General features: G+C 36.7%; 2 protein-coding genes across 2 annotated transcripts; one reads left to right on the forward strand and one right to left on the reverse strand.

Moving 5' to 3' along the window:
• The first annotated feature begins 6,258 nt into the window (after window positions 1-6,258).
• On the forward strand, window positions 6,259-41,490 carry LOC114539283 (xanthine dehydrogenase-like). The gene is made up of 39 exons (XM_028559908.1): window positions 6,259-6,334; window positions 11,297-11,423; window positions 12,152-12,255; window positions 12,518-12,579; window positions 12,836-12,934; window positions 13,533-13,609; window positions 13,694-13,758; window positions 13,909-14,098; window positions 14,824-14,897; window positions 15,358-15,477; window positions 15,875-15,898; window positions 16,700-16,802; window positions 18,164-18,231; window positions 18,492-18,569; window positions 18,714-18,818; window positions 19,096-19,162; window positions 19,498-19,598; window positions 21,336-21,494; window positions 22,543-22,623; window positions 22,919-22,960; window positions 23,414-23,564; window positions 24,169-24,318; window positions 24,398-24,477; window positions 24,568-24,677; window positions 26,096-26,200; window positions 28,686-28,764; window positions 28,886-29,000; window positions 29,408-29,488; window positions 30,050-30,159; window positions 30,277-30,331; window positions 30,404-30,462; window positions 31,005-31,169; window positions 32,643-32,733; window positions 34,050-34,093; window positions 34,622-34,755; window positions 35,186-35,317; window positions 40,383-40,506; window positions 40,673-40,769; window positions 40,915-41,490. The coding sequence occupies exons 1-39, from the start codon at window positions 6,332-6,334 to the stop codon at window positions 41,091-41,093; spliced, it is 3,810 nt and encodes a 1,269-aa protein (XP_028415709.1). The 5' UTR covers window positions 6,259-6,331; the 3' UTR covers window positions 41,094-41,490.
• A 2,401-nt stretch (window positions 41,491-43,891) lies between these two features.
• Window positions 43,892-52,942, reverse strand: LOC114539285 (minor histocompatibility antigen H13-like). Its single transcript, XM_028559911.1, has 12 exons — window positions 52,671-52,942; window positions 51,140-51,238; window positions 50,989-51,071; window positions 50,805-50,893; window positions 50,101-50,186; window positions 49,858-49,928; window positions 49,388-49,442; window positions 48,190-48,247; window positions 47,598-47,681; window positions 47,177-47,213; window positions 46,869-47,066; window positions 43,892-45,268 (listed from the first exon to the last, which is right to left on the reverse strand). Exons 1-12 carry the CDS (start codon window positions 52,845-52,847, stop codon window positions 45,115-45,117), a joined length of 1,191 nt encoding a protein of 396 aa, XP_028415712.1. The 5' UTR covers window positions 52,848-52,942; the 3' UTR covers window positions 43,892-45,114.
• Window positions 52,943-68,122: the final 15,180 nt, after the last annotated feature.

Genomic DNA, 68,122 nt, shown 5'->3' on the forward strand with positions numbered 1-68,122 from the left:
CAGCTGTTAAAAAAACCGTTATGTAATTATATCCATTACCAGTCAATTACCAATGCCAAAAATTATTGGTCTATTTTCGTTTTCAGGAAAATCAAAATCAGGCGAGAAATCGAATGAACCCAAATGGCCTTTATTGATGACAATAGCAGCAATCATCATCGTTATCATTGTCTGTGTTTTGATATTTTCTAACCGTCGAAGGTTAAGAAAAAAATACATTAAACTGGATTCCAAAACTCCAGCTATCCTTTTCTTGCCAAAACATGAGCATGTTATAATCCTCAATAAATAAAATTAGAGAACGTGACCGAGTTTTCCATAAGGAGATCTTCGACAAGACGAAACCGAGTTATCATTAATAGCTTAATAGTAACGCAACCAATCAGAACCAGCGATAAATGATATTTTGTAGTATACGTTTACGATTACACTAAATACTATTATCAGGTAATGGCAATGTTTGTAAAGTACACTATTTTTCAGTATAAATGTCAAAGTGACTATTGATTAGAATGCAGGATGATCAACAGTCACTTTGACATTTATAGTGAAAAATATTGTTTTTTACAAACATTGCCATTACCTGATAATAGTATTTAGTATAATCTGATTAGTCAAAAATCACTTTCTCTGAAGTGATATAGTAACCGGTCGGTGACTATAGCTTTTTGTTGGCTTTTTTTTAAATAAGAAATTTAAAGTAGTGAAATTTTTTTATGAAATTGTGTTGATTATTATTTGTAAACACCTTGAAATTTATACTAAAACAATTATTCGCCCCAGGCTCAGTGATTAACGGGAATACTAGAAATACATGCATGCAGCAACCCCTCGCCATTTTAAACGAAGCAAAATATTTCGTGCGCTACCCAGACCTAACTTTCTACGCTAATATTATGAAATAACTCGTGTAAATTTTTGGGAAACAAAGACAGTCGTAAAGGTGAACAGAAATCACCTGCATTACGTTGCATTTTAAGTGAGTGTTAAACTTTTCTATAGCTAAACCTTCAAAAAAGCACAAATAATTATTATAACCATACAAGCACTAAACGTCGAATGTTGTTTTTCGATTATTTATTTTATTCAATGATTTTAGCGACTATATAAGCTGCAAAGTGATATTTGTTTTATCAAAACATAGCAAGAAACAAGAGTGCAAAAGATGCCACTGGAGATGCCACTGGAGATGCCACTGGAGATGCCACTGGAGATGCCACTGGAGATGCCTGCCATAAATCGAACAGAATGGACTTGTCACTCAGTCACTGTACCACGGGTTCCCCGGGTCCCCTAATTAGGTTTTGCACTGTAATTATATATTCACGATTGTCCTTCTGTCTCCTTTAATGGCTGCGAAGGAGTGAAAGGAGTTCGAAAGGATCGAAGCTTTGAAAATGTCTTTTACCGTATTAAAGTTCTTTGCCGATCGCTAGCATAGATTATCGCAGACAGATTCGCAGTGTTATAAAGGATGTGAAAAGGAGACAATCAGTGATAGAAATTACGCTAAATAACGCGCATAATATGAAAGGCACAGTTAGACAAACTTGCCGCGGATATTGAAACAAGTAAAGGCTAAGATGCGAAAAAGAAGCACACAAAGCACCGGTTATTTCTGTGAGCGTTGACCAAGGCACACGAAAGAAACGTAATTCGCACGCCAGGAGGAACCAAACGGCAAAGTATATATGTCAATCTTAACTAAATTTAAATATACAGCGCATATAATTTGATGTTTGTGGCCGTGCATTATTTATTAAATTATTTTAAAGAATTAGTCGCCTCAAGCTCGGTGATTTATACAAGCCTATATTCACTGAGCTGATTACTTCAAATTTCTTGGCGTCTACGCTTAGTGCTTGCCACGTGTGATATTTTAAAAAAAATATCATCAGAGAGTCATCTATGCAGGTCGCCACACAACATTATTATTAAACGTCGCTTATATGCTCATAGAACATTTCTTTCAGGCATGCAGCAGCTAGTGGTATATTTTAAGTAATATGAATTGATCTTTCGATACATAAAGGACTAATTTACTTAAATATTGTCTTAGAGAAGAAGTAAGACAAGGGAATGCGCTATCAAAAACAACTCTTTTAAAACTGAGCATTGTTATGACTCATATTGTCATATGTGGAAAAATTTCAGTAAGTTGACGAAATTCTAACTCTGTTCGCCACACGTTTAAAAGAACATCAAAATGCCAAGTGGGGGTTTCAGGGCGGATTCAAGTAAGAATATATTACACAGCCTAATTTCAAATGCAAAATACCTTAATAGCAACATTATTGCTTATTCATTTCTAGAGGATATCTTTACATAAAAATCTACCAATATGACGGCAAGTTAGAGCTCTATAGTAATTTATTTTACTAGATAACTTTCACCGTAGGACGAGAACGAACAAATAGGCAGGAATTTTAATTATATAATAACTATAGTGAAACACGCAATGTGATTGGTCAATAGCCGTGCAGGATCAGACAATCCTGCACGCGTTTTAGACAATCCTGCACGCGAAATTTAATTTTAATAAAGTTAACCGTTGTTTCACTACAGTTATTTTTTAAAACAATTACCAAATGATTTTCCGTGCAGGATTGCGTGATCCATGCACTTGGGATGTTGCTCGACTTTCGGAAAGCGTGAAAATACACTCGCCTACGGCTCGTGTATTTTCACGCTTTCCGAAAGTCTCGCAACATCCCGCGTGCATGGATCACGCAATCCTGCACGGAAAATCATTTGGTATTCCTTTATTACTTGTGCATAGAATTTTATGCTCGTTATGCACATATGAACGAGATAAGACAAATACGAACGAGAATACCGACAACATGAGACAATAGAATGGGCCATTGCATGTGTACCGAATGAATCTGAGTAATATGCATTATTTAACTTTAAATGCCTTTGGCATATTAAATTACTATCTTCATAGTTCTTCTTGTTGTCAAACCACGTACACGCTATTTTTGACGTTACCACGTATCTATGGTTAACCCTACTAACTATACAGAAGCTTATTTACAACTGGCCTTATAGAAGTATTTATCGCTGTATCCATATTCCCTATATTTGTGTTATTAAGCAAAGACAAAGTGGTGTTCATAAAAAAAGGGTTGTCTTTCTTAGATACAAACATTGTAAAAGGGCAAAATTGTTGCTTGTAAGAAAAAGCTAAATTACACATGTTATATGTTCACCAAAATTCAATACTTTTAATCTTTGCTGTCATTATTCACGCATTCTAGCGCTTAGCCCAGTGCTACAGGGTTTTAGGACTTCTAACAATAGGCTAGTTTAATGACTCCGGATTCTTTACTTGTTTTCGAAAAAAACACGTATTTATAAATTGGCTATATACTGTATACTGATGTCCATGCTTTAACAGCTGTGCTTATTTTGATTTGATCACATAACAAAAGCCAACCTCTAGGGAATGAGGATTTCACAATTCTTTCGTCGCGTTAATGATATTAATGATATTAATGAAGCTATTCGTTCGTTCTCGTGCTACGGTGAAAGTTATCTACTTAGCCTGGATCCATTATTGAAAAGGCCATTTAAAATTAGCCTTGGCGTAGCTAACAAGAGTGTCAAACAAACCATAGCATTGCATGGAACGGTTTAAATTTAGTAATTACCACTGTTTGGAATTGAACTTTAGAAGCCTGGCATATTTTAGAATGCGAGTCTAAGGCTAAATGGGCGATAAGCTGCATGCCGGTCAAAAAACGAGTAATGATTCATCAAGTGCATGTACTCTAATTTTATGACTATGCGTTGTTTTGCATTTCAGACCTGGTCCAAAAAGTATATATTATGTGTTTACATTCACGCCGGTCATGACTTCAGACCGGTCTGAGTTATATTCGCTTCGTAAGTCTCGTGTAAACATCTATCATAAATAATACTTCAACGGAAACGGGCTGGTTTTTGTTGAATTCGGAACACAAAAACGAACTCCAAAATATAACCTCCCCGCCTTGGCCTCAAAACCATCCATGATCTGAAAAACGATGATGATATAATAATCAAACCAGCAGACAAAGGAGGAGCCATTTTGATATGGCCAATGCAGGATAAACTTACTGAGGCATATAGACAACTTTATAATGAGAAACACTACCAAAAACTAACACATGACCTGACCCCTAAAATTTTGACTGAGACCGAAACCCTGAAATGGAGAAACTAGTTTATGACATCCTATCTCTTGTATTTAATAAGAATGCATTTGCTTTTAACAACGAATACCTACAAATTCAGGGCACTGCTATGGGTTCACCTATGGCACCTACCTATATGCAAGCATATTCATAGCAATACTTGAACAGAAGATCCTCCAACAAGCTCCTGAAAATCGTACACCTATTGAATGGATAAGATTTTTAGATGACATCTTTGCAATTTGAACACTGACACTGACAAACTGGAAAAATTCCTTAAATACAGAAACAATTTCCATCCTACCATCAAATTTGACTTTTCTTTCTCTGAGGAATCAGTCAACTTCCTTGACACAACTATCTACGAAAACCAAAAACCTGTACATTAAACCAACTGACAAAACCCTACTACTACACAAGAGCTCATTTCACCCCACCACATGCAAGAATGCAGTCATCTACAGTCAGGCACTACGATACAGACACATTATTACAGACAATAAAAACTACAAAAATAGGTACGCAAAATAAACATGCGGGAGCCTGTAAAACATTAACTGCGATAAAGCTATGTTGTATTCAATGTCAAACGACAGGCTGCTATAGTGGCGAGTAAATATCAGCTGATGCTTATAATCTTACTTCTAATGCCAAACAAAATGGCAAAAATGCCCGATAGTTAGCTAATGGAATATAGTTATAACGAAGTCGATTTTATTACACAATCTATTATTATATTATATTATAATATTTTATTGTATTAAATACATTTTACGACACATCAAAACATATATAAAAGCATATTTACAAGAGATAGGAAATGCGTATTGGCACATAAATATTGGGATAGTATATAATTTTAACATACTGTAAGGACAATTCACTGTTCTTTTGACTCTTAATCAATTGGTTCTTGAGATATGGCAAGCAAAATACATTAATATAAAACGTTGGAGAGAACAAAAAAGAGAGTAAGGTTCCAGGATGGTGGCACACATCCCGTGATAACATAAAGCTTAGTTTAGAAGGAGAGAAAGACGATTTCAGATGTTTTCAAATTATGTTGTTTTGATGTCCTTTGATTATTAGCATGCCTTTGTTACATACAACATTGCATGGTTATTTTGTCGATCAATGAATGTTATATAGTTAATAAAATTAATGTTAGAATGGTTATTGTTCCAGTAAGATATATACACGGCTTGTTTGCCAAAGTTTATTGACAATACGTTATCACCATTATAGCTGAAGATGATAGTGTGATTTTATAGATCCAGTAGGAAGGTACAGCTGGTTTGCAATGTTAATTACAGATAGCTTATCAGCATGGAGATAATAGGTGCTATTATGAGCTGAGACTTTCAAATGATGTGAAGGAAAATCCAGGTCCTAGGACATACTTTTCAGCAATACACGTTTATATTAATGATGAATGATGGCATTCAATGTTGACTGATTGTCAGACATGATTACCACAGACAAGCCACGCGGTCTTATTGGATCTACGAACTGGTGCAGTTCGTAGATCCAATAAGACCGCGTGGCTTGTCTGTGGTAATCATGTCTGACAATCAGTCAACATTGAATGCCATCATTCATCATTAATATAAACGTGTATTGCTGAAAAGTATGTCCTAGGACCTGGATTTTCCTTCACATCATTTGAAAGTCTCAGTAATAATGGCACATAAATATTGGGATAGTATATAATTTTAACATACTGTAAGGACAATTCACTGTTCTTTTGACTCTTAATCAATTGGTTCTTGAGATATGGCAAGCAAAATACATTAATATAAAACGTTAACAGTATTTGATTCCAAAGCTTGCTTTTCAGACGGCAGAGACTGTTTCGACGGTCAAGAAAATTGTGATTTGAACCAATCCTGGAACGATGAACTTTACTAATGACGCCCATATTTGTAGCCTTAACTTAATATTTTGTTTGAATATATCAGCAGAATGGCTGTCGTTTTATTCATATCTACACAATGGCAAGGTTCAATTTCAATACCTGCACAATGGCAAGGTTCAATTTCAATACCTGCACAATGGCAAGGTCTAATTTCAATACGTGCACAATGGCAAGGTTTTTGCTTGCTATATCTCAAGAACCAATTGATTAAGAGTCAAAAGAACAGTGAATTGTGCTTATGGTATGTTCAAATTATATTACAATGTTTATGTGCCATTATTACTGAGACTTTGAAATGATATGCAGGAAAATCCAGGTCCTAGGACATACCTTCCTGCTAACTACTGCTCAGCAATACATATATCAATGATGAATGATGGCAGTCAATGTTGACTGATTGTTTGGACTGATTACTACAGTGATAAGATATTGTGAATGAAACTTGCAAACAAGCCACACACGCAGTATTAAGATTTGTACGCTCGTATAATCCGTATGTGATCAATTGCTTGACCACAGTCGACAAATTAGCGATTGAAATGACAAATATTGACACAAATAATGCAACGTTGACTTTACCTTGACTTTTATATCTTTAAAACGGGGAATGGGGAAATCGGGAAGTCAGGGAACAGGTGAATCAGGGTATGGAGGAATCGGGAAATCGGGTAATAGAGGAACTTGGAAGCATTAGAACTGGGGAGCAGGGGAATGGAGGAACTGGGGAGTGGGAGCAATGTAGGAACTGTGGAGTGTGAGAACTAGGTAACGGGGGGATGGAGGAACTGCATGGGTAGCAGGGGAGATGGGGAGCAGGAGAAATGGGGAGCGGGAGAACTGAGGCACCAGGCTACCTGCGGAACTTAGAAACAGGGAAAGGGAGAAACAATTGAATGGGAGAACCAGAGATGGGGAGTGGGGAGAAAAGGAATTACTCCGTGGCGCAGTAAAGTTTAGTATCTAAAGTTTCACAAAATAAAGTAATATCTAAAGTTTCACAAAACACTTGGCCACACAGGAAGAATCAGTGGCGTAGCCAGCCTGACGATTTTGTCAAGAGAGCTATAATACTGTTTATTATATACACAAGCGCCAGATATGAGGTATGCTGCAATTTCATTGGTTGGCTACTAGACAGATATTAGCTCATATCTGTCTAGTAGAGAAAGTAAACAAAATCGCCGAAAGATTTAGGGAGTTGAGTGAAATAGAAATCCAAGCCTAGTTGATAATAGCACGCCAAAATGCACCGAAAGGGCGACAAACTTTGTGTATATAATAAAACAGTTATACTGCTCACTCTCGTCGTATATGGCCGATAGCCAACTCGGCGCTACGCGCCTTGTCGGTTATCAGCTCATATACAACTCGAGTTCGCAGCAGTTCAGCAACTGTTAAATACAGACCTATGATGTGGTATGAGTTTTTCCTTTAATTAGGTTCAACACTATGAAAGACGAGATTTAATAACACATCAACGCATAAAAAATGAATTACAATGCGTTTTACGATTAGTTAAAATATAAGTTAAAATATATATAAATATCTAACTTTTTTACGAGATAGCTTAAAATTTTTATTACAATTAAAAATATTTGTTAAAAATTACTTGTCCAATGTGCTAATCATGCTAGGAAAGAAACTGTTTTTATATCTACTTGTTCTACATTTAAAAGATGAAAATTTTTCAATATTATTGTTAATATTTTGCCATGCCAAGTGTTCTGTGAAACTTTAGATATTACTCTAAAAATTAAAACTATAAATCGCATATTGGTATTGTCGCACGGCTTTTTAAGAAAAAAGGAAACAATAAGCTAGTGTGTTCATTTAGTTGGTATGCAAATTTTCAATGAATAGTGATATCTATTCAAAATATAGTGAAAAATGCAGCAGAACATGTGTTGTATGGGAATAGCATTGCTCAAGAAATTGTTCTGTGTATATAATTTTCATTTTGCTTTCTAATATGTTTTATATATTACATTATACACATGTATAATTGTATTTACAGTTTTGTTACTTTTGTGTGTTACTTGGAGGAACTGGGGAGTAGAACAGTTGAATGGGGGAGCTGGGTGGCAGAAGAACTGGGGGCACAAAGGAATTCCCCTTTCCTCTCACTCCCCATTCTCTTGTTGCTCTATTCCCCTGTTGCAATGTTCCCCCGCGGTTGCCTATGCTCTCCCGCTTCCTATTTCTCCTGCCCCCTCTCCCCTGCTCAACAATTCCTCCATCCCCCTGCTATCCATTCCCCCGTTACCCAGTCCTCCCACTCCGCGGTTTATCCATTCCTTTGTTCCCCATCCCTCCCACCTCCCAGTTCCTCCATTCCCCTACTCCCCAATCCTCCCGCTCCCTAGTTCCTCCATTACCCGATTCCCTCATTCCGCGATTCCCCTGTTTCCCGATTCTCCGATCTCCCTTTTAAAGATAGCCCATACCCACAGACACTTTCAACTACATAGTGGTTGTGCATGCATAGCACATGCGTAGCGGCTACCCACAACTGACTGTGAAAACAATAGATTTCTAAAGGCATGAATAATTATAATAACTCGAAATTTACATAGCGGGACAAAATCGTCAGGCTGGCTACGCCACTGCCAGAGGTAAAGTCTCGCAAATTTTTGGCTTCATTCGCGGGTGACTCGCGAAATCATTGCAGATGCAGAGCAAATTTGGAAAAAATTTGGTTTTTTGTTTGTTTCAATCTTAAAATTAGTCTTAAATTCAACCAGGTGAACTGTTTTACGAATTACGACTCGAGTTGCCGATCGGATTTGAAACAAATTCTCTTAAACGGAGCAAGTTTATAGCGATGTGCAATTTTGCGACAATATTTGTACGAGACGGATATCCCAAAAGCTAAAATTTCATCGCAAAATACACTGTTTAAAATTATAAGTTTATATTTATTTAATTCCAATGACTAAATGGCAAAAAGTTGTATTAATTATAGAGTAAAACAAATATTTCTGCATTGTCACGCTAGGCTCTGCGCTTTTTCCTAGCAAAGAACCGTCTTACTCCGCATTTCCAAAAATAAAAATAAAATGCATTCTACTAACATCAAGAATGTCTCAGCCGGCAGGAAGTACTAACAAAATCAGTTATTTATCTCCCTAAAAGATTTTTTTTCGGAGTTTTTATCAGATTTACGAAATCGCAACAAAATACTTTTGTTTTGGCCGTGTTTGTTCTTCCGTGTAAAGACTGGGGGTGACTTAGTTTCAAATTCCGGTCAACTTCCAGTTATTTTCATTTCGCTGAATCATACAGACCGTTCACTTCTGCAATTTCTTGTCTCCTGATTGTAATGCGCATGCGCGAAACTCCAGCAAGTGTTTTTGTACTTTTTAATGAGAAAAACTGAATTTTTAAGCATAAAAAATGCAATTTTAAAAACAAGGGTCTTTTAATCTTCGTTTTGTCAACTATTTTTATTACATGCTTTATATGAAAGCTGAATTTATTGAAGGAAACTGTTGTTCTTTGTTTCTAGGTCTTGGTTTCCAAATTTCAGTGCATATTGCAATCATAATGCAATGTGAATTAGTCAGAATGATTGTATATCTTAAGCATTTAATATGTACTCCCATTGAAAATTAAGCTATCTACATTGAAATGTATCAGCTCGTTTGTCCAAAAAATTTTATCCTTTTATTAACAATAATGTAAACGAATAATAACGACCACGTCTACTTCGATTTACCGGTGATGACTGATTATTCAAGCTCCATTAACAATTAATACATATACTTTATATAACCTTATATTTACAATTATATATGCATGTACACAAATTTGTTTACTAAAACTTCAAATATACACACCAACCTATAAAAACCTTGACTACCTCGAATTGATCATCTTAACCACGATCGAAACAGTCACGTCTGCTGTAGTACTAAACATCGATCCACGAAATGTTTTACTACCCAGGGACCGGGTGTCTTGCTATTCGCAGATAGCGATATAAATATAATTGCAAAAACACAAAACTCATCAACAATCTTCGTAAACCACGCCCATGGTGATAAAACTTTTAACATAACAATCAACCGTGCAACATGAAGTACGACCAACAACCAAAACACTTCTAAACCACAACCATTATAACCCACACATAAACCCCAAATATCTCCAACATACACTTTGACACCTGACCCCAGTGACGTAACATACTAACGCATTTTATGCGCACACGTGCAATCCCCTGCCCCTTTTCGATCAAGCTCCTTGAACGGTTACAAGCTTTGCTCCTCAGCGCATCAAATCCTTTTTGGATAAATTTCCGCTCGTTTTTTCAACTAAACAAAACATTTTTAAGATGGCTCATCGTGTTGGATTATCAAAGTTCAACAACACTTTCGGTAAGACACACTCCCTTATCTTACAATTTTACCTTTTATGAATACACTTCTACGCAAGTTTGATTCTTTTGGATTTTCACATAAACATAAAACATTCTTTACTCTCTTCTTATGCTCTTGGTTCTTTTACACAAAGCCAACCCTGCTCCCCGCTGACGAGCCTGCAAAAAGACGACACGCCGCGCCGCGTACAGGGATACTAATTCGCACGCTTGACTGTCTTCTCTTCTATCCTTTTCTACCTACCTCCTTGCATACCTTTGATTTCGAACATAAACAACAATACACAGTCTATCACTACACACGTAACTACACAATTTTCTGAAGATTTTTATGAGGCACAAATAAAATCTTTTAATTTTTTTAAATCATACGCACCACATGGTTGCATGGCGGTTGTTCAACAAATTACTAACTGCTCCCTCTTTTTATTTTTTTTTACCTACTAATCAGTTTACGCCCCTTTATTTACAATTAACTTTCCCGTTTTGCCCACAAAAATCTTAAACCTTATTTACTAGTTCATTTAATTCAGACAATTGTTACAAATTAACATATAAGAACTACAATATGGTTCTAATTACCCATATCAAAATATAATAATATAAAAACCCTAAGAGGCCCCTGGCCATTTAGGCTGTTGCATTATCATACTCCTGCTTAGCCTCTCGCCCGCAGCGGTGCCGGTCGATGTTACGAAAGTAAAAATGTTTTGAAATTTGAGAATTAATTTTGAATCTCACTCATATATTTCCACTTCATCTTGAAAAAATGTGCATCAATTTCTATGCACACATAATAAAATACTTTAAATGTATTCTTGACAGGCCAATATGTCAGTGGCACCAATTCAGGTGATTAATGTCCAGGTGAATGGAGTGAAATACAGCATTTCAAATACAAGCCCAAATACGTCTTTAAATGAATGGCTGAGATCTCAACCTTGCTTGAAAGGTAAGCGTCCATTTTTTTGCTTGCGAAAAGCGACATTTGGCTTCCAATCAATGAAATTATTATTGATTATTGGTAGAGATAGTAGTAATTGCAAAGTATTTTGCAATTAATTATTATTTCTTATTACTTCTTTATTCTCAATTAATTCTTAATTATTTATTCTTATTAATAGTTGATTAGTTTAATTAGTAAAATCATGGTATCCTGGTTAAATATAATAATAATAATAATTACGCCGCTGATTTTCGGAAATTCCGGCGACCTCGGATTATTACGCGAAAATCACTTGTTCGGGTTTTTTAAAATGCTATATGTAAATGCTATATATATAAAATTATTTTTGTCAAAGTGACAATTACACATGAGAAAAGCAGCAACAGCAAAAGAAATGGCTTACTGAAATTTTTTGCATCAACATTGCTTGGGAAGGCGGGGGGTGGTATACAAGCGGTATTGGATGGAATGTGTTGTATTTTTCGCCTGCATAGCGATTTTATGCTCTTTTAAGGCATCGTTCTAATTAATCATGCCAATCATTGTGGTAGTGAATTGTGAGTTTCTTGTATATATTCTCGTTTGTCCTGGTAGCCGGTTACTGTTGAGCAATCATTATGCTGCTTGCTTAATAGACCTCGAGCAGTTCATTCGTTTACCCTAATCGAACCTCCACGCAGGCTAGCAATATTCAACGTTAATTCTTAATTTCTTATACCTAAAAACATCTTCAGGAACCAAGGTGACATGTCAGGAAGGCGGTTGTGGGTCATGTATTGTGGCCTTAACGAAACAAGATCTTGTCACCAACAAACAAAAGACAATCGCTGTCAATAGTGTAAGTTAGGTCTTGGGAAAACGTCGCATTTTGGTCAACGTCGAATGCAATTCAAACAATGGATAATGAATAATGTAATAAATAATGTAATTATAAACCTATTAACTATCTTATCATTATCTACTGTTTGAATTGCATTCTCATACGCAACCAAAATGCGTCGTTTAACCAGGGCCTTTAATGCTGTTACATGTGTGTACTTCGGGAAAGTTATAAAACACCGTTAAAACGTCACTTATTCTGCATTGTTTTCTTTGTGTAGTGTTTATTTCCACTTTTTGCCGCAGATGGATTTAAGATTACAACAACTGAAGGGATAGGCAGGTAGCCCTACATATGATATTGTCATGATGATTGTATTGAGAAATTACAGAGCTTTCCGGCATAATTAAATGTAATTTAGATTCATTTCTGAGCTAATGCATCTTTATAAGAGATGTTCCTTTGAGAAAGGAAATAGAATCTTTGAGGAAGAGAGATTTTATTAGAACTAATGCAAGAAATGAAAAGTTCTCGCTTAATGGAGGTGACCTAATAACGAACACTAAACTTAGTTCAATTTGTGGTAACATTTGTTTAGCAGTCGAAATGGCTTCCACGCAATCCAGGAACGTATTGCTGAATACAATGGCAGCCAGTGTGGTTACTGTACTCCAGGATTCGTCATGAATATGTACAGGTAAAATTTAAATAGTCGGGCTTGTTCCTTCAACTAGCATGCAATGGTAGTCCCAATAGATATACCGGGTGTCCCAAAAAAAAGTACTCCGGTTTGATTGATAATAACTTTTTAACCAGTGAAGCCATTACACTGAAATAAATTTTATTACATAAAAGAAACGTTAGCTTAGATTTTGGTATATTGCAATTACATTCGATTCTATCTAAAAATGTATGCGAGATATTGGCGTTCAAAGTTAGTAGCGTATTTATAAATTTGTCTAAATTATGCAAAATTGCAGCATGGCAGCAAATAATGAGAGAAGCATAGCTCGCATTTAAGAAACATTTGATGATTTGGAAATCATCCTAACTTATAGCAATAACATATCAAATCTAAGTTAGTCTTTCTTCTAGTAATGAAAGTTGTTTCGAACATTTCCATAGCTTCATTCGATAAGAAGCTAATTTGAGTCAAACCTGAGTACTTTTTTGAGACACCCGGTAGCTATGTGTAATCGAAGCCCAGGAAAACAGTTTTATGTACTGTTCTTATAATTATATGAAGTTCCTTATTATTCCATTTAGTGCAGAACATTTCGTTTTATGTTCTTTAGCTTACTTTCGGAAAATTCTCAACCAAGCAAACAAGAAATTGAGGATGGTTTTGATGGAAATCTTTGCCGTTGTACTGGTAAGGCACTATAACACTTCAGCTGAGAAGATATATTTTAAACTTAACGTACAAGGGATTTTAATCTTAGAACTTTATATGTAGGTTTCCGTTCCATTCTGGATGCTATGAAGTCGTTCGCAAAAGGAGAAAGCCCCATTGACATAGAGGTAAACATTGTTTTATGACCTACATTCACCACTATAGAATCACTTTAAAGGTGCTTCGAAACAACAATGTACTGCAATTACATGCTGTTATAATTTATTTTGATTTATGCTGATTCCGCCACTGCCTCACTGGAGTATACATAATTACAGGACTTAAGTCAACGCTCTAGCAAAGGAAATTGCTGCGAAGAGACGAAAGCTTGTCATGGCTGTTGTTTCAATATGAGGGAGTTGTCAAGCCCGCTGTGGTATAAGCCTTCGTCCCTCAGTGACGTTTATAACATTCTGAAAGAACATATTTCGGACTCTGTGAGGCTGGTGGGTGGAAACACTGGAAAAGGTGAAGGATGATTTAGATACAAACATTCTGGAAAATCTTATTATTTATTTTTTTATTGCTGTTCACCTTCTGACTAGGAGGAATTTCCTTTTAGACCAATCAAAACATTTGTTTACATTTTCATTTACCCAATCAGAATACATAAGTATTGACTACTTAAGGTAAAAAGATAAAGTATAAAAAGGTATAAAAGTATAACGAACTATAAAAAAAATTAGGCATTATGATTGACTTGAAAAATGTAAACAAATGAGCCGATTAGTTTAAAACGAAATTCTTGCTTGTTACTACTGCTCAGAATTACTATAGTTATTACCTCTTAGTTTGACCCAATGAGTCACAACGCAGATACCAGTATACGTAGGACTTTTCTAAGAACTAAAAACCAAGTAAAACAAGCTATATCGGCAAAATTTATGTTTTCGTCCTTATGTTTATTAAGAGGTTATCTATATACCAGACAGTGATTAAAGTTTGTCTCGTAATAAAAGCATAATTATAACGTGGAGAAAACCACGCGGATCTTATAGAGAAGAAACAGTTCATGAGAGCAGTTCATGACTGACTTATCGCTATCGAGTATACGCTAACTTAGTTCCGGTTCCTCTTTAGATAATACGGGAACAATAAGAGATTTGACTACTCTTTGCTAGATCCTTATATAGAAAGATCTGAACCGTGTTCATTTTTATCTTTTCAGTATAAATAAGAATCCTACTTTTCAGGGGTGTACAAAAATGACGGTGATTTCAATGTTTACATAAGTGTGACGGATATTCCTGAATTAAATATTGTTAAGGTACATGCATTTATCGTAATGCCTAATGGCGTTCTTTTTGGATGATAGACCAATTGCGAAACTTAGTAACCGCGCCTTCGCCCAAACGACTCAAACGAGGCTTATTATGCAGAAAACTAATTTTTATAAGTCGAATTCGAAGGCATCAGACGTTCTCAATAATTTGTGTCACTACAGAACACTATTCTTTCTATCTTCTACCATGCAATAGATGTTTAATAAGAGTTAACCAGGAATACTTGAAAAGGGAAGGATTCCGTTCACTATCGTAAACGGAAATACACTTGGGAACTTCGTTGTACTGCAAATAATATAGATATTGTTTTTTGCATAATAGACCTCGTCTCCATGTTGGCAAAGGCGCGGTTATTAAGTTTCGCAATTGGTCTAGGGATGACACGGAATGATACTATGATGCATACTGCTTACCGTTTAATTACATGTCTTTAAATTGGTACAGGTGACTGATTCTACCCTGGAACTTGGTGCTTCCCTGTCGCTCAACACTCTTATCCGAGAATTGTTACAGAATTCCGAGAAATCAAAGTCATTTGATGTTCTTGCATCTCATATAAAAAAGGTTCGATTAGATTATATTGCATTTTGGTATTTCTTCATCAAACTTTAAATTTCAGAATTTTCGAATTGCCTAGCGGAAACTTCGTTTTAGACCAATCAGCAAGTTTGTTTACATTTTCATTGACCAAATCAGAATGCATGAATTTTGACTACTTCCGGTAAAAGGTGCATTATTTACTATTTTACATGAAGTATAAAAAATTAGGCATTCTAATTGGCTTTGCCTGAAAATTGAAAACAAATATGGTGATTAGCTTACAACGAACTCTCCCCTTGTTCCTTGCCTTGTATTTTTTACCAATGAATTATAAAGCAGGCGTTTTACTAATAAATTGTAAATCTAATGCTTACGGTAAATCTAAAGCATGCGTTTATCGAATTCATTTTCTGGTTTGTAGATCGCCAATGTTGCAGTAAGAAATGTGAGTACATTGCAACAATATTAATGTTTATTCCATAGAACCAACTAAAATGAATAGAATACGGTAATAGCGACCTTGCAAATCGTGTAAACTTAAACGATGTGTACAACCAAAGTTGCTGAATTCTCGGCAGTATTTTAATGGCCCGATATATACAAGGGACGAATAATTCGTCTGGACGCACTTGGACCAGTGAGAGTATGTTCGTCTTCTAGTTCGTCTATGTGTAATCACGGGCAAACAGACGAATCATCCGTCAACACGATTTATCCGCATAGTTCGCCTATTTGACGAATTGAATGGTAGCTTTGACGCATCACCCGTCTGTACGAAAGTTTCATTATATAACGGCCCCTGTGCACTCTTTTTACCCCATAAATAGTTCCCTAATCCTCGTGCACTTTCTGAACGCGCGATTCTGTTTCGTTTAACACATGCATTAATTGGTCTACATAGTTTGTCTAGATAGCTTGTTTTTTGTTTATCCCAGACGAATGATCTGTCAGACCGATCTAGTATAAATCGGGCCAATTTCAACCAATTCGAACAGAATCTTGGTGTCTCCATTTATCGCAAAATATTTCTTCTGTAGCATTTCCGCTTATATTCAATCCAAAATCATTGTTCCGTCATATAACTTTGTCAATCTAAATGATTAGCCTAAGATATAAAATTACTGCAGTAAACTACATTAATTTGATTTGCAATGGATCGCCCTGTCATACCTGGACGTTTAATCACAATCGATCCGGTTGAGGGACTGACTGAACTTAAACTGATGTCTTTGCGTCGTATCCGTAGGTCGGTTGTTGGGCTGGTAATCTCATGTTGCTTCATAAACATCGAGAATTTCCTTCGGACATATTTACAATTACGTCGGCAGTTGGTGCCACTTTGAATATAGGTGAGTAACAATGAAGGATTTGGTTTAGCTAACCGGGCTGGATTTCTACTTGCAGAGAAATGGCTCGCTAGCGAAATATTTACATAATTACTTTTTTTTAAAATGAGAACAATCAAGGCTATTATTCTGTCAAAATATAACGGAAAACATGCAAATACTTCGCTAGCGAACTGTTTCTCTGCAAGGGAGGATCCAGCCTTAGCGGCAGTTCACGTGAGCCCGGTTACCCGAGCTTTGAATAACTGTTCTGGTTTCCAGCTACCTGGAACTACTTTTGATAGGAACTACATAGATCAGTGGTTGTCACCTGTTCGCGGGTAACCTCCTAAAGATCAGGCGAATTGCCTGATATATAAACACGTGTTGACAGCATATTTCATATTGATAATTCTAGTGAGCTGAGAATATTGGGAGACATAAATGTAATTTTTTGTACAGTTTATTACTTTATTAAAAAATATAAAAGATCATCAGTGATTTGAGTGTTGCCAGAACATATTCGGAACCTTTTACTTTTTTGCCGGGTAACAGGAAGCAACTTTTAGGCTCATACATGATCAATACTGCTGCTAATTTCGCACTAATTATTAAAAAAAATCTCGACGATTAAACTAATTATTTATTCACTAGCACAATCGGCAAAGGCGTAGATTTTTTGGTAAACGATAATCGAATGCTTATACAATATCGTCATTTATCTAGCATTAATTTTTTACGCAGATTAGAATTTAGATAAATTGCAGAAATCCTAATATTTTAATCTTAGGCACCTAATCTTGAGCATGCGCACAAAAATGTGTGTATACATTGACTATTTCCACCTCTGTATCAATTATCTACACCACTGTCAGGATCATGATATATACTCATTTCCATACGCCGAGGAAGAGGGTTTTAAATTTTGTAAAGCAACATTTTTCAAAGAATTCGAGTTGTACTTGGGGTATTTTTTTTTGGAAATGCGCAGGCGGACAAGGCCGTAGCTAGTAGGGATGTGGGAGTGTGACACCCCCCTGAACACTAGTTGTCGGCAAATGAACGATTTTTAACTGTCGAAGGACCTTTCGTTATTTTTTAGTTTTTTCGACATAATTGAAACCCAACATTTTATTATTTTTAACCAGTTTAAACTCCACATTTATTATTGAATCATCGATATACATGTAAAGTAAAGATGTCAAATTTCAAAAATTTAATTATTTTTAATAATGTAGTCACTTTAGAGAAACCGCACCCGTTGATCACGCCCATTTTGTCGGCAAATTCGATACCCCCCCCCCGTACTTAAACCGCTTAGCGACGGCCCTGGTCAAACGCACACACGTATGCATTACAAATGCGTCACATTTTTTTATTTGTAGGTTCTGTCGATGGCTCCGCTAACATCTACACAATGGAGGAATTTTTATCGCTTGGTATGCAAAACAAGGTACTGAAAAGGGCATGATGTGACTTCTTGTTTGGACGGGGTAATTTATTCGGCCTTCTTCCACGGTCAAGCGTTGACGAGAAACAAATGCATAGCTACATTAAACAAGCAAGCTAGCAGACAAATATTTCTATACGTTCACATGAACTAGTTGTTTCACCTTTTGTATAAAACCTTCCTGGTCATGTTCTCCAGTAAATTTTCAACTTCAAAGACCTTCCCTTAGTGTACGCACCGTTCAAATGCTTTTCTTTTCCAAGGTGATTATCAGTATCATGGTCCCGTTTTCTCGCGCAGGTGAAGTTGTAAAGTCTTTTAAGATAATGCCAAGACATCAGGTACATGCCCCATTTTTCCACATTTTACAGTGATACAATGGGAAATGCATATATGTATTCTACCAAGATGGTGGCCAAGTCATCGTTCCAGTCCAGTTTTCTTAGAGACAACTGGGTTTTAACGGTAGTTTGTTAATTTTTTAGAATGCACATGCGTATGTAAACGCTGGGCTCAGAGTCTTAATTGATTCCAGTCAAACCGTGCGCGGAGTGCCGAGTTTTGTTTTTGGCGGAATAAAGAATTCGCCGGTGAGTAGAAGTCTCTTAAATATTCGCGTCCAACACCTACTCTTTATCCTTCAAGGCGGTGTTCCACTGTACAACTTTCCTTGCGACACGCAATGCAATTCTACTCCAGAGGCATCTACATTTTTCAAATGCGAACATTTCTTGCGATCTGCTAACGTTTTCCTAGCATTTTGAAACACTATATTTATAAATTAACACCCCTCAAAATTACAATTGCATTTCAAGTTGCAAGGAAAATTGCATGAGTGCAACAGCGCCTTTAATCGACTCTGTATAGATGCGGGCAAGCGCAACAGAACAGTATCTTTCCGAAAAGAATCTCTGGGACTTTGAAACATTGAAAGGTAACGGATGACAAAATTGTGCCAATTATTAATATGTACGCTCGCCTTTTCGACTCTAGTTTTGCTGCACTTTTACACATTGATTTTTCCACCTTAATACATAGCACATTTATCAGGCGAAAATATAGTTGGTTTTTGCACGCACTATAATGGAAACGATTGCAAGACATCAATCGATACAGGTGTTGACCAATTTCTGAATTTTTATAGGCTATTATACGCTAAAAAGTGAATAAAAAGCACGTTTCCGTTCCTGCTCCATTTAAAAAGGCCCCAGAAAGCTTGAGAAAATCTATCATGGTCTCCTTTTGATTTAAAACCAAATACTTTTTTAGGTTGTTTAAATTTATTGAATAAGGAAATTGTACCGGAATCGTCTTTACTGAAGGCGAGTATGGAGTACCGCAAGAGTTTAGCTGTCAGTCTGTTTTACAAGGTATAGACTGAGGGGCTGTTTATATGAATGAGGCCGTTACTCGAAATTCAACGAAGCGTGAGATGATTTTGAGGTATTGAAATGAGCAGATAAAATTATCATGGCAGTCGTATAATGACCACAACAATAGCATGTGCTTGTTTGATGTCTTAGACCCCGTTTACACTAGAACGAAAGTTTCCGGATTCATCACGAAAGCGGAATGTTTTAGTACCGGATTCATGTTGCTGTTTACACACGCAGCAACGAATCCGATAGAAAATGTACTCGGTTTTAAACCGTATCCGGAAACTTTGAATCCGTAAAAGTTTGTGGAAACTTTGTATCCAGAAACATTTGAATCCGGAAAATTTTCTTGTGTAAACGCTTTGCACGACGAATCCGAAGAAATTCAATGTAACGACCAAACAATTCTTCAAGAACAAGTAATGTGAGTGTAAACGGACAAATTCGCATACCGAGACAACTAAAGTGTAATGTAAAACCTGACGAATCCGATACATGTGTGTAACAATAAATCCGGATAATTTTACAAATCCGGAAACTTTCGTTCTAGTGTAAACGGGGTCTTAAAGAATTATTTCAATACCTCAAAGTCCTCTCACGCTTCGTTGAATCTCGGATAACCGGGTTCATGTAAACAGCCCCTGAGAAGTGTAATTAAAGCCATGAAAATAATTTATGTAGGAGAATTTTGCAAAATGATAATACGATACCATAATTATAAAATTATACTGATACCGAAAAAGGTAATCGCACTGCCGTTGTTACAGCGGATAGTGTCCCCCCGCGGATAGTGTCCCCCCGGACACTATCCGCTAGCGGATAGTGTCCCCTTTAATTACTTTACCGCGGATAGTGTCCCCCACGTGAAAGTCCAAAACAAAAGTTAATATTTGCTAGAAAATATATTTTATATAAAAAATTTGCTTAGTAATACATTTTAACTACACAACAACATACTAAACTACATAAAGGAACAAGAATAGCCATAATTTATCTATACATTTAACTATGATACAGTACTTGAAAGTCATCCGGATATTTCTCATTTCGCAGATAATTGTATATTCGCTGATACAATGTTGACTCGTTCTCCATACTAAACTCCAGCAGATCACTTTTGAAAATAAGTGGACAACTGTTTGGCAACTGGCAACTCTTTATACAGTTGTTTTGCGGCTTTTCTTTGTGAGTCATACAGCCATTGTGCCTGGACATTCGTGAAATGCTTTTGTGTAATGTTGATTAATCCAGCCATTGTGCAGCTAATGAGCGCTTTTGTTTTTGAGGAATGCCTTGCAAGTCATTAGTCATGTTTATGTCGTATATTAAAGTTATGATATTGTATGTGTAATAACATGTTTAAATTCGAAACACTAATAACACTAAAATTTGAAATACAAATTTAGAACTTTTTCAATCACGTAATCGTGATCGACCAAAGAACTAAATCTTCTTTAGTTGTTTTTATCGGGGGGACACTATTCGCGAAGGGGGGCATTATCCGCGTCGCGGATAGTGTCCGGAGGGACATAATCCGCTAGCGGATAGTGTCCGGGGGGACACTTTCTGCGGGGGACACTATCAGCTAGGACACCGTACTTGTAATTCTTAGGACTATTTCAGTTATGGGAGGCATTTTAACTACGCAAATGAAAAATCGATTTCCTTATGAATGCTAGTTTAAGGAAACTTATATGTCATTTACTTATCATTCTCTTCTTTAATGTATAGTTGTACCTCGCACTGCTTGGTGACAAAGCGAATGAAAGATTTAGGTCAGCCGCAGTGCCTTTCGTACGGCCAATCTCTTCCGGACAACAAAGTTATGATACAACTGCAAATGACTACCCAGTGACTCAACCAATTCCGAAGATGTCGGCGAAATTACAGGTAAAAAGGAAACTTCATAATTCATAATGTGTAAATCAATACTTATGTCGTTGTGTATATTTGCCCCCTTAGACGTCCAATGAGGATAATCTCTTATTGATTGATAATTTCACCAAATTTTGTGAATGTCTTGATTTGCCTCCAATGAAGCTTAAGGCCCGTTCACACGATCCAACTTTGTCGGATCCAATTCACTTCAGACATGAATTATATGGAATGTAGTTTGTTGCTGATATATATGCTATTTATTGGCAAGAGGTCCGAATGCAAAAAACTCTGTATCCGGACCGAAGCTGCCGGTGAATAACGTGATTATTTTTAACCTGGATCTTACTGACTTTATCAAACACAAAAAATACAAGATATTTAATGAATAAGCTATAAAAACTATAAATTCTGCAAGCCATTTTAGAATTTTAATACGTCAACAACTCCTTATAAGAATATCCTAGTCGGAAAACTGCCAATGAAATGGCAAATATTGTTACCATAGCAACTAAATCACGGCAAATCGATTAAAAATACAAAAAAAAGTTTTGGGCATGTTTTTTTATTTTTAACAATCTCTAGGCCTTTTCCAGAAAGGTTTTCACACATTTTAGCCGTACGTTGCTTTGGTTTTGTCGTTTTGTTTACATTTTTCACAGCGGGTCGGATGCAAAATTCCGGCCCGCTGTGAAACACTTCTCAGCCAATCAGATTGCTTCATTTACACAGTTAAAAAATAGAAAGCAGCACTGCATTGGTTTTAAGCCCGTTCTCCACTAGGCGAATTTGTTTGCACGAACAGATAAAAAGTAGGAAGCGATTCTACTTTTTCGCGGCGAATTGTTTCGCAAACCAATTACATCACTGGATTTCAGATGTCGCTTCCCGTCGCGCGAATGAATTCGCCTAGTGCAAAGCGAGCTTTAGTCGATTTGCTGCCCCCATATACTTTGCTAGTCAACAGACTATAAAACATCCATCAGAAGTGAATTGGATCCTACAAAATTGGATCATGTGAACAGACCTTTAGAAAGGTAACATTAGGTTATTACTATTTCAGGCTTCGGGAGAGGCACAGTTCACCGATGATATACCAAAACGTCTAGGAGAGGTTTATGGCGCCTTCGTAACCACAGCAAAGGTAGCTATAGACTTTATGAAATAGTTGCAACCGATTTTAAATTCTGGGTAATCCACATGACATTGATCCTATATATATATATAAGGTAAACAGGTAAATTATTCGTAATTTCCTAGTACGTGTAGAACTGTGGAATGAATTGAACCAATTTGAGTTATTTCTTACATTTGAATTTTATTGCAGAAGCAGTGGTTATTAAATAAAAATTGTAATTTAATTGCGGGTAATAATATAGGTATGTTATAAATTTATATAGAGTGCGAGATTTAAATTGTTATCCACGTTCTTTTTCTAGGGTAACTGTAAAATTGCAAGCATTGACCCGTCTGAAGCTACGGTATGATAGCATATTAACTGATTATTGACCAAGTGTGAGGTCTGTGCTGTAAAATATCAGTCCGAGGCTTTTTAGTAAGGACCGAGCGACGAAGGTGCGAGGTTCATGAAAGACTAACCTCGATCTGATAATTCACAGTACAGACCGAACAAGCGAGATCAATAATCTGTTTATTATATGACTCAACTGCATGAGACATCCGGGATACTACTAGCAGGTTCACTGTCCCGGGTATAGGCTTTTATGGACCGCTCGTCATAACCAATCAGAATAGAAGATTTTGAAAAGCCATATAATAATAATTTTTACACGTAGTCCAAAGTAATTAATTTTTTTATGTTATTCTCATATGTAGCTCCTAGTTAAAATTTAGAGTCTTATACACATTAAGGTACAAAATTGACAGTTTGACTGACTAGTTTAAGAAAAAATTGATCATTACCATATTTACAGAACATGCCTGGTGTGCTGAAATTTATCACGGCAAAAGACATACCGGGCGAGAACAATTTCGTTGGGGCTTTTAATTTTGACACGAAAGAAACGATATTTTGTGACGAGGATGTTGGCTATGCAGGACAGGGTGTCGGGGTTATTATTGCAGGTAATTTGAATTGTCTACATATTAATAATAAATAAAGTATTTCATTGTGCGTAGAATATTTATTTAACTACATTAGATGATTTCGTTCCAGATAACTTCAGGAAAAGGACAATCAAATCTAGGGAAAGACGCATTGTTGAATGCCACCTTATTGAGCTCAATTAACCTTTCTCACGATGACGAAATACCGCCATTTTGGGGACACTTTTTTCGAAAACTAGAATTCCATTCTGTAAATGGTCTGTTGATTCTTCAAAACAACCGTTCTTCAAATGCTCTGCTGGTTGTAAAAAAAGTTGCCTATCATGTTGTTATAAGCTTTTAAACCCATTTGAGAACATTGAAAGTACCCCCAAAAATAAATGAATAGTCATAGTGAGAAAGGGTAATTGACCAACACATTTCAAATGTCATTTTCAGACAGCTTAGACAATACCTGCATGTGTTAATTTTTTCCAATGAAACCCACACATTACAGAAATACCACGTACATTCGGGATATCATTTTTCAGAAACTTCACACAAGATGGGAAAAGCTTTGCGACCCGTGCCATGTACAAATGCAGGTATTCTATCTCTCAAATAAGGTCATTCTTTGTTCTAGTAAGTCAAAGCTTGGCAGACGAGGCAGCAGAGAAGGTTAAAATTACATACACGGATTGCAAACCACCAATAATCACTATAGACGATGCAGTTAGGGCCCAGTCTTTCATTTCGGAAAAAATTGTCCGCAACATTTACGGCGACCCTGATGGTAAGGGAATAGCAGAAAAAATCCAAACTGTCGATTCCCTGTCATCTGTTCAAATTTATGCTATTTACTTATCTTTTAGCCTTCATGGCAGCTTCTGCGCATGTCATAAGTGGCGAGATCAGACTTGGGACTCAGCATCATCTCCATATGGAAACACACGTAAGTATTTTCCCACCGTTGTATTATGGACTTATAATTAATTAAACCAACCATGGATGTGTAATATGAGTAATTTATTTCTATTTTCAGATATGTTTGTGCATCCCCGGCGAGGAAGAGATGGAAGTGTATTCTGCAGCGCAATTCACAGATAATACTCAAAAAGCTGTCGCCCAAGTTTTAAATATGCCCCAGAAAAGGTAACTTCAATAATTATTCTATACACAAGCGCATGGATATTAGCTAACGTGCAATCTGATTGGTTCTCTACTATAGACATATTAGCTCATATCTGTCTAGTAGAGAAACGTAAACAAATGACGGCAGGATTTGGACCAAACTGCGACGTTGAAATTGATGTCTTCCTTGATAAAAGTACTACAAATGCATCGAAAGGGCGACAAAGACAGTGGCGTAACTAGAACGATAATTGGGGGGGGGAGGCTATTCATATATCCAGTTCTGCCCAACGGATTTCTTTTGTAATTGCAATAGCTTACAATAGAAATCCGTCGGGCAGAACTGAATGTATGAATATTCACCCCCACCCCCCACCCCCGATTATCGTTCTAGTTACGCCCCTGGACAAAGACAAACAAGTATTCAACGTAGGTCAAAATCTAAAGGTTTACTAAATATACGCTTTTCTTTCTGTTTTTCTGTATTAAAAAGATACGATACGGAATTTAATTATTCAATTTTTTATTCGCTATTGTTCAAATTACGAATTAATTTTAAAGTTGCTTTTATCCAGCGCTTGTGTATATAATTAGTAAATAAACAGTTATTCCGCTCACTCTCGTCGTATATATGCGCGGATAGCCGACGCGGCACGCAGCGCCAAGTTAGCCATTAGTCATTAGACTCGAAGCCTGACGATTCTGTCTTACTATGCAAATTAAATCTCAAGCATTGAGTATAATAAATAATTCGTTGTGTCACAGTCAATGAACACCACACTGATATATAGCAGGACTAATATAAAACTTCAGGCTGTTTACGCTATTGCAAATTGCTCTATCGACTGCAATTCTGTTTTTCCTAATAATCAAAAAATAAATGATCAAAAACTATTTCTTACGAACCCCGGTCTAACCAAGAAAATCCAAACCACGCTGGTCAGAACTTTCAAAGTTTTATCAAGACTGTCTAGAGTTATATTATGCATGTCAGTTATAAGTGTTGGGGCGGTTTTCCACTTGACTGAATTTTTCGATCGAAAGTTTCCCGTAGCGGACCGTAGTGGTCACAATTGAAACGAAATTCAAGCTAAGAATTTTGTTCGATTGAAAAATTCAGTCTGGTGGAAATCTGGCTTAGTATACCTACCCAAAAAAAGCGAACAGACTTTATAGTCCCTCCTATTTTATCGGATCCAATTCACTTTTGACGTATGGAATTTAGCCCGTTATTGATAAAGTTGGCAGTCGATTTGCTGCCCAAGTACATCGCAAGTCAACAGATTACAAAACATCGATCTAAAATGAATTAGATTCAATCGTTTGAACAGTCGAAAACTGTCATCATTGCAGAGACATTTTTAAGTTCTGTCCTAATTTCCCATAGCATATTGAGTATTTAATACAATTAATTTGCTGACATGCGCTTACTCCTTTAGTGTTCACGTGACATGCAGACGATGCGGAGGTGCTTTCGGTGGAAAGGCTATTCGTGAGGGAGTTAATTCGGCAGCATGTGCTGTCGCTGCTTACGTCATGAACAGGTATTTTGCCCAGAAATTAGTGAGTTTAAGATGCACCAAATCTACGTTGCCCGAGTTAGGGATAGAAGCACTGATCCATTTGTTTCCAGTGGCGTAGCCAGCCTGACGATTTAGTCATGCTATGCATATTTTCTTTTATTACCATTATTAATTAGAAATTCATTGTTTTCACAGTCGATGAACACCAAAATATTAGCATAGCATGACTAAATTGTCAGGCTGGCTACGCCACTGTTTGTTTCAACAGTAGAGGACATTTAGATCAAATAATAGGGTAATTTAGTATGATTATGTCACAATTATCATGACTACGTCTACATGCCAGGATAAAAAAATGTGTTAATCCTGATTTAAAAAAATGCAAACAAAGCATAGTACAGTGTTATTAATGCGCCCGCGATTAGAATGCATTTTAACTCTGAAAGGGAACAATATTTATGTTCTAATAATGCTGCTATTTCTTCCGTTTTAGCAGTAGCGTAGCCAATCTGATGATTTAGTCATGCTATGCAAATTTTATGTTATTATAGAAATTCATTGTTTTCACAGTCAATGAACACCAAAATAATTATTAGCATAGCATAACTAAGAGGCTGTTTACATGAGCCTGGTTATACCCGAGATTCACCGAAGCGTGAGATGACTTTGAGGTTCTGGCAGTCGTATAATCACCACAACAATAGCATGTGTTTGTTTGGTGTCATAAAGACTTATTTCAATACCTCAAAGTCCTCTCACGCTTCGTTGAATCTCGGATAACCGGGCTAAACGGTCCCTAAATTGTCGGGCTGGCTATGCCACTGCGTTTTAGTAGTAATTTGTTGGCTTTAATTGATATAAATTAATAAATTTGTTTTTAAGTGAATGTTTCTCTCGGCAAATGCCAAAACATTAGTGAAGTAAGTCACACGGTAGAGAGCATAAAAACAATGACGTAATGACAAATGACGAATATTTAACAATTATTTGCCGAAGCCTCGGTGATTATCGGGAAATATAACATCAATTAAGGATACTGTTCGTCAGCATTATCAAGATGAATTACAAAGTAACTCTGGGAATCTTGCTGAAAATGAATTGCTGAATAAATCCCGTAAGGAAAGCAAGATACATGAGTTAAAATATGAGGCATGCAGGTGTGACAATAAATACCACTGACAACCGAATACATTCAATCAGTATTTTACGGACTTGGGTGGACAATGATCGAACGATAAACCCTATACACAAATACATCTCCAGAACGTTATGTTGCGCCGTTTGACCACTCAAATAGCCCGCTATCTTTCTTTAAAGAGATCTCGGAATTGTAAACTCTAAGATTGCTTCAAAATTTAAGTGCCTTGAAGGCATCAGATATTGATAACATTTCAGCCAAATTCTTAAAAATTGCTGCCTCCGTTATTGCTCTTTCACTCTCATTAATTTTTAATCAATCAATTTGCATTGTCATATTTCCATGTAAATGGAAGAGTAACATAAAGCTGGGGCCAAAAATTGTACCTCTAATTATAGGCCAATATTTGTCATCTCAATTGTAGCATGAATTATGGAGAAGCCGATACACAACCAGATCTATGATTATCTCGATGTCTTCAAATTTGTTAACTAATTCTCAGCACAGATTTAGACCACGCATGCTATTTTACGGTTACTGCATTGCTATAGACAACACCAGTTGATGGTATCATGAAATATCGATGTCGGTAAACTAAACGGTGTCGTATTCTTAGACTTAAAAAAACTTTGAACGCTTCATGATTTCCTACTCAAAATATTTATGGTAACAGGAACCGCGCTGTGTTGGCTCTGCTCTAGGGCCGCTCTTTGTTTCTAATATATGTAAACGAGCTGAAATAATCCAGTAACATCTCAAGCTTCAAAACCAAATTTAAGCGAATATACTAATCTTGGAAATCCACGCCCAGCCTTTAATTATTAATTTATATTTAATTATATAGTGCATGCATACGGCCTGTTGGAAGATCACTTTTCCTTTTTTCCCTTATTCCTTGTCTCTAATAATTTTTAATATTTTTGTTAATAATGAAACTGGTGAAATATTACCGGTTTTAGGCTTCGGACCCTAGAGAATTCTCCCCAGGGAAGTTGGAGGCTTGAAACAGAAGCTTTGTCAACATTTTGACCTGAATTATTTCCTAAAATTTGAAAAACTGTCTGCATATCCAGTTAGTTAACAATTGCAATTTTTCCTGCGATTTCCTTCTTTTGATCGATCTGTAACTAATCCACTCGTTCGCATGAGTCAAAAGTAAAAAAAGCGCAAAATAATTAGATCGCAGAAAAAATTGCAAGTATATAAACGGCCTTCAACACAATATTAATTGAGTATTCTTCTAAATGATCGGAACTAAAGTTGTTGTACTGAAAAATCCCAAACAGAAAAAAATAGGCGTATGTGTAGATCCGTCTGTGGAACACCTTTACCTTTCTGGAAGTCTTAAGAATTGTTTCACTTTTTAAGACCAGTTCGTTTAAGAATGAACCTTAAAACCAACATGACAATGGTTGGAAAAAGATTTCCTTACCTGGCAAAATACAAGGTATAATAAGGCGATACTACGTAACTTTTCACTAACATATCTGACAATTTAACTCTCAAAAATTGAGAAAAAACTTTTTCTAGTTATCGGGAATTGTATGTATGTATGCATCGTTATATAGGTTGGCGTTACGGACGAGGGGATATTAAACGCTGTTGATATCACCTTATATACAGGGTGTGGTCTAGCAGCTACTGAGATATCGATAACCAACATGGCGGCATACATTGACAATGGTGGGTTAGGCTACTTCCATCCTCGTTCCCAGGGCCTTTTTCTGAAAATGCATAGAGGAAGGAAAAGGCCTTGGTATACGGGCTGGTTCTAAAGCACCAATCGTATAGTTTTTGAATAAATTAAAATAATTACATATTATTCAAAAAGACCGACTCTGCAAAATGTTCAACGGGTACAGCATCGACCTTATGATGGTTCGAATATGGGACATTTCATATTCTGGCACTTCCTAATAAATCTCATTTACTAATAACTTGCAGCCTAGTTTATAACGTTTGCCCATTGCAAGATCTTAGCCCGGGTTTTATAGGCTTTTACTAAATATATTCCGGTTCGCTGCATGTGAACTGCTTTCTCTCCAAGTGTTACTTGCAAAAGTTAATTTCTGCTTTCATTTTCTCTTTAGTATATTATTGTGAAAACTGGAAATTTCATGGCGTACCATGCAAGACAAACACTGCAACAAATGCCTTCACACGTGCACCAAGTAAACATTTTTGCTAAAATAACACTGTGTATTTTAAATGTGATTGGTTCACTCGTAGTCACATGACTTTAAATGAATGTCATGTTTCCCGCCAGGGAAACAAGTGAAAAACTGTTTCCCACTTCTTTTCATTACAAAGTAAAGTGGTTTTTTTAAATGAAATTGTTGTGTAACGTGTATGTTTTTGTTCCTATATAACAAAACACTTAATGTACACTAATTCGGGTAATAGTGAGTTTTTCTTTTCTCTCGAGTCTCAATGTTTCAAACTCTTGGGAAAAAACTCACTATTTCCCTCGGAAGCATACATTAAGTGTATGATATTGCCGGAGTTACGCCAGCATTTCAACAAGGAAAAACGCTCGTGTGTACGGACGTCAAGGAAAACGTGCCCGTGTGTACGGGCCTTTAGCCTGTTAAACATGACTGTTCAACCGGAAGAAAATTAATCGTCTTCACGAACATTTAGTTGAAAATAGACCTAGACAATGTATTTTATGAATGAATTGGAGCCTCAAAAACTAATGGTTTTTTAATAACATCGCTGTAATATATTTTCAGGAACAATGCCAGCGATTTTTGTCACCGAGACAATGATGAATCACGTGGCAAAAGTGCTAAACAAAAGCCCGGATGAAATACGGCAAATCAACTTCTACAAACAAGGACAGGTAACATGGAAAATTCTCTTTTCGCCTTAAGTCAGTCGTGATGATATTATGCAGAATGCATTTCAAAATGCGTGATTCAGTTTGAAAATATTGACTATTTGACTCTGCATTTTTCAGATAACATATTATAAACAGCCTCTAGAATACTGCAACATCTCAAAAATATGGCAAGGTAATTTCAGGAACTCTAGGAACTCTTTTCTAGAAACGCGATCTTAACCTCGGGATTGATTGATATTTCCAGACCTCAAAGAGTCAAGTGAATTTGATAGAAGAAAAAGAGAAATTGCGAAATTTAACAAAGTATGTTTGATTGAGACTCATGGGTGGATCAATACTCATCTGACAGGAGTGGTGCAGATTTTTCTAGGGGGTGCATCAGTGTGCTAGCAAACGATTGGGCAATTACAGTACCTCCTTGCAATATTTTCAATAATGTCAAAAAAAGAAATGGCACACCCTCAGTTGGTAAAATGGAGGCAGTATTAATTTAATATGTATAATACCCTTGAAGTTATAAGTTGCACTCTTACTATACAACCACCCTTATTGTACAATGCTCTATCCTATAATAATATTATAAGAGCCTACAGTACATTTACCAATTTTTTTAATGGTGGTGCTAAAGACGTTCGGAGGGCGCGCATCCCCTGCACCTGCCCCGCCCCCCCCCCCGGTTGAAACTCGTGACTTTTCCATCCGTTTGTTGCACTATATTTCCCTCCTTATCTCTCTCTCAGCCCCACGAATTTTTCCAGTCCTCCCCGCCTCCATCTCTATCTTCTCCATTTGACTACTTACTGTTCATCTTCTAATGTATGTCTCCTTTCCTCTTACGTCTTAAGGAGAACCGTTGGCGTAAACGTGGCATTAGTCTCGTCCCGTTGAGATATGGCATAACACGGGCACCGGGAAGTCGATTTACTGCATACGTTGCAATATTTCGCAAAGATGGAACAGTTTCGATATCACATGCAGGAATCGAAATGGGTCAGGGTATCAATACCAAGGTATCATTAATCACGTACAAACTATTAAATTCTGCCAGTGTTTTGAATTGGTAAAAATGAAAACAAATTTTGAACGACGACAAGCTTGCACGTTGTTAAACAACAATTTTCTACTATAGTTCTAAAATATTTATGAATGCATATAACATAACATAGAATAACATGTGTATAACGCGTGTTTTGATTGGTCGAATACCGTGTTTGGATCAGGCTATCGAAGCACGGAAAATTTAATTCGCTCTTTGAAATCAAACTAGTGTTAAACGACCCCTTTTTATGTTGCTATAAAGTTCACTTTTATACCAGCAGGGTCGTCGGGGCCGTATGGGGAATAGCTCAATATTTTGGACCAATATAACCACAAGTTTTCGTTCACTATTTATTTTATTATTGTGCGCCCCAGACCAAGTCATCAACTCAACTCACATCAAAATCACAATAAATTTACTAATAGCGCCGCCCATGAGATTATATAATTTACAACTATATTGCTTCATTGTGCATTGTTCCTTGTGCATTGTGCGAAGTGTTAGCGTTTCCGTTTTGGGATCATGTACACTTCCGGTTTCTTCTCGTGCCTACGTTTTAAATATCCCCTATAACTTATTACAGTAGGAACACTACCATGGTGTGGTTATTTTATAACTTGAACTCGCCAATCGAACTGGTTTTTCAGTTTTTATCATTTTTTGTTTTTGTTTTGAGATTCGCGGTCGTGCATGTACTCATTTTATCATGGCTCGTTTTATCGTAAAACTTGTCAAGGAAAAATTGTCAAATTTTTCGCGTATACACACGAGCAAATATAACTTGGCGATGAGAACTTGCCCGTCTGTACGAGGTTTAATAAGCCCCGTACAGACGGGCAAGTTTCCCTTGCCAATTTTTCTTTGCTAAGTTTTATTTGTTCGTGTGTACGCGAGGAAATTGACAAGTTTTTCTTGACAAGTAGCCTCGTTCAAAAGCTAGTCATGCTAGCTTTTCAACAAGGAAAAATGATCGTGTATACCGCAGTCAAGGAAAACTTGACAAGGAATTGCGCAATAGAGAAATGCGCAACAATATTTTCGTGCCAATCGAGCTGGTTTTTTTAATTTTTTAATTTTTTTGTTTTGAGATTCGTTCGTATATACTCATTTTATCACGGCTCATATTATTGTAAAATATGCTCATATTATCTTAAAACGTATCACGTACAAACGAGCAAATAAAACTTTGCAAGGAAAACTTGTTCGCCAAATATACACACGAGCAAGTGAAGTGGTCAAGAAAACGTGTCAAGGAAAACTTGCACGTCTGTACGGGGCTTAAACGTCTGATTTTTCTTGATTTCAATAACAATTGTGGCATTATACGGTTTTTAATTCTCTATCTGCGACGAAACAAAGAAAAAAAATCGCTGTAAGCCAGGAATAGTGTGTTGTCTTCCTAAGACTCGAAAAAAATCACATTACATTTTTTTTCTACTCCTAGGCCTGTCAAGTTGCAGCATACACTCTTGGTCATGGACTGAAAGTTGATCAAATATCTGTCAGACCTGCCACGAGTTTTATGAATCCCAATGGTAAGATGAAAGAAATTTATTAAGTTAGGGCCACAAAGGATCCCACCTTCTGTGCACCAATCATCTAGTCCCAGCTGAAATTGATAGCACATCCCCTGAAATTAGTATGCTATACATCCTATACATTGGCCTTGAGGGACTGCTTATTGTATGTTTATTAGTTGACAAAAAACTTTTGCCTGCATATTCATTCATTGCTAGGCTGTTGAGCATCACGTGACTGCGCATGTACATTTTGTGATGAAGTATATTAAAAAAATTAATAATGGTAATGATCTGATCGAGTGGAGTGCAATTTGGTGCCAATCAAACGCGTGATTACAAAATCGCACGACCGCGAAGCGGGAGTGTGATTTGTAATCAAAAGTTTGATTTCACACCAAAATTGTACGACACAAAGTGCAATCTCCACTTTATTATAAATTATTCATTTTGAAATCATACAAAAGATTAAACAAATTCAAAACAATTTACTGGCTGAAAAACCGTAAACGGTGCAAAATGTGAGTAATTTTCATTTATTTTTGTCAAGAAATTTTGCGGGGCATTTGAAAATTCAAAATAATAAAGTTTTGTTCCATTTTCCCCTGTTATTTAATTGGATAGTTACACTGAAATACTAAATCACATTGGTTATTGTGGTGCAGAGCTTCAATCTTATTGGCTTATAAATGATGTGATTAATGCTCAAAAATAGTGCGATTTGGGAATTAATCACCCTATTTTTAACCAATCAGATTGCAAGAAACACCATTGATTTTGAAATGAATATAATAAATTCGCAAATCTTTTAGCATTAATCTCATCATTTATAAGCAAATAAGATTAAAGCTCTTCACCACAACAACCAATCAGATTTAGTGTTTCATTGTAACTATCCAATCACATCACAAGGGAAAATGGCACAAAATTTTACTATTTTGAATTTTTAAATGCCCGGCAAAATTTCTTGACAAAAATAGATGAAAATTACTCGCATTTTACACCGTTTACGGTTCTTTCAGCCAATAAATCGTTTTGAATTTGTTTAATTTTTTGTATGACTTCAAAATGAATAAAATAAAGAGGAAATTGCACTTCGTGTCGTGCAATTTTGGTGAGAAATCAATCTTGTGATTACAAATCACACTCGGCGTCGCGGTCATGCGATTTTGTAATCACGCGTTTGATTTCACACCAAATTGCACTCCAATCAGTGCAATTACCATTATTAATTTAATTACCTCCTTATTTAAGTATCCTATAATTAATGCGTGCAATTATATTGGCGTAACAAGAAATTTTTAGGTGTCTAATACTATCAATTTTCACCTAAGGTGCTGCATCGTGGGCCAGCATGACCAGTGAGTTATGCTGCGAGGTAAAAACCTAATATTATATGAATACTCAGGTTCCAATTAGAATACGAAAGTTATAAACAAAGTTAATAAAAAAGAGAAGAGAAGCCAGTTACCACCGCGCGGAAGTAGCTACTACCTATAGTAGGTTAAGCCTGTTTCATAGACCAAAACACGCAGTAAAATTTATATATTTTGGCAATTCTTGCCTGACGCTACTTTTTTGAAACCATCTTCGCCATATTGGAATTAAAAATTCGCCATTTCAGGGAATTTCAGCTCATCTCGATGATTTTGCCATCTAGGTTGTATCTAGGTCAGTGAAAACAGTTTAAATAACGCGTGGCAATAGCCTACTTCATACGTCGGGCGTCTTATTATCTTTGGCTCAGAAATACAGTATACCTCAAATCAGCCTGAAATCGAACATTAATTACTACATGCGATTGTCATTTACAATTTAATCCGTTGTTAGTAATCAGCAGATTTACAAAATAATGAGGGCATTTATGGTGCTAAATAAGTCCTCCTTCATTTATTTACTCGTGTAGGCAGTTGCAAATTGCTGTTCTGCTCTGAAGAAGAGGATAGAGCCGGTTGCAAAAGACATGCCAAACAGTTCAACATGGGTTGAAATTATCGAGAAGTGTTTTGAAGTTGGCGTAGATTTATCCGCAAAGCACATGTATGTATTCGACAAATACCTTTTGGCAAATGACACCCTTTAGGTGTTCTTCTGTAGTAAGAATGGATTAATTGAAGATTATCCTTCCTGGATCTCTATCCTTTAGAAAGAACACATTAGAGTTATGCTGTCACGATATTGCAACTCTGTGGGAACAGATTATTAAAACAACTAATTTGAAATCAGTTGTCTCAGATTGATCTCGTATTCATTAATTCTCTTTGGTAAAAACAACAAAAAAATCGTTGTTTTAACCAAGTTTTCAATGCTTTTAATCAATGAGAAACCATAACCCAATAAATGAATCTGAGCTAACCACTTTTCACAGCGTAAATTTCTACCGTAGTAACACTGAATCAAAAGCTTTCAACCGTTATCCTGCTTTCCCAATTTTTTTAAATTTAGTGCAATTTTGCATTCGCTCGTGTAGGGTGTTTCCTCGGAAGAGTCACCAATTCAACTACAACGTCTACGCCAGTACATGTACTGAGGTAGAGATCGATGTTCTTACCGGAGAAACAGAGATACTCAGGACGGACATACTATATGACTGTGGAAAAAGGTAGGGATAGCGAATTAAAGACTATAAACCACTAAAATATCATCTTTAATCAACCCAGTTAAATGTGCATAGATCAGTTTCTAAAGCCACCTTACTTAAATCAAGATAAATTGCTCACATCTATATTAGTTTCAGTGGCAAAGTATTTTGTCTGTAAGCTGCAAATTGTACACCATCTTATGTTTTATACTCATCAACATCGCTGTTCAAATTCAATTACCCTGCTGCATGGGAATTGTGCAAAAAATCACACAAATCGCATACTAAACCACACGGGATTAATGCCAACCTTATCCAAACACCACCCTCAACCACCAGCACCTACCCTTTACTCCCTTTCCTAACCGTCACTCCCGCCCATTGAACTGTAGATAAACTGGAACAACTAACCCTGACAAAGATCCCTATAGTAGCGTAAAGTCAAAAGAGGCGTTGAGCTGTGTGTCAAATTAAAGCTATTCAAAAGTTATATTTTGTGTGGAAATTTCAAGACTTAAGCTACAAAGGAAATACAAAAGCAGACCAAAATCAATTACAAACCGGCAAAAAACCGGAAATTTTCAAATATTTTTTATATATTTCCCTTTAAGCTAAAGTCTCGAAATTTCTTCGCCAAATATACCATTTTAATAGCTTTAATTTCACGGCGTCAAGTATTTCAGCTCATAATTCAGAAAAAGTAAAAAGCACTTGCTTCAACCCCCCTCAGTAATCGCCCAGTTTGTTTACAATTCAATGTTTCCACTCCAGCCCGAACCTCAACCCTCACCTCCACCCAACCCTGTCTCTAGCCCAAAATAATTATTTTTAAAGTGCCTATATCACTTGTGGGAAAATTAGTTTATAAGTTCTACAACCCTTTTCGATATAGTTAAATAGTTTAGGAAATATTTACATCTAAACATGACGATTTGCCTGCTCGGGGGCCTGGGACTCAGGAACCAAGTTCTTGTCAAACATGATATAATCATTATAATAACTTGTAGGTACACCACGTAAGTATTAAATACTGCAAAGCTTTCGGTCCGTTAACCCGGACCTTCATCAGTGCAATTACTTGAATACACGTTTGCGCGTCACTTAAATATCATGTTAGTCGTGATTAGTTTGCTCGCGCTATTAATTAAACCGTTTCATTTAATTAAGTTCTAATCAATGCGCGCGCCCTAGACAAGTATTTGACTAAGAGACACCGAAAAGAGCACGCCACGTACTATTAAGTGGCTTTCCCTCTTGGACGATAGTTTGATGTTTATAAATTTCAATAGATTCTCTCATTTTACGAGAGACAGTAAACTTATCGTTTGCTAAAATGGTAGCATCGTTCCATTTAATGCGATGATCATAAGTCCACGCATGGTGAGCTACTGCAGACTTATCCAGTTTACCTTTCTCGCAGTTCGTCTTATGTTCTTTAAGACGTATTGAGAGATTTCTACCGGTTTCTCCAATGTAAACCAAACCACATTCACATGGAATGCGGTACACACCAGGTTTCTGTTGTTCATCGACGCCATCCTTGTGTGTGTAAAGAGCGCGAAACAATTTGTTATTGCTAGAATGGTAAACTTGTATTCCAACTTCTTTTAAAATCCTAACGATTTTATATGAAGCTGGGCCAATATATGGTAAACAGACAGAGGATAGATATTCCGTGTCTTGCCTCTGTCTTTGCTGTTCATTCATAGCATGTTCTATGAATTTCTTAGTACGTGGCGTGCTCTTTTCGGTGTCTCTTAGTCAAATACTTGTCTAGGGCGCGCGCATTGATTAGAACTTAATTAAATGAAACGTTTAATTAATAGCGCGAGCAAACTAATCACGACTAACATGATATTTAAGTGACGCGCAAACGTGTATTCAAGTAATTGCACTGATGAAGGTCCGGGTTAACGGACCGAAAGCTTTGCAGTATTTAATACTTACGTGGTGTACCTACAAGTTATTATAATTACTAAAGTCGCCATGCAATCATACAAGAAAATTATTACAGAACTCTATGGAGAGTATTTTCATAAATCATTTAAACGACTTGACCGGCTTTCACAACAACGCTCAAGATTAATCAACAACTTAACCTTCCTGAAAAGGTGTCGAGACAACGAAGTTGTTCCTAAAGGTTTGCGTATGTTTAATTGTTTCCATACTAAGCATGCAGGCAAAATCTTGAAGAAAGCCGAGTTGGCACTGTTACGGGAAAGAATTGCTTGGACGCGTAAACAACTAAGCGGAGTGGATGACAACATCGCTACTCTTACAGAAGAACTTTGGTTAACTTTTGAAGAAGAACATTTTGCTGTTGCAAAAAGAATGATAGATGCTTCTTTTACGCGTACCTTTAATAAAGCTCGCTCAACACAGATCGCCAAATACACAAGATTGACGTCCGAAAGATCAAAAGATAAAAGAAGACAAGAAGATTTGGCTGTTGACACTCTAAGACGCACTGTTGTTAACCAAAGTGCGCGAAAACTTATGCCGGTTGAAGAAGAAGTCTTGGCATTGGGTTTAAATTTCGCTGTTGTACCACACAAGATTCCTAAAGAAGAAATCGTTCAACATCTGGAACCAAAGTTGAATCATCTCAGAGATGATATAGCATCCAACATTCGTGTTAAAGTAACTGAGGTCTTGCGACGTACAACTTTACCCAAGTCTAATCTTTCCAAGGAGCAGAAGGATGCAGTGAGGAACCTAAGGGCAGATAAGTCTATACATATTTTAAAGGCTGATAAGGGTAATGCTACGGTTTTATTAAATCGTGCAGAGTACGAAAGTAAAATCCATGCTCTTCTTGAAACTCCAACATATAAAGAGCTAAAACGTGATCCTACAGCCAATATTGAACGTAAAGTATGTTCTAAACTATCTGAACTTAGGAAATCAGGTATTTTGTCTCAAAACCTTCATGATTATTTGAGACCTTCATGTAGTGTGTGCCCAAAATTTTATGGTTTACCCAAAATACATAAATCAGGTGTACCTCTTAGGCCTATAGTTGCATCCCAAGGTTCACCGACTTATAATTTAGCTAAATATCTTGCTAGAATTTTAAAACCAGTTGTTGGTCAAACTGAACATCATGTAGTTAATTCTAAAGAATTTGTTACGAATATGCAAGATGTTAGATTAGGTAAAAATGAAATTCTTGTCAGTTTCGACGTAGTTAGTTTATTTACTAATGTACCAGTAGATGAGGCGTGTAACATTGCGAAAGACAGGCTGCTTTCAGATGATACCCTCTCTAAAAGGACTAGCCTTTCTCCTGAGAGTATATATGAACTACTGAAATTGTGCCTGAATACAACTAGTTTTCAGTGGCGGGAGAAATACTACGAGCAAACTCATGGTGCTCCTATGGGTAGTCCCTTATCACCAGTTATGGCTAATTTATTCATGGAAGAATTTGAAAAGAAAGCTATAGCTACAGCATGTTTAAAACCTGGTTTCTGGTTTAGATATGTAGATGACACATTAAGTAGTTGGTCGCATGGTTTAGAAAATTTGAATAAATTTTTAGATCACATTAATAGTATACACCCTTCAATTAAATTCACATTAGAAATACAGAAAGATAACTCTATATCTTTCTTAGATATCTTATTTGATGTAAAAGAGAACGGGACTTTGGGCCATAAAGTTTATAGAAAACCAACACACACTGACAGATATCTGAATTATAGTTCATTTCACCATCCTAGCATTAAAAGATCAGTATGCAAAACATTAATCAACCGTGCCAAAACAATTTGTGATTCAAATAGCATTGACTCAGAGTTAAAGCATTTGAAGGATGTTCTGCACATGAATGGTTATCCTAAGAAATTCATAGAACATGCTATGAATGAACAGCAAAGACAGAGGCAAGACACGGAATATCTATCCTCTGTCTGTTTACCATATATTGGCCCAGCTTCATATAAAATCGTTAGGATTTTAAAAGAAGTTGGAATACAAGTTTACCATTCTAGCAATAACAAATTGTTTCGCGCTCTTTACACACACAAGGATGGCGTCGATGAACAACAGAAACCTGGTGTGTACCGCATTCCATGTGAATGTGGTTTGGTTTACATTGGAGAGACCGGTAGAAATCTCTCAATACGTCTTAAAGAACATAAGACGAACTGCGAGAAAGGTAAACTGGATAAGTCTGCAGTAGCTCACCATGCGTGGACTTATGATCATCGCATTAAATGGAACGATGCTACCATTTTAGCAAACGATAAGTTTACTGTCTCTCGTAAAATGAGAGAATCTATTGAAATTTATAAACATCAAACTATCGTCCAAGAGGGAAAGCCACTTAATAGTACGTGGCGTGCTCTTTTCGGTGTCTCTTAGTCAAATACTTGTCTAGGGCGCGCGCATTGATTAGAACTTAATTAAATGAAACGGTTTAATTAATAGCGCGAGCAAACTAATCACGACTAACATGATATTTAAGTGACGCGCAAACGTGTATTCAAGTAATTGCACTGATGAAGGTCCGGGTTAACGGACCGAAAGCTTTGCAGTATTTAATACTTACGTGGTGTACCTACAAGTTATTATAATTACTAAAGTCGCCATGCAATCATACAAGAAAATTATGATATAATCAATTGTAATTTTACTTCGATCTTCCAATAACGTAAAATATTTTGAGAAAAACTCGCCCAGATGCTACAGCCATACACAACGCACCGTTCCTGCATTTTTTTCTTGAAAAGCGCAAACTATATCGCCAGTAAAACTCTTCATGTTTACATTATAAAAGACGGCGTGTTTGCAAATCATTCCTGAGTCCCAGTCCCCCAAACCGACGTATTTTCGAAACTATTTGATTTTATCAAAAAAGGTTGTATAACTTATAAACAAATTTTTCAAGCCCTATTCAAATCCGTTAAGATCCCACAAGTGATATAGGCACTTTAACGAAATGCCTGAATTAAAAATTAAGCGGTGCTTTGCTGTAATTAACTTTGGTAAAGACCCACATTCCGAGAAAGTAAGGCCTTTTCTCAGCAAGAAAATATTTGTCACATATATTGCACTATTAAATACATGTTTATGTATCATTCAGCACAAACCCGGAGATTGATATTGGTCAAGTCGAGGGTGCGTTTGTCATGGGCCTTGGTTATTGGCTGACAGAGAATGCAATTTATGAGCCAACCACAGGACTTCAACTAAACACGGGGACCTGGGTATGTACCATAAATGCGTAGTTTGACGTTCCGTGGAAATTCTTAAGATGAAATGTAAAAAGCTCGTGATATGATGGTACAACCGTACAAATGAAAATTAGTGACCATACTTGAGTAAGTTGAGTTTACGTTTCTCTTCGAAAATCTATTTTTTTGTCTATTTTAGGATTATTATCCCCCGTTTTCCAAGGATATTCCAATAGATTTCCGTGTGTCACTTCTCAAAGAAGCCTCAAACCATTTAGGATTTCTCCGCTCAAAAGGTACTGAGATAAAATTTTGTCCTGCTTTTGTTGTCAGTTCTCTCCCTGAATCAGGCAGCACAGATCGTGCCACCGTCGCCATTTTTCCATATTATGCGTGTAATTTATTCGATTGTGAAAACATTCGGAACCATATTTTTCGCAGCGGTTGGTGAACCACCCCTCTGTATGTCATGTTCTTGTCTGTTTGCCGTACAAGACGCCATTTATCACGCTCGAGAAGAAATCGGCAAAGACAAGGATTACTTTGCCCTTGATGGACCAGCAACAGTCGAAGCCACGCAGTTGAAATGCTTGGTGGATCCTGAACAATTTCTATTTTGATGTGAGAAAAACTAGCTGACGTTTGATATAATTTAAAATGCCAAATCTTACACTATTAGTGATTAAGCATGATTGTAGACCATTTGATAAACTGCTGCAATCAAAGTATATTTGCTCTAGTAATACTGGGTTAGATAATTAAATAACCGGGTTTGCTCGCCTTGAACTGAAATTAATAAACTCCCAAGACTTTCCAAGTCCTTTTTTTGTGCATGTCTTTCGCGGAGTTCTCTAGGCCTATATTCGGAGTTGCTCCCAATCACAACCGAAGATTAAAGAAATTCCAACAAGGTGGAATTTCGTTTTAAGCTAATAGACATACACCGATACACGGCCAAAAATTTATCAGGTTGTCGCATCAGGGGTGAACAATGTTGTGCTGCACCCTGGGAACAGTATTGTTAACAATGTTGTTGAAGCTTGTTGAATCATCAATGTTGATGCAATCACGATGCAATGTTGTTGTAACAAGTTCCAACAACATTGATGATTCAACAAGCTTCATCAACATTGTTAACAGTACTGTTCACAGGGTGCAGCACAACATTGTTCACTCCTGTTTTTAACAACTTGCATCAACACGATTTTTTTACGCGTGTATTAAATTGTTTACATTTTTCAGGCAAAGTGCATCAGAACGCCTAAATTTTTAATACTTCATGTAAAATGGTAAATAATATACTTTCTCACGGAAGTAGTCAAAATTTATGTGTTATGAGCAAATTTGGTGATTGGTCTAAAACGAAATTTCCCATTGATAAACTATTGCCATATCAAAACAGGACACTAACTTCTTGAGCTAGATAGTCATCGAGTTCAGCGAATGGGGCGCCTCCTAATAATTTTATTTCTCAAAAGACTATGTGAATTGTAAAGTAAACATCACTGTTTTTTCTGCCATATCAAGCAGACGGTTAATGACATATCTCGCAGCTTAACCAAAGAATGAAAATACCACCTTCAGAACATTGAAACGGAAAAACGTCTTCAAGGACTAAACGTCAAATGGTATTTTCCATTGATGCGGTCAACTCTAAAAGCTTAATATTTTTCATTGAAATTTGTATTCGCACTTTCAAAACCGATTACAAAAACACCAAGCTGGTACTCAAACTGAGTCCTTATAGGAAAGTCAACTTCCTGTACCAGCTTTTGTAAAACACTTCTTAATATAAACTTAATATTATCAGCTACCTCTGTAGCTCGGTGGCAAGAGCATTGCACCGGCATCGCAAAAGCGTACGTTGGTTCGATTCCTGCCGGAGGACCTTTAGTTCACTCATTATTCCATCAAATGTTCCTGGCTTGAATTTGAAGTGTGTATAATTGCACTCGAAATTAAGACCCTTCAAATATAGTTATATATATATTTCAAAAATTAATAAAATATAATATACATAAAATATAATTTGAGAATTTATATGTAATCATGTTTTGTCATGTTTCTTGTATAATAATATACATGAAAATGTTTCTCGACTGTGATTGGTCGATTTCAGTGCAATTAATCCCGAACAGCAGTGCAAAAATCTGTAACAACAGTGCAAAAATCTGTAACAACAGTGCAAAAATTTGTAACAGACCAATCTGATTGGCTGTCATAAATATATCAGCCAATCAAATTTGAGCTACGTTTTGGCGGGAAAAATATAATGCTTGCCCCAAACAAAACAACCAAGATGGCGACGGAAATCAAAAACGGAAATTTGGATTTTCGCGACTTTTTAACGTTAAAACTTAAAACAATGGTTTCACAATAAAATATTTAAGAAATATAACGTCGCTAAAGGAAATATTCAATATACAGGAAAAATCTATCAACAAAATGTACATAGGGACAAGAAATACAAGAAATACTCGTGTGTTTGTCTCGAACATTTTCATGTATATTATTAACAAGTAATAGTATGGTTTCTCGTGCAATTTGGAAAAAAGCATACACTCGTGAGTTTTTCAAAGACCCAAAATAGCACTCGTCCTTCGGACTCGTGCTATTTTGAGTCTTTGAAAAACTCACTCGTGCATGTTTTTTCCAAATTGCACTCGAAACCATACTATTACCTATACTTATGTTATACTGAAGATTTTACCGTGTTTTAAATAAATTTGATTGATTCATTCATTTCGTAAGAGTACGCGTGAAATGAACATCACCCACTTCGTTCTTACGAACATTTCAATGCATTGAGTATTGATGAATGGTACTATGCCCGCCAATGTCCCAGACTAGTTTCAACATTTTTAATTCTTTTATGCCAGTGTCCCGGGAATCCAACTCAGAAGCAAAATACTCGCGTTTTTAACAAATATAATTGCATTTCTCGATTTTGTAAAAGTTGCCAGAAATCTCTTCTCTATCAACCATTCGAACACACGTTTGGCCCTATATATACATAGACACTGTTTTTTAAAAGTCAAACGAAAAGGAGGCAAACCGGAGTGCCCAGGAAAAATCCTCCAAAAGTAACCTGAATTTCATGTTTTCACATTAGGCCCACGCTTTCCCAATATTTTCAATAAACACATCTCCGCTTCGTTCTGACGATAAAGAATTTAGCGCGCAGAGCATAGCATGAGGTTTCGCCCTATCTCTAGCTTTGTTGTGATACAGTATTATGTTTTGTTTATATTCAAACTCAAGTTCCCCCTTGTTCTCCTATAAATGGTTATTTTTTTACGAAATAGCGAATAGAAGTTGCAGCGATAGCGTTTTTGATTGGGGTTATGGGTGGTCGCGCAGTTTGCAAGGGAAAACAGCGAATTCTTTCTATATACTAAAGTAAAGCACAAACAAAATCTTGATTTAGATAGATAGACCTTTTAATAATTACGTTACAACTTCATAGTTTTCAACTTATAGCCACCTTAAATGAAATGGATTGCAATCTTTAATCCCAAGAACTGCAAAAAACGTTTTCACCAGAAAGGGGCTCTAGATCTCGTTTTTCTGTTAAGGCTTAGAGCTGTTTTCCACTGCCCCGGTCTTTGTACGTACGTATACGCACGTAAAGGGTTAAATTAAAATTATACTTATGAAATGACCGATTGAATACATGCATAGGGTTGGATTCTGTTGATGATTTCCTGCGTTTTTTCTGGCATAAAATTAATTATACAACAACTTAGAAGCTTTTACGTGCGAGTACGCAGCATACTGCAAAAAACGTGACAGTGCAAAGCAGCCCTAAGGGCTAATTGAAAGGGTCTACTGCAAAATTTGCTAGCAGCGAATGGTTTTGACTGGTTATTACATGGCTTTGGCAGTTTGCGATCGGAAAGAGGTAACAACATCAATCAAATACGACCTTGTATTTAATACAAATATAAGCCGAGGCCTATGTTGGCCGTGGGTACGGTTGATCGAGTGTTGCAGACCTCTTAAATCACAACTCTATAAATTGCTTTAATATTGCCTAAGGAAAGGGCAATGCAACTTTTATTTTCTCACTGAAAAGTTTTTTTCAAACCGGGTTAACCTCTTTTACAGATTTTTCATTTTTGGAATTCACAGATAGTTTTGGTGAGGTCGCAACAGGGTTAACCCCACAAATGTTCGTTGCTGACCAGATATTGGTTGCCAGATGTTCTCAAAAGGCATAGCTGCATGTATAAGGCCGTGTTAAACGATGCAATTTTTCTTGCAACTTGCAATGCAATTCTACTTTTGGGAGGTAACATGCACTTCTACAGAAATCAAAGATGGCGGACATCTTGTTCCTTTTAATCAAAATGTTTGCAGAGATAAGATAGTTATGAAAATCTTTAAAATGAGAAGATAAATAATATTAATATTGCCTTTTTCTGACTGAAAGACCGAGTAAGAGTGCCTGAGGGCTGTATACAGACATCTTGCCGCTGCCAGTATGGATTACAGAATGGTTGAAAAATTACCATGCAATTTCTTCACACAATCCAGCCCAGTCAAATCAGCTCTAATGAAAATAATCTACACTAAGTTATAAGCTATGCCTAAAACCCCGAAATGAAATTGCTGTAATCCATGCTGGACAAGGTACTATATTTACAAAGACTTCTTGGTTTCATCGCTCTCTGCCGATTCTTTGTTCTCGTTTTCCTTGTTTTCGCCTTCCTTGTTTGCATTTTCTTTATTCGCGTTTTCACCAGAAGCCTCATCTGGCTTTTTATTGAGCGCTTCTTCTGTGTGATCTTGATACCTGGTTCATAAATGGAAAAAAAATGAGGATTATGGTATGGCGGTATTTTTATTTGAAAAAGCAAATTTCCTTTTTCTACCACTCATGCAACAATTTGAAGCTTAAAACGGACACAATGGAATTTATATACGGACTTTTCCATTTCTTACTTCGGTGTTTTCAAAAAGGTGAAATCTTAAATCTGTTTAAAATAACTGCTCTAAAACCGACGGTTACGAAAATGAAGGCGAATGTACAGGGTTCGGGAACTTGTTTAAAGTGTGTGTGTGTGTGTGTGTGTGTGTTGGGGGGGGGGCAGGACCAGAACATAATTTCAAATCAATGCCTATAACATAGCTAGCAATCGGGAAGGCCAAACTTGGCAGGACAATGTAGCTGAAGATGTATTCAAATGAATTGGTAATTCGTGTTACAAGAAGTGAACTAAAAATGATGGAACTCAGGAAATAACCAAAATGAAAGATACAGGCTTTCATTTCAAAAGGATAGAGAGTGACTGTGAATAAGTCGCATTTCTCGTGGTGTATTTGACGTTATCGTTGCTACAAGACATGGGACAGAGGGCTCAGAATTCGTACGCGGGACACAATGATTGTCAAAGGTTAATCCCCGAGCAGGTGCGGAGCCGAGGGTACTAATTCCGCCCGGAGATTAGGAATTACGCCCGGTATAACGTCAGCACTCAGCAATTTAACTGCAAATTCGCAGAACTTTTTATAAAACTGTTTTTACAAATTAAACCAAATAAAATGGGGAAAATTACAACAGATGCAATGAAAATCATCAAGAAATATTGATCAAAAACAAAAAGGGTTGCTTTTCAACATTTTCGCTCTATATAAAGCTTCGAAATGTATTAAATCGATACGTGTCTATAGTCAGTATAATATTCTGCATTTGCTGTATGAAGAGGAATGTAGTTTATTTATATTTGAGCTTAATACGTCGTTTTCCATAGTCATGTTGGGCTATGAAAGGCTTTTACATCATCGCTTTAACTTTAAAAAGGGTTTTTTTAAAACGCAAATTTATATATAAATGTAGCTTTTACGACTGTCAACGGCATATATAATCGAAGAATATTTGAGGTTCTGCACTAAGTTGAAGATTTTGTACTGTTTTTATGTTTTTCTGAATCCTCAAATGTTGAAATATTAACTGTTACCTAAGCTAAGCTGGTAAGGCCTATAAACGCCTGTAAAAAACGACAGCATCTTCAATGTTGTCAGTATATTTTTTACCAAATGATAAAAATATTGGCTATCGCCGCTTTGTCATTGAGTCATTCCATAATATAAACTTATAGTTACAGCTTATCTAGGCCCAGGAGATTATTTTCTTGCCTGAAAATGGCGAGGGGTACTGCATGCATGTATTTCTAGTAATGATTGAAAGACGTGGATGTTTTGCCACATTTAATGAGAAGTTGTTGGATAAAAGGTACCATGTTGTTTTTTTGCTTATAATATATGTTTCTATACAACTGTCCCCAGGTACAAAGTACGGCCAAGTTGCACCCAAAGTTCGCATTAATAATAGATTGAAATAATTCCTGCACATCAAATGCGCGGGTGACGAATCGTGAAATGAAAATACTTACGTAAAGAGACTCTTTATATCTCCTTTGAGCAAAGCCAGGATTATAGGGGTGCCAAGGCAAGCAGGCACCAGGTACAGCAATGCTGGTTGCGCTGCTTTGAAAACGTGCATCACTAGAACAGTCAATAACAAGCCAAGAAAATACGCCACCATTGTAAAGTAGAAATATATAGGGCGCTTTGAGTCACTGCCAACATTCCTGGAAATAAAACGCAGAGTTCATTATAGAAATATAGTTATACAGCTACTATACATCACATGGTGCTTTGTAGAAAATATTTTATAAGATATTTCTTTAATAGCAGTTACCTTCTATCGAATCTTAACAGCAGGGCAATAAATATTCCTGAAAAATATACCCAGACAAAATATTAATCACGTATAGTTTAATCGTACATTGCAGTTGTAAGGCTCCTAGCGAAAGTTGTCGTGGACAACCCGCCAAATATCTCCTGTCTCATCGACCTGTAAATCGATGTGGTCAAGCAACTACAGTGCTGTAGGCATATTATAGGCCTACTTCACATCAAAATTAAACACAACATTTTACGGCAGGGGGTGAGTTGGGTGAGAAATTTCATAAAAGAGCATCCTACTGTAAAAATTTACATCATAGGTGCCAACAAAATCTTTTTCAGGGTAGCGGCCGGTGTCTCGGAATTACTGCACGTTATTGTAAAGAGTGATGTACTGAATACATATATATGTATAGCTACACAAAAAGACATACCTGGAATGACAATATCACCTAACCCCAGCATCGCAAAGTTTTTTGCAGCCAAACCTCTTTCGAGTATGTCCATGGGAAAGATCACTAAACAAATACTTTAATCAATGCAAAGAACAATCTGGAGCCGTGTATGTATATCACTTATATCTGTATTTATAAGAAATTTCCACGCACAGTGTTGTGGAGAAGGGCAGTTGTAGTGTTATATTTAAAATAAATGTGTGGTTGACATAAACATCATTTCTTCCATGCTAAACCCTTTTGAAATCTCTATTAAAATAGAGCTTTTAAGTATACATATTTGTCGATAAATTTCGCATTCGAAAGCCCAACAACTACGAGTTTTGTCAGATGGCGTGGGCAAAAGCACCGAGATTGGCGGGGAAATTACGAATCTTGGGCATGTTGTAAAACGTGGACTGGACTTGTAAAATATAGACTGGACTGGACTTGTAAAACATGGACTTGTAAAACATGGACTTGTAAAACCTGGACTTGTAAAACATGGACTTGTAAAACATGGACTTGTAAAACATGGACTTGAAAATGGACATAAAACATGGACTAGAAAATGAGGGCATCGTATAATTACGTTTAATTGGTGCTTCGAAGGACTTTGCAACAGTAACCATAACGTCTGTACCAAATACCTAGAATATTGCACAAGGTGAATTTTTTACATTTTGAAACATTTAGTTAACACCTGAATGGGGCTGGTTGTATAAAGCTCTTAATCACATTTTAATAACTTTTTTTTGTGATTACAACGTCGTTAACTTTAATCACGTAGTTAAGCCAGTTGTATAAAAACGTGGTTATAGCGTTAATCGTAGTTAAAACGTAGTTAAAGTTAATCATCTTCAAAAGCATCGTTAACTGTCCAAAACGTAGTTAAAAATGGCGTGATGAACTTTCGAGGAGCGAGTAACCATTAGAATCAACACATACCAAGGTTTTCAACCGTTATTTGAATTATTGTTTTAAACATGGCGTTTATCGAGGGAGCGAATTTAATGTAAATATTTCGAAGATGCTGCTGAAGTTTTGCTTTTCCATTGCACTTTCACGGATACAGTGGTACTTTGGGCACTTGAAGCGTCAATATTTTCATGTTGCTGTCTTCGTGGCAACGAAGTTGACTTAGGTTGAAAATATTCAACAGGAGACGCAGAACAGTGTTAACCAGAACATATTAATTTCTAAAAGTGCCCACGTTGAGCAAGGATCGGCGCCCCAATGCTCAGACGCTTATATGCGTGTGTTTCTTTGTAAATCGAAGCGTCTGCACCGCAGGCTACATTTTATCTGCGACCTGTAGGTTGACTCAAAAGAACCTTTTTATATCAAAAGCGCCTTTTTCGTTGAATTATTTGGATTTTTTTAACTTCTTCCTTTATTTATTGCATTTTTGCCAATATTTTCGATCAAAATACTGTCAATTTTTGTAAATACGAGTCCTCGGTCTTGTTCAAAATCTATAGCAGCGGTAAATAATATTGACAAACTTCATGCCATTTCTCTGTTTAATAACGCAAGTTAACTACGTGATTAGTTAAACATCCGACAAACTACGTTTTATGCAACGCAGTTCAGTCGTGTAGTTAACTAATCATAGTTAAGGATTTAACTACAGTGATTAGCGCTAATCATACTTAAAGTTAACGACGTTTTCATACAACCTGGGCTTTTCTACGCTTCTGTTTTATGAAGAGCAAGTAATAAGGTACAAGTTAGTGTGCAATATAGCTACATATCATTAATCTTTCACGAATCTACTGACAATAACTTACCCAGAAAATATCGTAAATAAATAGACCACCAAGTAATATACATCCGGTTATCACACTAGAAATGTACATATGAGATAAGATCAGCCAAAAATGAAGAATATAGAAACTTCTTTAGACATCTATAGGAGCCTGCTTGTATGGAACGAGTTATCCCGGTTAAGCAAGGTAAAAAAGCGCACCACATCAAAGGCTTAACCTGAGTAGTCTTTCATTACATGTAGTTTTCAACGGAAAAACTCGATCCATATAAACAGGCTGTATGCATGTAGCTCCAAAACAACAAATTAGATATTACATAGCATTCTCGTTAAAGGTGTATATGCGCCATCACCATCAACCTATTCGTAGGCATTGTAGACACGCGATATCATGCAGTGGACTCTTCGTGCGAGCTAGCCTCCCATAAATGATTGTTACAGCTGGTAATGACTTTATTATAGCTGTTGAACGAAATAATGCAACATGCTCACCTATTAAGTTGAAGAAGCTCAACACCATTAACAGCAAAAGCCAGACCTAACACGTTGTTTGCAATCCAGTGCTGAAATAAACACAAAAAACCGTCACCTAAACTTGTGTATAACCCTATAACCGAATGCAGTATGAACCAACCGTGCCTATAACAAATAAAACAACTTCCGTGGAGGTTGTGGAAAAGTTAAACGGTTGATCATTGTAGATGAAAAGGAATTTGATAGATTCGCGCGTCTTACCTTCTTAACAAGATACCAGATTCCAAATATCGTCGACACAGAGACGCAAATAAGATCGATGCGATCAAATTCGTAATCCATTATATCTGAAATTAAATTTGTTTAACAGTTTCAAATAATTTTGATGAAAACTTGAAAAGATACGAGTGATCAGATGGCTGATGGTTGAAAATACAACGTCTATATTGACAATGGTGGGCATTTACTGTAGCAAGGATATTAGGTACTGTTTAGCAGATTACACACATTATATAAAATGCGAATGCAGTGGATAAAAATATGCGAAAACCTTGTATCGTATTGATTTTATAAAAAAATATTTATGTAATGTTCTTAATAGCATATTCCCTTAACTTTTCAGTGCAAATGATTTCTGTTTGTTTAAAATCATACAGTTCAGATTGTTGTTTCTATATGTACGGTATATTGATGATATTTAACTTCAATTCTATACATTTCAATCACTACCCCAAGGAAACAAATGACCTGGTTTTGGGCAGAATAATGGAAATTAGCTATAATATTACAGCTTCTTCACAATCTGATTTCACAATGAATCGGTTGAGTGCTACACATCTTGTTGGCTATCAGCTCATATATGACTCGAATGTGGGATATAATTGTTAAGTATATCCAGACAGGTACAAGTGCACCCATGATTACAATTAAATATGTCTTACATATCTTAGATAACATTTAGTTACCTGTTTTCTTGTCACCAGTGCCTTCTGTGCAGGTTAAATGGTATGGTACATTTGGGACAATGGTTGACAGTAAAGGCGCCACGTTAGGCCTGAGAGAGTAAAAACATGAAATTTAATATCTGTGTGGATAATGATAATACTTCTTTTTAACTGAGCACTAGTTAAAATTGAATTCAACACTCACTTGAGCAAATGCGTCAAGGCTAAAACTCCCAAGAAAAAGAAATACAATGCCAACAGGAGATTTAAATAATCTTTGTTAAAGAGCTACAATTAAAGAAATAAAATTATATTCCCTCAATAATTTATCTAAACTACATAGTTTTCACACATACTTTAAAGATAATGTAAAGTCCCAACAAAGCACCACTTGCAACAACAGGAAACATCATGGCATCTTTATGTGTCATACTGTCTGGTTTTTCACCATTTTCCTAAAAATAGAATTGTGAAGTTATAAAATTACCAGGATAAGCCACATTTTTAGGCATATTAAAAATGATTCTATAGAAGTATGTATTATGCTAGTTTCAGAGGTTAACAACTAATTTTCTTAAGTAACATTAAAATCGAATAACAATTCAATCTTACAATGATGCATTTTGGCATATTGCACATTTTTTATATCTGCATGCCTGTGATGATTAATTACTACAGGTTTTATTAAACAGTCATTCATTCTGGAAACCTGAATCCCGAATAAGGATTAAATATTTTAAGAGCATTGAAAAGATATGGCTATAGCATGAACTTTTTTTATAGGTACATAAATACATGTACAACATTTTCAACTGCAGATAAGTTGGAAATGTCACAGAAAAACATGTTTTCACTTTTTCAATCCAATTTCAATGCCAAATGAATTTGCAAAGGCAATGAAGTACTCCACAGAGTTTACGGCAAAATTATGAAAGAGTGAATCACACACAAATCAGAAAATAATTTTAGGCAAAACATTATGTGAAGTGTTTCTTGTATATAATAGTTGCATATGGCACAGCCAGCATTAAACATGGTTGTATTCAAATCTTCATGTTCACAGACCACAAAAACATTTGATTTCTAAATGAATCACATTCATAAATAATGTAGAACATGGTCATATGAATATGAGTGCCCAATTACCACACTCCCTATATACCACTGAGTTTCTATTACTGAGTCTTTCTTTCAATTTTCTCCACTGAAACAATTAATATATTATAAATAGTCAACCAAATCGCCACATATGTAACAGCTCAACAATATTGTTTACTGTTATTCCCCTAACTAAAACCCTAAACACACAGATCACGAGTCATTGGAAAAAAATAAAGGTTAGCCAGCAGAAAGACAAAGATGATCAAGCTATAGTTTTATATACACCTATAGTTCCCATGGACCACAAAATGATATCAATGCTATGAAGTTTTTTTTGCAAGAAAGATGAAACAAACAATAAAATTCCTAATTAAATCTAGGGAGACTTGAATCCTTTTGTTGAAAGCATTGTTAATATCCACCTGTCTGGTATATATTAAATGGAGTTACACCTGATATTTTATAAACCATTTTTAAGAGGGATGTTATAATAAAATATATATAACTGTCATATGATCCTCTTCATTTAAAGCAACACAATATACTGTAACATAACTTTTAATAAAGTATTCTGTCTAGAGGAAAAAAATTAGGTACACGTGTCCCTATTTTGAAGTACTTGACACTTCATCTAGTAATATACATGCATATACAGAATATGGACTAAACCAAAATCAAAAATAGCGGGGTGTTAGAGGGAACATAAATCGGTCTCGTATGCACTAAATACAAGAGAAGATATTCGCTATTCAACATCACATCCCTAATCCCTGATCTTTTCCATACCTTTTGTTTCCTGTAGTGTAAAACTGAACGAAATGACCCAAAGAAGATTGGCAACACTGCCATAATGATTAAACTTGAGTAAGCCACCACGAGTCCTTCTGTCGTTGCAGCTTCTCTTCCAGTCGCATTTTTCGCCGTTTCGTTTAAAGTCGCATTAACAGTCGTGATATTTTCCATAGTAAAATAGATTTCTTTCCTTTCAAATGCGTTTTTGATCTTCTATTTTGCTATCTTTCTTTACAATGATTCAAAGATCAAATGCTGACGAGGTCTCACGACGGCTTACGAAGTCCGTTCGAGCCTCTGTTCGTTGATACTCTCGTACCGATCTTGACCAATCAGAACCCGACAAGTAAAGGCCGATGCAGTTACGAGATGTCTATCTTTCAAAGGGGGAATCAGGTAATCGGGGAATTGGGGATTTGGGGAATCGGGGATTTGGGAAATCGGGAAATGGTGCAATCGAGGATTGGGGGAATGAGGGAATCGGGGAATTGGGGAATCAGGGACCGGGAAACAGGGAAACAGGGAAACCAGGTAATGGGGAAACCGGGGAAACCGGGATGCAGGGAAATGGAGGAACTCGGGAGCTGGAGAACAAGGGAAATGGGAATGGAGGAACTTGGGAGCAGGAGGAATTAGGAACAGAGAAATGGATGCAGAAAGCAATAATACTGTATACACCCCTAGGATGTGGATAATATATACTAACAGTTTTTTTCTTTTAGGTTCAACACTATAACTCTTTGTTTAGCTGTTCAATGAGTCCATAGTTCCACCGTTCCACCGGCTTCCCTGTTCCCCTGTTCCCCGATTCCCCGTTCCCCTTTTAAAGATAGCCGTTACGAGAGCGCTGAATAATTTAAATATAGAAATCATTATCGACCAATGTTTGAACATTCGCGAAAGGCACATCAGGTAATTCGCTTAAAGGCAGTGGATTCCATCCCTCAAGGGGAATCTTGACTTTCGGGGGATACAGTAAGAAAACTCTGCGCAGTCCATAGCACTGTGGCATTAATCATTTACACTGCAAAACTGCAGTACAACCACTGAACAAGCGTATAAACGGATCATTGATTATTGCCCTTCAACAGCAACGCGTTTCTCTATATCAATCAGATGTCATATCAGTTCACATAATATTACTGCCAAAATACGTCTCGTATCGGAAGTTGCAATATCGATATATTTTCCGATACGGACCACAGGGCTTTTGATCTGAGCACAAACGAACACCCGTGGTGTTTTTACAATAGATTTGTTCCTCACAACATTACCGTTATAAATTTAGAACCACCTTAAATGAAATGGATTTCAAGTTTTACTTCACGAGCCATGTGTATAAAGATACAAAACATTGTTCGTCAACACGTGCATCAGAAAAATAACTTTTCAAGAACTTTTCATTTTCACAAACTAATTGTGGAAATAAGCCATATAACTCGGTCGTGGCCTGGTAGCCTCGTTTTAGTGTTACAGTCTAGTTCCACACTTATTTTTCAAAGTTGAAAATTCTTTCTGATGCATGTGTTGATTAACGATGTTTTGTTTCTTTGTACTTAAGGTGGTTCTAAATTTAAAACGATAATGTTGTGACGTAATTATCCAAAAGGTCATATTACGAACTCTCCTAACGAAGGCCCTACTCCGGTGAAAATATCGAGATCTAAGTGTTTTTGTCTATTAAACCACATTTGATCCTAAGTGTTTTCAAGACGCTGCCACGCTGCTCCACGGTCAAATTGAAACGTATCTGTTGGTAATGGATAGAACTATAATTTTATTACTAAGACCCTAATTAGCAGCGGGGGGGATGGGGTGGATGATATCATATATTCGTGTTTTGCATTGTTAATTTCTTTTAAAATTGAATGTTTCTACGGACTGTTAAAACAAATATATGAATATCCCCCCCGGCCGCGTTAAATGTCTCCCGCGGTCGCAGTTGTATGTTATATAAACGAACAGTCCTCGAGGCATATAAATTTGCAGATAACCAATTATGCAGTATACCCTTGGAATGTGTGTTTTATTCAAATTGGGCACTAAAGTTGTCGTGGGTGGGAAAGATTAACACCATATTTATTATTTCCCAGACCACGCAGTTTTCTCTCCCTAATACCCAATACCCAATGAGGAATATCTTAGCTATGATTGCCGTGTATATGTCAACATACAAGATTTTTGACTGGGGGGGAAGCAAATATTCATTTTATGTTCTGTGGCATGAATATATGAATACTATGTAAAATATTCATAAGGCATTACGGTGGAGAAGAACGTTTTCACAAATTATTATTGTAAACTGATATTGAATAAAACAAAGTTAACATTCTTGATCAATAAAGTTAATTCTAACAACAAGCCTATTCTAATTTTGATTATTATTAACGGATGTATGTAAGTGACCATGCATGATGATACTTGTCCCTTTTACAACAGCTACATGCATGCATCAATAAAGCGTACAAATTTATTTTCCTTCGTAACTTTTAATGTTTATACTCATTCAGAGTAGTGTTCACTATTTTCCATTTACGTTTTTGCAAAAATTGTTTGTTTAAATACTTGGTTTCATCAGAGGTAGATGGCGCTTTGATCTTTAACAACAACAATAAAACCATTTGGATGGGATTTTATTCGGGAATGCCACGAATAATCCATTTTACTACCAAGTAACATAATATTTTCCATCTCCCCGCCTGCTTCGGGGTACCTGATAAGAAAATGGGAACCTTTTTCCTTTACGAAGGTTAAGACCAATATTTTGCAAATTACGTAGTGAAATGCCACGCTTAATATCTCATGATCTTCTGGGACTTTAATTGTTTTCGTCAGATTTCCTTCCATGGTGAATATTTGAACCGCCGTATGATCCTCTGTTGGTATCATGATTTCATTTTTGGGAGAAATACTTAATGAAACCGCCTCGCTTGGTTCGGTTTCAAACTTGTATTTTAGTTTACCCCTCTTGTCACAAACATACACAAACCCATCGTTTTCATCTTTGATGAAGACGATATCATTGTTTTTGCATATCGCCATCCTAAACGAATCCCCACTGATGAAGAGATCCAATTTATGTTCCGCTTTTGCATTGTAATTCTCGTCGAATATGAACAATCTGAATTTAATTTGAGGTCCTCCCCACGTAAGTACGTAAACATTGTCATTCATATCAACAGCAAGCGCCGCTGGAACACCAAAAACATCTTGAGGAAATTTAACACGCTTGAATTTTCCTGACATTAGAAAAACGTCCAAGTCGTAGGGTCGAAAGTCAGGGAATATAAGAATGTCCCCCTGACTGTTCACAGCAGATAAGAAGGGTCTCATCGTTTCTTTGAAAAACACTTCGTTTGTTTGAAGCTTCAACTCATTACCCATGGAATTTCTATCTGAAATTTCATACCAATTCTTTATCGGGTGAAAACTACGATCATGAAGTTCAATCGTTGGCATGGAGGCGGACACTTCCAAGGAATACTTATTACTGAATTTCCAAACATATTGAAACAACACATAGTTGATTATAGCATAACCGACTTGACGTTCTCCACTCGTTTGGTTTTATTCAACAACGATTTCACTCCACCGTCCAAATACACAGACAATATCTCTTGGATGGCTGGTAAGCTATGAAACTTTTTTAGAAACGACAGGCATCCAGTGATTGCGGTCTCAGGACTATCGAAATGTTCCAGAATATCCGAAACTATTCGTAGCTTCGCCGCAAAAATTCGATCTTCGATACTAAGCGCGTCATTCCTGAAAGCATTAGATGCTGCCTTACGTGCTTCATTGAATCTTTCTTTCGCGGCTTTAAAATCTGCTTCTGAGTTGATTTTCAGCTTTCCCATGGAATGAGGAAGCGCTATTGCTTGGTTTAAGAGATCTGACTGAATACCACTTGAAGGTTGACCTAGTTCGTCCTCAACCTCTCTCGCCCTCTGTTCAGGATTTGACTTATCAAGAGAAGCGCTGAGTAAATCTACTCCTTCTTGAAGGAAATCATAGCTGACGAGTAAAGTTGATCGAGAAAGGCCATCAATTTTAGACTTGATATCGTCTAACTCGCGTACAACAATCTTTCGAATTTCTACATCTGTTACATCGCCGTCTTTGAGTTTGTCTGCCGCCGAGGATCGGGCCTTATTCCATAATAAACCGACTGTTGAACTGAGAATACCTGTTACAATCGAAGACATCATACTTAACTCTTCAGAAATGCTAAACTTCGACTGAACACGAACACAGTGACAGAGTAGCTCAGTAATATGCCTAAAGCACATTCGCTTGTGCACGAATATAATTCCTATCGTTTATAGTAAGAGTACATTATACGCCTTTCCTGTTCATTAGTCATTACAAATGCAAATGTCGTAGCTATAGCCTATAAGTATTCGATCAAAGATTCTTTACCTATAAAGCCGGTGTCCCAGGAAATTTGGCCCCCCCCAAAATTTGGCCCCCCTAGGAAATTTGGCCCCCCTGGGGGTCATATTTCCTAGGAAATATGGCCCCCCTTTCGGAAATTTGGCCCCCTCGAAAACATATACTTTATTGCCATGAGTTCGAGAATCGCGAAGCTTCTAAAAGCAAGATCGTAAATGTTTGTTTGTATTCATACTTAGTTTGCTTCATTTATTTGTGTAAAACCTTTTCATCTCGGCGAAAAGGTCGCCAAATTAAGAATTTCTGGGGAGGACAAATCACGTATTTCACAGTTCGGAAATTTGGTCCCCCTCGATAACATACTTTATACTCTCAATATATATATATATATATATAAAATATATATATAGTTTTGAAATCGCGAACTTTTGACTCAATATTCAACAAGTTTCTGAACCTAATAAGAAATTCGTCAGAATGACAACCACACTTTAGCAAGCGATGGCAACATGCGTTGGCGAAAGTGTTAATGTGCATGCGGCTAACATTTAGGGAGTAATTAATACAAATTTGCATAAAAACGTTTAAAAACAATCGGCAAACACAAAAACAAGGTTACATGCACAATACAAAATCCGTCAGTGCTGTTTGTAAGTTGTAACTCAAACAAGAGTACAGCTAGATAGACTTTTATACATTTAAAACTTTTATACACTTAACGGTTCTCTAGCTCTAAAATGGTAAGGTAAACTATTCTAAGTGCAGTCAAGCGTAACATCAGGTATATAAGACTGAGATGTTAGTAAATCAGGGTCAGTTGTTAAACGCGGATCCAGGAACGGAGTTGAGAATGCATGCTTATGTGCGGAGGGGGTTTTCCTGCATGCAACGTTGTAGCATTCTTTAATAACAAATTTACGACATGGTAATGGAGAATAATTGAACTTCATATATCTTGTATGATAAGTAAAGGCGTGGAATGTTAATCTTTTTTTTTGTTTTGTTTAACTCGTTTGAGGTTATTCACACGAATCGGTACTTCCCACCTCCCCACCCAACGTGGGATCCTCTCGTCCTGCGCGCCTCGGCTCACGGGCTCGCATTTCCCGTAACTCTATCTCCCGTGAGCTGATGTTAGCAGGAATGCAGTTGGAATAGAATACTATGTTTTTTAGAGGGGGGCATAATTTCCGAAGGGGGGGCCAAATTTCCTAGGATATTTGGCCCGGGGGGGCCATATTTCCTAGGAAATTTGGGCCGGGGGGGGGGCAAATGTTCGGGGGGGCCAAATTTCCTGTGACACCGGTCGCAAACGAGAGCTATCTGCTGAGCTTGAAGTCACCTGTGAACATTAGCGTAAGCCAAGTTCCCCCAGTGTGCATTGAAGTTTTGCGAGCTTTTGTGCATGCCTGCATTTGCACCATACGCAACATGTTGAATGATTTGGCGCACGAGTGCATACAGTTATTTCCTCCCCATGTGTGGGCACGAAGAAAACATTTCTGTTATAACAAGCTTATATACATATATGATGCACCGCGGCTTAATTGACTTTGATTTCGACTTCGCGAAGAACGAAGATATACATAGTTACTGCACAAGACGACGCAGAGATCTACACATTCCACGAGCAAGGACGAACAAAGGAAAACAACGACCAATTTATTAAGCTTCAATAATAACCTGGAACATGAACTACAAAATCGTATTTCATTACCTAACTTTAACAACCTATTGAAAAGACGGTGATCGAATATACAACTTGGCTATAGACTTTCCTTCTTCATTCCTTTCCACTATAACATTTTCTACTCAGTATCTTTCTTCGACATCATATTCCAATTTCCTCATTGTATTGCATCATATAGTATTATAATTATTATATTGCGTTGTTACAGTATCGTGTTGTTTGGCATATAGTATGGGAATATGGGATGGTATCGTTCAGTATTGTATTTTATTATATGGCAAGCGCTTGTTTTGGTTAATTCTGCAATTTGATTGGCTGCTGACAGGTCCGGATTTCCCCGTATTGCCCACGGGCAATACGCAATTCTTATTGCCCTGTGAAAACAAGGCAAAACTCACGGCAAAAACTAACTAATCATTACAATGTCTGCATGAAATATGCCATATAATAAAAAACTTACTAACTTCGACTGTTCGGTCTGTACGGTAAAATATCAAACCTCGGTCTTGGTGTATTGACCTCGCTATCGCTCGGTCAATACGGCACGACCTCGGTTTGATATTTTACCGTACAGACCTCACTCTCAGTCAGTAAGTTCTTAGTATTGTGTTGCATATATGTGTTGATGTAAATAATGCATGATTACTTTTAAAATTATGTAACATATAGATGCAGGACCCCACTGAAAAGCACTTCGGTGACATGGGTATTCTGGTAGGTTAAATATCAAGTTAATAATAATAAAGTTAATAATAATGCAAATTTGTTGTACGATCATAGTGCGTTCAGGCATTCGGCACAATTGATCACCAAATAGTTTTAAAAAGACTAAAAAAACTTCATAAGTTGTAGGTTCAATGATTCACAAGATGTATATGAGAGAGCCTTTTTAAACTATGGTTATTAATTTATACACCTCTCGAACAATCCCGCCGCCGGTGATCTGTTGAAAGGCTGCGACTAGTTTTCATATACAAATCCATAATCATTTCTCTGGTGAAACAACTTAACATCTCTTGAATTTTACTTTATTTCTCGGTTTGAAATTCATGTCTTATAACTGAGGATAATCACAAAATTTTGATACGATAAGCACGCACCCTGCTTCCCAGAAGTTCAACTATTATTCGTGGGTTTCACTTATTGTTTTCATTGACCAAGTGAAGGACTTCGCTTGTTTGATTACAAGAACCCTGCTTTTACAGAAGAAAGTTCACTTGGAAGAGCTCAACGTACAGTACTGCCAAGAAACAACCTAACAAAAACCGCGGTTAACTGATAAATCAAACCTCGGTCTCACCACGGTTGAATTTCGGTCGAACTTCAGCCGGACCTCGGTCAGACCACACAGACATTTTTTAAGATTTTTTCGATTTGACTATTGTGTTGGCGTTCTGAGCAGTTCATAACATTCCGTTCGGAAGCGAACGGCAACCGCGATCGTAATTTTTCCCCTTCAGTCTTCTGTGGTTTCTATCGGTCGACTACAACCGAACCGCGACCGAACCACAATCTATAATCGCAACCGAACGGCAACCGCCGCGTGTTAGGTTATTTTTGGCCAGTATTGTATATCGTTGTCAATTGATAGAAAAATCATGTAACATTTAATTCATATCAAATTCATATCTTATCACACGTGATGTCATCGTAAAACCTATAATTTTGTCTTTTGGGAACAATTTGGTTAAATGTTTTAAGATTTACCGTGACGCAGACAACCTGAAAAATGATCATGATTGTCTTTATTATGTTTATAACCCGATCAATGTAAGTGTTAAAAGCCATTGCACTGCGAAGCCAAAATATTCTTACCAAATTATATGAAAAAAGTTAATATCGAATAAATACACAAGCAAATATCATCAAAAACAAAAGTCTACGCATGCAAGCTGAGGTAAAAATTCGAAAACGTCCAAAATCTGCAAACAACACTTTCTTTATATAATCTACATAAAATATTAAGTATATATTATGGTTGTCCGTCCGTTACAACAGCAGGCAGGACTATACTTGAAATGGATGCGATGAACAGCTCAAAAAAATATTGCAACTATTTCATTCGTAAAGGATCTAAGGACATTGTAATTTTTATTGTCTCCGTCATATCGAGATTGTGTGTGGTATATAAGTGTGTGATCACATGCAATGCAAGATCCCAGTTTAATAGAGGAAGATCATATCTTTGTTATTGTAAATAAGAATGATTCTTTGTTTATAGAGATGAAATGGCGTGGGGCATCTCACGCAAGATGCGGTGATTTGGATCTCTGTCGCATCTGGGTCAATAGTTTCAGGATGCTTTTCTGAAATACTTTGACAGAATCTCATGGGCATTTACACAGTCCGGTTCAACCAATATTGTCCCAAATGTTTTCTCATCACCGAAATTATTATGTGCATAAAAAATTCGATGGAATGATAATAACGAATGGTTGCAATTGTAATTTGAATAATAATGTGCAAGATAATTAAGGGTTAGAGACTGTTGTGAGTGTTTTGTTCACAAATAAACACACGCGCTGATCATACAATGAACGAGAAATTTATTTATTTTCACTGATTATTTCTCGTTCTCCCAAACTCCCGCGCGTGATTCTATAACTGTATAGAAACACGGAAAATGTTTTTTATTTCTTAAATAATGATCAAAACCTTAAGGTGTCAAGGGTTGTTTTACTAATGTAAATTATTTGTGGGTTTTTCTTCGTCATAAATACGAGTCAAGTTATCAACAGGGTGCATAACTAAAAAGTTCTCTTTTAGGTGATGCGCATGTAATATTTTACAACTAGGTGTTATAGGAGGTATTATATATGTATCACCCCCACCATACCTAATTGTGGCTCACCCCTCAACATGCCACCCGAATCATTATAAAATAAATAGCCTGCTTGTTGCAGGCAATAATATCCTAGCATTTTCAGGGTAAAAATGGTATCTTAGAATCACCAACAGGAACTGAGACATTATGTTTATTTGTGCCACATACAGTGGCGTGGAGAGCCACATATGTGGCTCGCTTGCGTCTGAGTATGAAGGTTCAAGAAAATAAAGCAAGTGGGCAGTTTTTTGATGATTTAGAAAGAAACCTTGGCAAGCTGCTGATGGCTGGATGTCAGAAGAAAGCGTGTTAGGCAGGTAAATATTGACTGCAACCTATTATAAAATCTTGAATGCAAAAAAACAGACTGAGCGTAAAGCCCGTGCAGGAGGGTACTTCAAAGTCAAGTTAATATGAAAATGAGATACAGAGATAGTGAGAACTATAGTTCCGGTATCCTTCTGAACAGACCATAATAAGCCACGGAACAATTATTAATGAGAATTCCAAGCGCAACAGGTTTCTGAAATCATTCAACTTTCGTATAACTTTGTTTACATTGAGAATTGGCGCCTTTAATATTAGGACACAACTTGAAGAGTTAGAACGCAAATTCGCGGCATACAACGTCTTTAATTTACGAATCATCGTATAATCTAATGAAATTATGTTTACCTGAAAAATAACGTATGTATTGCTTTTAGATTTTTTGCCATTTTCAATAATTAGAACTTGTTTAGGAATATTCCACATTAAAATTTTCCAATAAAAAGCATCAAAAATCATCATCGTCACCAGAGTTGTCGATGAAAAAACCTTCTTGAAGTTTGCAAGTCAAAAGGCAAGTCGATTCTATCGCTACAAAAATCACGAACATAATTTTTTAAAATTTCTTTTTTATTTTATGCCGGTTTCTGGGTGTGGTCATTTTAGGACTTTCATCTCGGATTCAGATTTTGGCACACATGCCATGCTGGCCGCATTGGTCATTTTACCCTAAAACAATTGAGATAAACTGTCCTAAATAAAATACATACAAACTCCCTTACAGGTCCTGGGCTAGTAAATATACCTAAGTTACACGGGCAGTTGATATCATAATTCTTTATCTCTTCGTGCAGTTGCAAAAATTCACATCATTAGCAGGGGATGGGCTAACTCTGCCATTCCGGAGTTGACTGGATATGTTCATACCAGAGAGATGTCTGTATTGGAGAGGTGCGAGTATGAAGACACGTTTATATTTCCAATTGTTGCTGCCGTCTTCTTCTTTTGATAGATGTGAACGAGTAGATAAGTTATGGATTTTCAGATCAACAGCACCGATATAATGTATTGAAATGCAACGCTCAATACACTACACACCACTGGCAGTGTCAAAATTGAGTAACTAATTTAGTTACAAACTTCCGGCCGTAGCATTCCGGCTATTCTCATTCCTTGTTTTAAAGATTCCGGCTTTTCTCGTTCCTTGTTTTAAAGATTCCGGCTTTTCTTATTCCTTGTTTTAAGGATTCCGGCTTTTCTCATTCCTTGTTTTAAAGATTCCGGCTTTTCTTATTCCTTGTTTTAAGGATTCCGGCTTTTCTCGTTCCTTGTTTTAAAGATTCCGGCTTTTCCCATTCCTTGTTTTATCGTTCCCCGTTTCCTTCCTCGATTTCCCGTTCCTGGTTATAAAAATAGCTCTTTTCCGCCTCTCCCTTGGATATGGTAAGTGCTAATTAAAAATCTCCCATATTTTGGGAGATTTTGCGCTGTCACAAATTTCGTCATTATTATGAATTCGTGTTTTGGCTTCACCGCAAAAATAAGCCAGGAAAAATTGTCATAAAACGATAGACAAAAACATGATCATCTTTCATTTAATTTCAAGATCAAAGAACGTTTTTTGGATCAATATTTAAATATAAGTTACGCTTGTGCTTCTTACAACAGAAACAAGACCACATGAATGAAACAGCTCACAAATTTTATAAATCTAGCCACATGTATTGTTTGCTTTACTTTAGTTTAATGAAAGGTACCTGTTACTGTTTCAGAAAAGTAGCTATAGTATATTTACTGTGTTTTATGCAGAAAATGGTTGTTTATAATAATTGAGTCTCATCATAGGTAAGTGATGCTTCCTTCTCTTACAACAACAACAGGGCCATTGGGATGGGATACCAGATATGGATGCTGAGTATCGACAACTTTACAAAAGAAGGTAAGAGTTTCCAGCTTCCCGCCTGCTTCAGGGTAGCACAGAAAGAAATAGGAATTTTTTTCTCTTACCATGGTTAACACCAATATTTTACAAATAACGTAGAGAAATGCCACTCTGACTACTTTATGATCTTCTGGGACTTTTATTGTTGTCTTCAGATTTCCTTCCTTGGTGTATATTTCAACCGTCGTAAGATCGTCTGTTGGTATCATGATTTCATTCTGCTGGGAAATACTCAATGAAAATGCCTCACTCGAGTCGCGTTTAAACTTGTATTTTACTTGACCCGTCTTGTCACAAACATACATATGAGGGTCTTTGTGTTGGATGATGATAATATCATCGTCTTTGCATATCGCGATCCTAATTATAGTAAAGCTTTTGTCCTCGAGAAAATCCAATGCATGTTCTGCTTTTACAGTGTAATTCTCGTCCAATATCGTCAACATGAATACTACACCTGAACGTCTTCTCACCACGTAAACATTGTTATTAATATCAACAGCAAGCGCCAGTAAAATATTACCTGCAAATTCCGGTATTACAACCCGATTGATTTTTCCTGTCTCATGGATAATCATGATGTCGTCACAAAACCCAGTACCAGGGACAGTAAGAACATCCCCCTGACTGTTCACAGCAGAAAAATAGGGTTTTATTTCGTCATCAAGGAACTGTTCGTAAGGAGGATGAGGCAATTCGTTTCCCATAGACTTTCTTGTTGAAATTTCCTTCCAATTTATTATTGGATGAAAACTACGATCAGGAAGTTCAATCTTTGGCATGCAGGCGGACACTTCTAATGAACACTTATTACTGAATTTCCAAACATATTGAAACAACACATAGTTGATTAACATAACCGACTTGACGTTCTCCACTCGTTGAGTTTTATTCAACAACGATTTGACTCCGCCGTTGAAATACACCGAGAATATCTCTTTAATGGCTGGTAAGCTATGAAGCTTCTTTAAAAACGACAAACACCCAGTGATTGCGGTCTCAGGACTATCGAGGTGTTCCAGTATTTCTGAAACTATTCGTAGCTTCGCAGCAAAAATTCGATCTTCGATACTAAATGCCTCATTCCTGAAAGCAGTGGTTGCTGTCTTGCGCGCATCTTTGAATCTTTCCCTTGCAGTTTCAAACTCTCTGTCCGAGTTGATTTTAAGCTTTTCCATGGCGCGAGGAAGCTCTATTGCTTGGTTTAAGATACCAGATTGAATATCACTCGAAGGTTGACATGGTTCGTCCTGAGTTTCGCTCGCTTCCTCCTTGGGATCTGACTTATCAAGAGAAACACTGAGTAACTTTACTCCTTCTTCTAGAAAATCGTAACTGGCGAGTAAATTTGATCGAGAAAGGCCATCGATTTTAGACTTGATATCATTTAACTCTCGTACGACAATCTTACGAATTTCTGCATCGGCTACATCACCGTCTTTGAGTTTGTCTGCCGTCAAGTCTATGACCTTATTCCATAATAAACCAAGTGTTGAACTGAGAACACTTGTCACAATTGAAGACATACCGGGTTTCTGACCTGAAGCAGCAACAAGCCAATACTAAACTTTGACTACACACGAACACACCGGATAAGCACATCAAGTCATGCACGAATAATTCTTGTGTTGATGTTGAGTGTTCGTCCTTCCTGTGACGTTATGTCGAATTATGGGTCAAACGTTTCACGACGCTATTCTGAATCACTTTTGACAGAAACTCGTGAGCATTTTCACAGCTCGCTTCAACGAATATTGCCCCAAATTTCTTCTCACGGCCGAACGAAATTATTGATGTGCATAAAAATTGCGAAGCAATGATAATAACCAATGGTTGCAATTGTAATTTGAATGATAGTGTGCATGATAAATAACTTATACATGCATGAGGTAAAATCGTCAACATATAAATTTGTCTTTTTGCTACAGTGTGGTTGAATGTTTTAAGATTTACCGTGAAACAGACAAACTGAATCATCATCTCGTCTTTATTATGTTTATAACATGATCATGCAGTCAATGGCAATGCACTGCGAACACCAAAAACTCTTACTAAATTATATCATTATATAAAATATTGAATTAATACACTGGTAAATATTATCAACAACAAAAGTCTACGTGAGCTAACGTCAAAACTCAAAAACATAAAAAACCTGCGAACAATACTATATAATTATACAGTATATTATATATCCTAGGAACAATTAACGTTTGTATAGCACTCTAACACCGAAGCGCCAAAATTAAATTCCTCCTCGCTCGGTTTATTATAAAACCATTGAAATGTCTGTTCATTCGACCATCCTGCGGATAACATAATATGTATATATTATTTGCTGCAAATATAGGCAAGAATTGTTTGTAACTTGCTTCATAGGTCAAAAGTAAAAATTCGAACTCCGTCAATCGATGCGGAGTATTGCTTTGTGCCAAGTTTTATTCCGGTCAAACAAGTAATGGTAGAGCCTTAGGGTTTTTTTAAAGAGCGTCGCCCCCTAACAACAACAACAACAAAAACAACAACAACAACGACAAGGAGATCCATATTTGTAAATTGTAGATATTGTTAATAAATATCATTTTTGCGAACAAGCAAATTTGACTGCATCATAAGCATGCATAAAAATGCTTATGGCAACCACGATTTATACACTTGTGGGTCCAACAGAGTGCTTAGGCATTCAAACTCTAACAATGGCATTGTTATGGGTGATTTCAATAGTTTTCGGCTTTTTTTGGGACACCCTGTATATAGGCTGAACATTAATGATATGTATATATTATTTGCTGCCAATATAGGCAAGAATTGTTTGTAACTTGCTTCATAGGTCAAAGGTAATCAAGGTCAATATTTGTGCCAAGTTTCATTCCGATCAAACAAGCAGTGGCGTAGCCAGCCTGACGATTTAGTCATGCTATGCAAATTTTATATTATTATCATTATTCATTTCTTTAGAAATTCATTGTTTTCACAGTCAATGATCACCAAAATATTAGCATAGCATGACTAAATTGTCGGGCTGGCTACGCCAATGCAAACAAGTTATAGTAGAGCATAAGGTTTTTTTTAAAAAGCGTCGCCCCCTAACAACAACAACAACAACAACAACAACAACAACAACAACAACAACAACAACAACACAAACAACAACAACAACAACAACAACAACAACAACAACAACAACAACAACAACAACAAGATTAGCAGCGGTTAGGGACCAGTTCCTGGTCCAAAAACTATAAGACCTTGCTTTTAATTCATTCATTTATAATTTATTTGATAAGGCAGGTTAATATCCGCCAACTAAAAGCTGATGTGGACCTGCAAACATCCCATGTTGTCTGGTAACGCAGTAGAGCCGGGTGCAGTTCGAATACACCTTTCATAAAGTGCTAAACAATAGGTAGCTGTCCGAAAGTGACTTCACTATCACTTAACTGCAAAATAGAAGATAGAGCACACCTCGCCGAGTTGATTGAGTGATAGGACAAGCCCAAGTCGAACAGTGATGACAGAAAATCTAACGGCCGTAGACCGTAAGGGAGGGCCTAACTCCGTGTTGCCCTAAAAAGGCTCAGTCCAGCCTGTAGCTTGGTAGGTTTAGGGGCCTTGAAATCGACTGAAAGGGTTTTCCTGGGAAACTATATTTACAAACTTGTTTGTAGCTTGAATATCTATCCAAGACAGAAACATGATTATCTTTATTATGTTAAGAACCTGATCATTTATTACAAGAGCAAAGAAAGTTTTCACTATTTTATGTCATAAGAAATAGGATTCATATGCTTTTAAATGTCATTAAAAGCTTAATGTACACGTTGGCAAATGTCAAAAACGATCATCATTTAAATTATTTGAATATAAGTTACACTTGTCACGTAATTCAGCAAAGTCTGACAAATTATATAAACCATGCTGCATCTATTGTTTGCTTTAGTTAACTCAAAGTTGCACTATTTCAGACAAGTATTTACTGTGTTTTATGCAGGAAATGTTTGTTCATACTAAACCTCATTAAAGGTAAGTGATGCTTCTGTCTCTTACAACAACAATAGGACCCTTGGGATGGGATGCCAGATAGGGTCGACCCTCATCGTCATCACAACAGAAGGTCAGAGTCTCCAGCTTCCCGCCTGCTTCAGTGTAGTACAGAATGAAATAGGAATGCTTTTCTCTAACCCTGGTTAAGACCAATATTTTACAAATTTCGTAGTGAAATGCAACGCTGCATACCTCATGATCTTCTGGAACTTTTATTGTTGTCTTCAGATTTCCTTCCTTGGTGAATATTTGAACCGCCGTATGATCCTCTGTTGGTATCATGATTT

The sequence above is a fragment of the Dendronephthya gigantea genome, unplaced genomic scaffold (assembly GCF_004324835.1).
Source record: "Dendronephthya gigantea isolate DGI-Jeju-01 unplaced genomic scaffold, DenGig_1.0 000198F, whole genome shotgun sequence".
NCBI lineage: Eukaryota > Metazoa > Cnidaria > Anthozoa > Malacalcyonacea > Nephtheidae > Dendronephthya > Dendronephthya gigantea.

Excerpts from the sequence above, each read along its gene's own strand:
- LOC114539285 (XM_028559911.1), bottom strand. The coding sequence starts at position 52,847 with ATGGAAAATATCACGACTGTTAATGCGACTTTAAACGAAACGGCGAAA. Across the intron at positions 48,248-49,387 it reads TTATTTACGATATTTTCTGG|GTATTTGGTACAGACGTTAT; the intron begins GTAAGTTATTGT and ends GCAATATTCTAG. Across the intron at positions 47,067-47,176 it reads CTGTTAAGATTCGATAGAAG|GAATGTTGGCAGTGACTCAA; the intron begins GTAACTGCTATT and ends TTTTATTTCCAG.
- LOC114539283 (XM_028559908.1), top strand. Across the intron at positions 22,961-23,413 it reads TTGACCCGTCTGAAGCTACG|AACATGCCTGGTGTGCTGAA; the intron begins GTATGATAGCAT and ends CCATATTTACAG. Across the intron at positions 40,507-40,672 it reads AACTAAACACGGGGACCTGG|GATTATTATCCCCCGTTTTC; the intron begins GTATGTACCATA and ends TGTCTATTTTAG.